At 48.6% G+C, this 72,089-nt stretch overlaps 1 protein-coding gene across 1 annotated transcript; it reads left to right on the top strand.

Moving 5' to 3' along the window:
- The first annotated feature begins 12,627 nt into the window (after positions 1 to 12,627).
- On the top strand, positions 12,628 to 36,434 carry LOC142258744 (uncharacterized). Its single transcript, XM_075331355.1, has 5 exons — positions 12,628 to 13,069; positions 13,151 to 13,274; positions 13,358 to 13,455; positions 13,653 to 13,743; positions 33,760 to 36,434. The coding sequence occupies exons 1-5, from the start codon at positions 13,046 to 13,048 to the stop codon at positions 34,644 to 34,646; spliced, it is 1,224 nt and encodes a 407-aa protein (XP_075187470.1). The 5' UTR covers positions 12,628 to 13,045; the 3' UTR covers positions 34,647 to 36,434.
- The last annotated feature ends 35,655 nt before the right edge of the window (positions 36,435 to 72,089 follow it).

Below are 72,089 nucleotides of genomic sequence, written 5' to 3'. Positions count from 1 at the left end.
TGATGTTTATTATTTTAGAAAAAAGTGCAATAAAATTACGTTATTCTATTTTTTTGTTATTTTTAGTAATTTTATTAAAAGAAAAAAAAATCTCTTTTCCTCTATCTCTAGAATCCAGGAGATAGAGATGCTGCTCTGTACAATGGAGCAGTGTCCTGTGTAATCTGCTGTGTAAGAGGCTGCATTGTAGGTTCATTTATGTAAAATCCTCTATCTGATGTCATCAATCCTAGTGGCTCAACAGCTAGAGCAGCTAGGAAAGCTAGGAGGCTGCAGTTTGAAAGTTGCTGGTTCAAATCCAAGTTGGTAAAAATAAAAAGTGTATTTTGTAGTTTTGTATTTTTTCCACATTTCTTTATAGTAGTTTTATGGGTACAAATGAATCTGACTCCTTCACCTATAAAGAGATGCAGTATTTATCTATCTATCTATCTATCTATCTGTCTATCTATCCATGTATCTATCTATCTATCTATCCATCTATCCATCTATCTATCCGTGTATCTATCTATCTATCCATGTATCTATCTATTATATATCTATCATGTATCTATCCATATCTCTATTTATCTATCATGTATGTATTATCTGTCATGTGTGTGTATATATATATATATATATATATATATCTATATATATAATTGCCTTATTCTGTCTGTCTGTCTGTCTGTCTGTCTGTCTGTCATGCTTCAAAATTGTGTCCTTACGGTGACATTGTGTCCTTACGGTGACACAAAGCTGATTGGCCGCTGGGCTCGCCATGGCCCCCCCACACCGATTGGCCGCTCGCCCAGGCTGCGCCCCCACACGGATTGGCCAGCCGCTCGCCCAGGCTCCGCCCCCCCACAGATTGGCCTCTCGCCCCGGCACCCTGCAGGCATTGGCAACTCGGCCACACCACGCCCCACCCCGCCCCCCTCACGCAATGGACGTTAGCTCTGCCCCCCAGCCCCCCCCCACCCCCCGCGCATTCCCGAACTGACACGGTCACGGCTCCCAGGTGAGTACTGTACAACCCCCCCACCCCCCCATTCCCCCCCCACGGGAGCCCACATCAGCGTACGCCACCAACCCAGCCGACACTTACCCTCGCATTGCTGGCCTTGCCGCCGTATGCTGGTGTGGGCTCCCGTGCGAGTGGGGGACGTGATGCGCTGGTAACCATCCTAGCATAGTTACCAGCACATTAAGGTCCTGCAGCGGCGGAAGATCCACACGCACGCACATAACAGCACACACACACACATACACACACATCAGATCACACTCACTCTCACAAACACCTCACACACACCTCACACACACATCGCATCCACATACTCACAGCATCCGGCGATATCGCTTGCTTCTCGGCCTCGATACTGTGCTGTTGTGACCTTCCAGGACCTGACGGAGGATCACATGGCCAGAAGCATGTGGTATCTCCGGATGTTGTGAATGTGAGCGCGTATGTGCGATATCGTCAGTGTCTGTGTGTGTGAGTGTATGCGATCGGGTGTGTGTGAGTGTCGGGATCGGGTGTGTCGGGATCGGGTGTGTGTGAGTGTATGCGATCGTGTGTGTGAGTGTCGGCAGAGGAGCACGGCGTGCTGGAGGAGGCTGGGAGCAGAGAGGCTGATCTTGGGGAAGGCTGGGAGGAGGAGGCTGATGCTGGGGGAGACTGGGAGGGGAAGGCTGATGCTGAAGGAGGCTGGGAGGAGGAGGCTGGGAGGAAGGAGGCTGGGAGGAGAGAGGCTGATCCTGGGGAAAGCTGGGAAGGGGAGGCTGATGCTGAGGGAGGCTGGAAGGAGAGAGGCTGATGCTGGGGGAGGCTGGAAGGAGAGAGGCTGAGGCTGGGAGGAGAGAGGCTGATGCTGGGGGAGGCTGGAAGGAGAGAGGCTGAGGCTGGGAGGAGAGAGGCTGATGCTGAGGGAGGCTGGGAGGGGAAAGCTGATGCTGGGGAAGGCTGGGAGGAAGGAGGCTGGGAGGAGAGAGGCTGATCCTGGGGAAGGCTGGGAGAGAGAGGCTGATGCTGAGGGAGGCTGGAAGGAGAGAGGCTGATGCTGCGGGAGGCTGGAAGGAGAGAGGCTGAGGCTGGGAGGAGAGAGGCTGATGCTGGGGAAGGCTGATGCTGAGGGAGGCTGGGAGGGGAAAGCTGATGCTGGGGAAGGCTGGGAGGACGGAGGCTGGGAGGAGAGAGGCTGATCCTGGGGAAGGCTGGGAGAGGGAGGCTGATACTGGGGGAGGCTGGAAGGAGAGAGGCTGATGCTGGGGGAGGCTGGAAGAAGAGAGGCTGATGCTGGGGGAGGCTGATGCTGGGGGAGGCTGGGAGGAGAGAGGCTGATGCTGGGGAACGCTGGGAGGAGAGAGGCTGATGCTGGGGACAGAGAGGAGAGGCTGATGCTGGGAGGAGAGAGGCTGATGCTGGGATGAGAGAGGCTGATGCTGGGAGGAGAGAGGCTGATGCTGGGGGAGGCTGGGAGGGGGAGGCTGATGCTGGGGGAGGCTGATGCTGGGGGAGGCTGGGACGAGGGAGGCTGATGCTTGGGGAGGCTGATGCTGGGGGAGGCTGGAAGGAGAGAGGCTGATGCTGGTGGAGGCTGATGCTTGGGGAGGCTGATGCTGAGGGAGACTGGGAGGGGAAGGCTGATGCTGAGGGAGGCTGGGAGGGGGAGGCTGGGAGGAAGGAGGCTGGGAGGAGAGAGGCTGATCCTGGGGAAGGCTGGGAAGGGGAGGCTGATGCTGAGGGAGGCTGGAAGGAGAGAGGCTGATGCTGGGGGAGGCTGGAAGGAGAGAGGCTGAGGCTGGGAGGAGAGAGGCTGATACTGGGGAAGGCTGATGCTGAGGGAGGCTGGGAGGGGAAAGCTGATGCTGGGGAAGGCTGGGAGGACGGAGGCTGGGAGGAGAGAGGCTGATCCTGGGGAAGGCTGGGAGAGGGAGGCTGATGCTGGGGGAGGCTGAGGCTGGGAGGAGAGAGGCTGATGCTGGGAGGAGAGAGGCTGATGCTGGGAGGAGAGAGGCTGATGCTGAGGGCAGAGAGGCTGATGCTGGTGCAGCATGGGGGATGGTGCACGATGGGGGGTGCGCAGCATGGGGGATGGAGCACGATGAGGAGTGCGCAGCATGGGGGACGGAGCACGTTTGGGAGTGCGCAGCATGGCGGATGGACCACGTTTGTGAGTGCGCAGCATGGCGGATGGAGCACGTTTGGGAGTGCGCAGCATGGCGGATGGAGCACGTTTGGGAGTGTGCAGCATGGCGGATGGAGCACGTTTGGGAGTGCGCAGCATGGCGGATGGAGCACGTTTGGGAGTGCGCAGCATGGCGGATGGAGCACGTTTGGGAGTGCGCAGCATGGGGGATGGAGCACGTTTGGGAGTGCGCAGCATGGCGGATGGAGCACGTTTGGGAGTGCGCAGCATGGCGGATGGAGCACGTTTGGGAGTGCGCAGCATGGCGGATGGGGCACGATGGGGGGTGCGCAGCATGGCGGATGGAGCACGATGGGAGGTGCACACCTCCCCCAACACACACAACACACCACACACACACTGGGAACCACAAACACCGCCCTACACAGACACCCACACACACAGACAACGCTGCACACACACAACACCCAACACGCAAACACCGCGCCATACATAAATATACGCACATATCATGCAACACACACATTGCACAAAACATACCTCCCCCCAAAACACACCACACCCACACAAACCGTGCAACACATACACACACAACGCTACAGACACACAGCGCTCCACAAACAACGCAACACACGCAACACACACACAACACCGCTCTCACCCCCCGCCACACCCAGACAACACCCAGAACATGTACAGCTCCTACACAAACACTTGGTAACTACACACGACAACATCTATATATATATACACAACAAAAATCATACATTAACTACACAATACGTAAATTCTAGAATACCCGATGCGTAGAATCGGGCCACCTTCTAGTATATATATATCCCTCTATCATTCATATATCAGTCTTTGCAGCTAAATAATCTGCTTCTGCTTTGTCTCCTGCAGTATAGAGGTTAAGATTACCAAATCTTCCCATGGTTTTCAATATGGGCAGTGGCTCAGTGGAAGAGCTGCTGCCTATGGAGCAATGAGTTTCATGGGTTCAAGTCCTGGCCAGAGCCGATAATAATTTAATTTAATTTATTCACTGCACTGAGGGGAGGAGTCGGGACATCAGCTGTGAGCCACGGGAGTGCGGGACAGACCTGAAAAATCGTCGCAGTCCCGCAGAATCCGGGACGGTTGGGAGGTATGGTTTTGCTCTGCTCAGGAGACCTTCTCCTGAAGGAAGGGGCTTCTGCTTCCATGTGCAAAGCCTGGCTGGACCCAGGGGGAACTTGGTAAGGAAACTAGCTCCTTCAGAGGAAGGTAACCCGGATTGGACTTTAAGGATAAAGCCCAATACTGACAAGGGTCAGTGACACGTGTGAGGAAGTCCAAGAGCGTGTAGACTTTATGTTATGTGTTGGACTTTGAGGATAAAGCCAAGGCATGGCATCTTTCTGTTATGGGACCTAGCATGGTTTATTTGAGCTGTTAATAAACCATATGGTCTGTTAAAGAGACAAATTGTTCCGGTGTGCGTTAATCCGGATACCTGACGTGTGGCCCCCATACATTCGGGGCCCCACATCGTTACAGTGCGTTTAGCAGTTGTGACTGGCACAACTCTAATATGTGAATGAAATTACCTTGGCTTATCTCTTACCTTCAGAATAAGGGAGCCAGCACAATTTCTAAACTGTACTTATTGATAAATGGAGATTTTTGGCAAAACATTGCAATATTTTGAGCTACCCCGCCACTTCACAGCAAATCTCAGGGGGCAGTCCTACACTAATATTTTATTTATCTGAAGGGTGCCATACGGCCTCACACTTATCAATAAGTACAGTTTAGAAATTGTGCTGGCTCCCTTATTCTGATTTTTCTATTGGCAGGTGGTAAGCCGTGCACCGTTTTTTTTCTAGCGGTCTGATTTTTGGCAAGTGGTGACTGTTCACACTCGGCCATGTCCACAGGCTATTTAATCCAAGCAGCACTTGCCTGGGCCTGTCCCGCCCACAGCTGTGATTATGTCACAGGTACGGGATTGCAAAGCATCAGGTAGGTGCTGTTTTAAAATAGTCCTGCTTTTAATGTGTGAGGCCGTATGGCACCCTTCAGATAAAATATTAGTGTAGGACTGCCCCCTGAGATTTGCCGTGAAGTGACGGGGTAGCTCAAAATATTGCAATGTTTTGCCAAAAATCTCCATTTATCAATAAGTACAGTTTAGAAATTGTGCTGGCTCCCTTATTCTGATATATCTCTTACCTTACCTGGTAAGACCCTATTCTGTGCTTCTATCCACAGTATTTCCTATGTACACTGTGATGGTCAGGCAGAGACTGAGTGAGTCGCGTGATGAGCGGTGAATGAACTCAGGTGAGGTCACTGAAGTCACCTGAGGTCAAGTTACCTGCGGTCAAAAGTGGAGGACCGTGGGAACCTCCAGCTGTGGCCGCGGCTAACCTGAGTGACGTCACTAGTGATCGCTGCTCAGTCTCTTCCTGAACCTCACAGAGTGCGGTTATGTGCCATGATCACGCGCTGTAACTACATGTAGCAGAGCTTGAATCATTATTGGACCTCGTGTGGATTATGTCGAACCTGCATGGGTGTTTTGGGGACTAATAAAGTGGTAAAAGGGGGTATCCACTATATACACATTTTGCACACACGGCTCCGCTACATACACATCATGCACACACGGCTCCGTTACATACACATCCTGCACACACAGCTCCATTACATACACATCATGCACACACGGCTCCGCTACATACACATCATGCACACACGGCTCCGCTACATACACATCATGCACACACGGCTCCGCTACATACACATCATGCACACACGGCTCCGTTACATACACATCCTGCACACACAGCTCCATTACATACACATCATGCACACACGGCTCCGCTACATACACATCATGCACACACGGCTCCGCTACATACACATCATGCACACACGGCTCCGTTACATACACATCCTGCACACACAGCTCCATTACATACACATCATGCACACACGGCTCCGCTACATACACATCATGCACACACGGCTCCGCTACATACACATCATGCACACACGGCTCCGCTACATACACATCATGCACACACGGCTCCACTACATACACATCATGCACACACGGCTCCGCTACATACACATCATGCACACACGGCTCCACTACATACACATCATGCACACACGGCTCCGCTACATACACATCATGCACACACGGCTCCGCTACATACACATCCTGCACACACAGCTCCGCTACATACACATCATGCACACACAGCTCCGCTACATACACATCCTGCACACACGGCTCCGCTACATACACATCATGCACACACGGCTCCGCTACATACACATCATGCACACACGGCTCCGCTACATACACATCATGCACACACGGCTCCGCTACATACACATCATGCACACACGGCTCCGCTACATACACATCATGCACACACGGCTCCGCTACATACACATCATGCACACACGGCTCCGCTACATACACAGCTCCGCTACGTGAAAATCGTACACACGGCACTGTTCCGAACACATCGTACACATGCGGCTCTGCTCCATATACGTCATACACACATTTCAGCAACTTGTGATACAAGATCGATCAGGTCCAAACGTTTTTCTTCTAAAGTCGCTCAAGAAATCTTCTCACCTGAACTTATCAATAAAGAATTCAATTTAGCAAAGATTGAAATGAGTGTGAAGGGGTCACATACATACGCAACAGGGGTCACATACATACGCAACAGGGGTCACATACATACGCAACAGGGGTCACATACATACGCAACAGGGGTCACATACATACGCAACAGGGGTCACATACATACACAACAGGGGTCACATACATACGCAACAGGGGTCACATACATACGCAACAGGGGTCACATACATACGCAACAGGGGTCACATACATACGCAACAGGGGTCACATACATACGCAACAGGGGTTTACTATAACCGTCCACTGACGCCGCGTCTCATCCAGTGTGACTGTGCACACGCCAATATAGGACTACACTGAGCTGATCATGTGACCCCTGACTCCTCCCCTCCATGTGACATCATCACAGGTCCTGGAAGCACAGAGCAGCCATATATCTAGTGTGCGGCTCTGCAGGAGGAGGTAGGTGCAGGGTATTATATATCTAGTGTGCGGCTCTGCAGGTGGAGGTAGGTGCAGGGTATTATATATCTAGTGTGCGGCTCTGCAGGAGGAGGTAGGTGCAGGGTATTATATATCTAGTGTGCGGCTCTGCAGGTGGAGGTAGGTGCAGGGTATTATATATCTAGTGTGCGGCTCTGCAGGAGGAGGTAGGTGCAGGGTATTATATATCTAGTGTGCGGCTCTGCAGGTGGAGGTAGGTGCAGGGTATTATATATCTAGTGTGCGGCTCTGCAGGAGGAGGTAGGTGCAGGGTATTATATATCTAGTGTGCGGCTCTGCAGGTGGAGGTAGGTGCAGGGTATTATATATCTAGTGTGCGGCTCTGCAGGTGGAGGTAGGTGCAGGGTATTATATATCTAGTGTGCGGCTCTGCAGGTGGAGGTAGGTGCAGGGTATTATATATCTAGTGTGCGGCTCTGCAGGTGGAGGTAGGTGCAGGGTATTATATATCTAGTGTGCGGCTCTGCAGGTGGAGGTAGGTGCAGGGTATTATATATCTAGTGTGCGGCTCTGCAGGTGGAGGTAGGTGCAGGGTATTATATATCTAGTGTGCGGCTCTGCAGGTGGAGGTAGGTGCAGGGTATTATATATCTAGTGTGCGGCTCTGCAGGTGGAGGTAGGTGCAGGGTATTATATATCTAGTGTGCGGCTCTGCAGGTGGAGGTAGGTGCAGGGTATTATATATCTAGTGTGCGGCTCTGCAGGAGGAGGTAGGTGCAGGGTATTATATATCTAGTGTGCGGCTCTGCAGGTGGAGGTAGGTGCAGGGTATTATATATCTAGTGTGCGGCTCTGCAGGTGGAGGTAGGTGCAGGGTATTATATATCTAGTGTGCGGCTCTGCAGGTGGAGGTAGGTGCAGGGTATTATATATCTAGTGTGCGGCTCTGCAGGTGGAGGTAGGTGCAGGGTATTATATATCTAGTGTGCGGCTCTGCAGGAGGAGGTAGGTGCAGGGTATTATATATCTAGTGTGCGGCTCTGCAGGTGGAGGTAGGTGCAGGGTATTATATATCTAGTGTGCGGCTCTGCAGGAGGAGGTAGGTGCAGGGTATTATATATCTAGTGTGCGGCTCTGCAGGAGGAGGTAGGTGCAGGGTATTATATATCTAGTGTGCGGCTCTGCAGGTGGAGGTAGGTGCAGGGTATTATATATCTAGTGTGCGGCTCTGCAGGTGGAGGTAGGTGCAGGTTATTATATATCTAGTGTGCGGCTCTGCAGGTGGAGGTAGGTGCAGGGTATTATATATCTAGTGTGCGGCTCTGCAGGTGGAGGTAGGTGCAGGGTATTATATATCTAGTGTGCGGCTCTGCAGGTGGAGGTAGGTGCAGGGTATTATATATCTAGTGTGCGGCTCTGCAGGTGGAGGTAGGTGCAGGGTATTATATATCTAGTGTGCGGCTCTGCAGGTGGAGGTAGGTGCAGGGTATTATATATCTAGTGTGCGGCTCTGCAGGTGGAGGTAGGTGCAGGGTATTATATATCTAGTGTGCGGCTCTGCAGGTGGAGGTAGGTGCAGGGTATTATATATCTAGTGTGAGGCTCTGCAGGTGGAGGTAGGTGCAGGGTATTATATATCTAGTGTGCGGCTCTGCAGGTGGAGGTAGGTGCAGGGTATTATATATCTAGTGTGCGGCTCTGCAGGTGGAGGTAGGTGCAGGGTATTATATATCTAGTGTGCGGCTCTGCAGGTGGAGGTAGGTGCAGGGTATTATATATCTAGTGTGCGGCTCTGCAGGTGGAGGTAGGTGCAGGGTATTATATATCTAGTGTGCGGCTCTGCAGGTGGAGGTAGGTGCAGGGTATTATATATCTAGTGTGAGGCTCTGCAGGTGGAGGTAGGTGCAGGGTATTATATATCTAGTGTGCGGCTCTGCAGGTGGAGGTAGGTGCAGGGTATTATATATCTAGTGTGCGGCTCTGCAGGTGGAGGTAGGTGCAGGGTATTATATATCTAGTGTGCGGCTCTGCAGGTGGAGGTAGGTGCAGGGTATTATATATCTAGTGTGCGGCTCTGCAGGTGGAGGTAGGTGCAGGGTATTATATATCTAGTGTGCGGCTCTGCAGGTGGAGGTAGGTGCAGGGTATTATATATCTAGTGTGCGGCTCTGCAGGTGGAGGTAGGTGCAGGGTATTATATATCTAGTGTGCGGCTCTGCAGGTGGAGGTAGGTGCAGGGTATTATATATCTAGTGTGCGGCTCTGCAGGTGGAGGTAGGTGCAGGGTATTATATATCTAGTGTGCGGCTCTGCAGGTGGAGGTAGGTGCAGGGTATTATATATCTAGTGTGCGGCTCTGCAGGTGGAGGTAGGTGCAGGGTATTATATATCTAGTGTGCGGCTCTGCAGGTGGAGGTAGGTGCAGGGTATTATATATCTAGTGTGCGGCTCTGCAGGTGGAGGTAGGTGCAGGGTATTATATATCTAGTGTGCGGCTCTGCAGGTGGAGGTAGGTGCAGGGTATTATATATCTAGTGTGCGGCTCTGCAGGAGGAGGTAGGTGCAGGGTATTATATATCTAGTGTGCGGCTCTGCAGGTGGAGGTAGGTGCAGGGTATTATATATCTAGTGTGCGGCTCTGCAGGTGGAGGTAGGTGCAGGGTATTATATATCTAGTGTGCGGCTCTGCAGGTGGAGGTAGGTGCAGGGTATTATATATCTAGTGTGCGGCTCTGCAGGTGGAGGTAGGTGCAGGTTATTATATATCTAGTGTGTGGCTCTGCAGGTGGAGGTAGGTGCAGGGTATTATATATCTAGTGTGCGGCTCTGCAGGTGGAGGTAGGTGCAGGGTATTATATATCTAGTGTGCGGCTCTGCAGGTGGAGGTAGGTGCAGGGTATTATATATCTAGTGTGCGGCTCTGCAGGTGGAGGTAGGTGCAGGGTATTATATATCTGTGTGCGGCTCTGCAGGTGGAGGTAAGTGCAGGGTATTATATATCTAGTGTGCGGCTCTGCAGGTGGAGGTAGGTGCAGGGTATTATATATCTAGTGTGCGGCTCTGCAGGTGGAGGTAGGTGCAGGGTATTATATATCTAGTGTGCGGCTCTGCAGGTGGAGGTAGGTGCAGGGTATTATATATCTAGTGTGCGGCTCTGCAGGTGGAGGTAGGTGCAGGGTATTATATATCTAGTGTGCGGCTCTGCAGGTGGAGGTAGGTGCAGGGTATTATATATCTAGTGTGCGGCTCTGCAGGTGGAGGTAGGTGCAGGGTATTATATATCTAGTGTGCGGCTCTGCAGGTGGAGGTAGGTGCAGGGTATTATATATCTAGTGTGCGGCTCTGCAGGTGGAGGTAGGTGCAGGGTATTATATATCTAGTGTGCGGCTCTGCAGGTGGAGGTAGGTGCAGGGTATTATATATCTAGTGTGCGGCTCTGCAGGTGGAGGTAGGTGCAGGGTATTATATATCTAGTGTGCGGCTCTGCAGGTGGAGGTAGGTGCAGGTTATTATATATCTAGTGTGCGGCTCTGCAGGTGGAGGTAGGTGCAGGTTATTATATATCTAGTGTGCGGCTCTGCAGGTGGAGGTAGGTGCAGGTTATTATATATCTAGTGTGCGGCTCTGCAGGTGGAGGTAGGTGCAGGTTATTATATATCTAGTGTGCGGCTCTGCAGGTGGAGGTAGGTGCAGGGTATTATATATCTAGTGTGCGGCTCTGCAGGTGGAGGTAGGTGCAGGTTATTATATATCTAGTGTGCGGCTCTGCAGGTGGAGGTAGGTGCAGGGTATTATATATCTAGTGTGCGGCTCTGCAGGAGGAGGTAGGTGCAGGGTATTATATATCTAGTGTGCGGCTCTGCAGGTGGAGGTAGGTGCAGGTTATTATATATCTAGTGTGCGGCTCTGCAGGTGGAGGTAGGTGCAGGTTATTATATATCTAGTGTGCGGCTCTGCAGGTGGAGGTAGGTGCAGGGTATTATATATCTAGTGTGCGGCTCTGCAGGAGGAGGTAGGTGCAGGGTATTATATATCTAGTGTGCGGCTCTGCAGGTGGAGGTAGGTGCAGGGTATTATATATCTAGTGTGCCGCTCTGCAGGTGGAGGTAGGTGCAGGTTATTATATATCTAGTGTGCGGCTCTGCAGGTGGAGGTAGGTGCAGGTTATTATATATCTAGTGTGCGGCTCTGCAGGTGGAGGTAGGTGCAGGGTATTATATATCTAGTGTGCGGCTCTGGAGGTGGAGGTAGGTGCAGGGTATTATATATCTAGTGTGCGGCTCTGCAGGTGGAGGTAGGTGCAGGGTATTATATATCTAGTGTGCGGCTCTGCAGGTGGAGGTGTGTGGAGATTCCCCATTACTGGGCTCAGGTGGTATTAACCCCTTCAACTCTGAGACTTTCTTGGAGTTTTTCTCTCGCTGATTTCTATGAATCGTGAGGTTTTTATTCTTTTTCCTCTGATAGATACAAACGCCCCAACTATGAGAGGCCGGAAGTGAGGAAACCCGTCTGCCCTCAGTCCTCGGCCTCTTTCTGCCCTCAGTCCTCGGCCCCTTTCTGCTCTCGGTCCTCGGCCCCTTTCTGCTCTCGGTCCTCGGCCCCTTTCTGCTCTCGGTCCTCGGCCCCTTTCTGCTCTCGGTCCTCGGCCCCTTTCTGCTCTCGGTCCTCGGCCCCTTTCTGCTCTCGGTCCTCGGCCCCTTTCTGCCCTCGGCCCCCCGGCCCCTTTCTGCCCTCGGCCCCCGGCCCCTTTCTGCCCTCGGCCCCCGGCCCCTTTCTGCTCTCGGTCCTCGGCCCCTTTCTGCCCTCGGTCCTCGGCCCCTTTCTGCCCTCAGTCCTCGGCCTCTTTCTGCCCTCGGTCCTCGGCCCCTTTCTGCTCTCGGTCCTCGGCCCCTTTCTGCTCTCGGTCCTCGGCCCCTTTCTGCTCTCGGTCCTCGGCCCCTTTCTGCTCTCGGTCCTCGGCCCCTTTCTGCTCTCGGTCCTCGGCCCCTTTCTGCTCTCGGTCCTCGGCCCCTTTCTGCTCTCGGTCCTCGGCCCCTTTCTGCTCTCGGTCCTCGGCCCCTTTCTGCTCTCGGTCCTCGGCCCCTTTCTGCTCTCGGTCCTCGGCCCCTTTCTGCTCTCGGCCCCCGGCCCCTTTCTGCCCTCGGTCCTCGGCCCCTTTCTGCCCTCGGTCCTCGGCCCCTTTCTGCCCTCGGTCCTCGGCCCCTTTCTGCCCTCGGTCCTCGGCCCCTTTCTGCCCTCGGTCCTCGGCCCCTTTCTGCCCCCCACACAGAATAATGTTCCCCCAGAATGTTCTCATTACATGTTTCCCCTTATTCTCTCCAGTAATTGTATTATTACAGCGGATTCTTTATGATGTTACATCGTCATCTTCTCCCCATTCAGGTCCCTACAATATCGGATCCTCTCAGCGGAGATCTTCTATAGAAGAGAATTCTCCTGATTGCCCCGTGAAGGATGGATATGGACAGGGACAAGATGGCGGAGAGGATATTACACCTCACCCTAGAGATCCTCTTCCGGCTTACTGGAGAGGTGAGAGATTCTGATGACGTCACATTACATCATTCTTATCTATGGGAATAACAGATGGACAGAACTGGAGAGGTGAGGACTCTGGAAATGTCTGGAGTGAGATTTATTACTGTGTCTCTCCATAACCAGGATTACAGTAGTGAAGAAGACCTCTAGTGAACGCTGTCAGGCCCCTGTGTCTGAGGGATGGGGAAGACCCCTGAGCCCAATCACGGGGCCTCCACCTCACCCCCCGATACATGAGGACATCAATGACCAGAAGATCCTAGAACTCGCCTACAAGATGATTGAGCTGCTGACTGGAGAGGTGACACTGCTGGGAATGCTGGGACATTATACAGTAACGCTATGAAGGGATCGGGGGTGACGGTATCATTGTATGTGTCAGGTTCCTATAAGGTGTCAGGACGTCACCGTCTATTTCTCCATGGAGGAGTGGGAGTATTTAGAAGGACACAGAGATCTGTACAAGGACGTCATGATGGAGGTTCCCCAGCCCCTCATATCACCAGGTAATAGACAGGACTAAATACACACGGCCTATAATTATCTGTATGTAAGGAATGAATTCAGCCCCTGTATGTGTCTCCTCCAGTTCTATCCAGTAAGAGGGCAACACCAGAGAGATGTCCCTGTCCTCTTCTCCCACAGGACTGTAAACAAGAAGACCCCGATGTTCCTCAGGATCATCAGGTAGATGGAGAGAAGGTGCCATGAAATCTCCCTATGATGTGTAGACGGCTGTGAAGGTCTTGTGCTCAGTCTTGTTTTATCCTCCAGTATTATATGTGTTATACTTGTGTAATGAGAGCGGTGGAGATGGCAGGATTAGAGCTGATCATAGATGGGACTTCTCCATCTGTCTGTGACTTTTACAATATTTGTTTCAGGGGGAAGATCTGCCCCATATTAATACTACAGAGACATATGTGAGGGGTGATGAGCGGAGTAAAGAGGAGATTCCTACAGATAACCGCCCAGGTGAGTAGTGACCACTAAATGCAGAGAAGTCACAGATTCTTCTCAGTCCCCGGCTGTGGCTGCTTTATCAGGGTTGTAGTCCGGCCATAGGAAATGGTCACCATTCTGCTGCTAGACCACCACATGCTCCTCCACCCAAAACTGTCCCCATCAGGGTCGAACTAGGGTGTCTGGGGCCCACCAGGGGAATTGACTCCAGGGGCCCTCCCTACAGCTAAATATAAACACCCCATTATTTTGTTGTTTTGACTGTATACACAGGCGGCTCCTGCACATCTATATTGTGCACTATAACTGGAATGTACAATTACAGTAGTTTGCAGTAATGGGGTCTTTGGTGAAAACAAGTTATCACCGATCCACAGGTTCGGTTGGTGATAACTTATTGATCGGTGGAACCAGACCAGTGGAAACCGCACCGATCGGAAGATTGGGGAACTTTTTGCAGCAGCAGGTGGGATGTGTGACCGCAGCTCCATTCATCCTCTGTGGAGCAGCCAGATAAAAACAAGCGCAGCGCTCACAACCACTGAGGAATGAATGGGTCAGTGGTTGAATCGGACACGAGCTCCAGTGTAATGGGGGATAAAAGTTGCGCGATTGGTGCAGGTCCCAGCAATCGGACCCCACTGATGAATAAGTTATCACTTATCCTTAGGCAACGTTCAGTATTTGGTCAGTATCTTGCATCAGTATTTGTAGCCAAATTCAGGAGTGGGTGATAAATACAGAAGTTGTGTCCGTGTTTCTATTACACTTTTCCTCTGATTTTACCGCTCCTGGTTTTGGCTTCAAATACGGAGGTAAAAAACTCACTGAATAGTGTGTGCACGTGGCCTTAGTAAACGTGATTACTTGTTTTCACTGGAGAATCTCTGTAAGTGCATATTTACTGCAGTGTATTAGTCACAGGACAGGGAGGGGTTAAATGTTGAAGTATTTACCGTATTTTTCGGACTATAAGACGCACCTGACCATAAGACGCACCCTTGTTTTAGAGGAGGAAAATAGGAAAATAAAACTTTAAGCAAAAAAATGTGGTCATGACACACTGTAATGGGGCGAGGATCTGCTGCTGACACTGTTATGGGGGTAATGTCCCCAAATTCTCTACTAAGGTACCCCATCCTGGTAATGATCCTCCTGCCTTGTATATGATCCTGCAATAAACCCCCATTCTGCTCATATACCAGCATCCTGCTCATATACCCCATCCTGCTTATATACCAGCATCCTGCTCATATTCCCCCATCCTGTTTATATACCCCCATCCTATTGATATACCCCCCATCCATCCTGCTCATATTCCCCCATCCAGCCTGCTCATATACCCCCATCCTGTTCATATACCCCACATCCATCCTGCTCATATACCCCCATCCTGTTCATATACCCCACATCCATCCTGCTCATATACTCCCATCCTGTTCATATACCCCCATCCTGTTCATATACCCCCATCTTGTTCATATACCCCCCCATCCATCCTGCTCATATACTCCCATCCTGTTCATATTCCCCCATCCATCCTGCTCATATACTGCCATCCTGTTCATATTCCCCCAACCATCCTGCTCATATACTGCCATCCTGTTCATATTCCCCCATCCATCCTGCTCATATACTGCCATCCTGTTCATATACCCCCCAACCATCCTGTTCATATACCCCCCATCCTGCTATATGCCCCCATCGTGCTCATATACCATCCTGGTATATGGCCTGTATCCTATAGCACAGAGAAAAAAAAAAAAACAAACGTTTATACTCACCTTTTCCTCACTCCCTGCAGCCGATCATCTTCCTCTCTGCACGACTGATCTGTGTGTGTGGAGCCGTTCCACTGCAGCACGCGATGTCTTCCTGTCTGTGCCGATCAGCTGACCAGCACAGATCAGCTGACCGGCACAGACAGGAAGACATCGCGTGCTGCAGGGGGCCGGCTCCACACACGGGGATGGGTGAGTGCACTGATTCACTGCACCCTGCGCTGATGATGACGCGCGGGGAGCAGTGAATACAGCCGCACATGATCACTCCAGGCTGTAGTTGCCAGGGGTGATCATGGGGGCTGGCTCTTTACTATGCGCGCGTCCCCGCTCGTCCTCCCGCCCACCTGTCAGCGCTGGCTTCTGCGCTGAGAAATGGGCGGGAGGATGGGCGTGCATATGTAATGAGCGGGTCCACGTGGTAACAGCAGGCTGCTACAGCCTGCTCGTGCCCCCGATGACCCGCTCCACCGCAGCACCTCATTCCCCGCAGCCACAGTCAGACCATAAGACGCACCCCCAACTTTCCCCCAACATTTGGGGGGAAAAAAGTGCGTCTTATGGTCCGAAAAATACGGTAATTTCTACTGGAAATAATCTCCCCCTTTAGAGAGAAAGAGTGATCTCCATACACCACACAATCCACTATGCCAAGACCAATAATATCACATACAAGGGAGAAATACCGTCACACCGTGACCAGACCACACATTACCACCAAACAGTGACCAAATACAGCCACATACAAGGGAGAAATACCACCACGCTGTGGCCAGACAACATATTACCACCAGTGACCAAATACAGCCACATACAAGGGAGAAATACCACCACACCGTGACCAGACCACATATTACCACCAAACAGTGACCAAATACAGCCACATACAAGGTAAAAATACCACCACACCGTGACCAGACTACATATTACCATCAAACAGTGACCAAATACAGCCCCATACAAGGGAGAAATACCACCACACCATGACCAGACCACAAAGTGACCGAATAATACCACAAACAAGGGAGAAATACCGTGACACTATGACCAGATAACATACTATGAACACATAGTGATCAAAAGCAACCACATACCAGAGAGTAATGCCACCACATCATAATTAGACCACATAGTAACCGAATATCACCACATACAAGGGAGAAATACCGCAACGCTATAACCACACCACATAAGGACCGACTATAACTACAAACAAGAAAGTAATACTGCCACACCATAATCAGACCACATAGTGACCAAATACAACCACATACAAGGGAGAAATACCGTGACACTATTACCACACAACATAATGACCAAATAATACCACACACAAGACAAATATCAGTACATGACCAGACGACATATTACTACCACAAGGACATATAATACTACAATAATGATCATGAATAAAAACTACAATGCTAATAACACTAATATTATCATCAGTGCCATCAGAGCTCCTGTGTATAGGTAATGCAGTGCTCACCAGTGACATTATATACAGGAGCTCTGTATACAGTGTACAGTATAGAGTGTGTGTGTGTGTGTGTGTGTGTGTGTGTGTGTGTGTGTGTGTGTGTTCATGTAATACACTGACTTACCAGTGACGTCTCTAGTTGAAGTTGTTCATCTTCGCTTTGTCTCTTCATCCGGAGCTGACCGCCATCACTTCTTCCTGCCATGACGCGACTCTGCAGAAAATAACAGTCACCTATAGCCGATCACTCCCAGAGCACATTCCTCACTATTTCTACACTATGTCAGACTCTTGTTCCCCCCGTGGAAGACAATTTCCTCAAAATTAACTTATATTTCATCAGTAATAATGTCCCCTAATTTGCCCCTACAGTAATTATGCCCCACGTGCCACCATAAACTAATAATGTACGTCCCTTATCCTGGCCCCATATAGTAATTATGTCCCTCATCCTGGCCCCTTTTATTTAATAATATCTGGGGAAACAAGTGGAATGAGAAGGGGTTCTTAATTGCTTCCTGCACAAAATATCCCCACACACTGCTCCTCTCCAAAATAACCCCACAAAGTGCCCCTTTCCAAAATGTCCCCCCAAAATTTGCCCTTTCTATAATATCTCCCCGCAACTATATCCCTGTATAAATTCCCCGTCTCCTCATTATACTATGCTACCTTCCAAAATCTTTGATGCCTCATAATGTCCCCCATTGCCCTATAATGTCCCAATTTCTTTCATAACGTCCCCCACTGACCTATAATGTCCCCCACTGCCCTATTGTGTCCCAAACTGACCCATAATATGCTCCATAAAGTCCCCCACCGCTTCTTAATGCCCTTTGTAAAATAACACTGCTCCTCCCCCACCCGCAGCCCCTCATGTACATCTTCGGCTCCTCTGGAGCGCTTAGCTGTGCCTGCGCGTCCTCCTCTTCATCCCTGCAGCTGCAGCCCCGGTGATGATGTCATGTCGGTGCAGGAGTGAGGCGCGCTCCCCTGCCTCAGTCCTGTGGCGTCCTCCTCCTCTGCAGCCCCGGCGCCAGTGATGACGTCGCGGTGTGGGGCTGAGCAGCACTGCTCTGCCTCCTGTACAAATGTATGCGCGCCTGAAAGACACGCATACATTTGTATGCCGGCGCTATCTCCAAGTCCTGCACACCTCATCTGTGCAGGCCTGGGGACTCCCGCAGTCCACCGCTAGGACCTTTTGTGAGTCACATGACACATGTGATGTCACTAAAGGTCCTGCAACTGCGGAAACTTCAGTGATCGTACAGAACTTGTACAATCACTGAAGTTTACGATTGAAAGGCTGGGGGCCTGTGATGCCCTGTGGCCTGGGAGCTGCCTGAGGGCACCATAGTGGGGGGGAGGGGGTGGGGGGCAGCTGCACTACAGGCCCCCAGCAGCAGGACAGATGGGATGGTGGTGGCGGCTGGAGCATTGTCTGGGGACCCCTGGCCTGGCAGGTCACTGGTGAGGTAAAGGGCCCCCGCGCCCCCCCGGGGCCCCTGCTCACTCCCCCCCCCCCCCCCCCGGCCCCCACCTTCTATACTCACATGCTGCTGCTCCTGCAGCCTGGCCTGGGGGCGACGCCGGATCCGTCCTCCGCAGCGCGATGCTGCCTGCACTGGGGCAGGAAGGAAGCAGTCCTCGCTCTGTGACTGCCTCCTCCTGCAGTATCGCTGCGCAGAGGAGTCAGAGCGGCACTGACGGTGACAGCAGGCAGAGCAGGGAGATCGCTCTCCCTGCTTGCCACTGCAGAGGGAATGGGAATGTCACTAATATCGGCAATGTGCTGATATGATTAGTGAAATTACCGGCCGGGGGGGCCTCTCACACATATCCAAAGGGGCCCAGGGTGGGTAGGGGGGCGGAACGTGGCCATCAATAGCAGGGGCCCACCGGGGGTTCTCCCGACCTCCTGGTGGGCCAGTTCGACCCTGGTCCCATTATTTTGGGCATTGGACGCCCTTCTGTTGGAGTGAGATCTGTATCAGCCAGATCTTACAGGTAGGATCCACCCTATCCCCAGAAATTAGAAGATGTTGACCCTTAGGTGCCCAGACCTCTAATCTGTAAAGCCAAATGACAGCGTATGTAGAATGTGCAGACAACTTAGAAAATCATGGGAAGAAAAATCTAATCAGTATGGTGGACCCCTAAGAAGAGAAAGCGGAGGGTATGGCTATGTGCACACACTGCGTTTTTTTGACCCTGCGTTTTTGTGCGTTTTTTTAGCGCTAAAAACGCACAGAAAGGCAGTGTCTTTTAAAAAACGCATGAAAAAAACGCATGCGTTTTTACCGCCTTCTGGTGCGTTTTTTGGCTGCGTTTTGCTGCGTTTTTCTGCGTTTTTTTTTTTTTTATCAACATTGCCATTGCCATTAAAGATTGTTGGAAAAAAAAAGTCTGATGTAATTTCCTTCTTCCATATGTTCTTCATTCTACACTAGTGTATGCAGGAGAGCAGACAGCTGCAGAACTACAAGGCTCAGTATCCTCCATCCAATAGTGTATGCAGGAGAGCAGACAGCAGCTGTCGAACTACAAGGCTCAGAATCCTTCCAGGACTGTATGCAGGATTTCTTTGCCCCCCCAAACAAAAAAAATGACGTGGGCTTCGCCATATTTTTGTATGCTAGCCGGGTACAGAAGGCAGATATGGGCTGCCCCCAACCCCCAGCTGCCTATTTGTACCCGGCTGGGAACCAAAAATATAGGAAAGCCTTTTTTTTTTTTTTTTTTTTTTTTTTTTTTAATTTCATGAATTTCATGAAATAATTAAAAAAAAAAAAAAATGACGTGGGCTTAGCCTAATTTTTGTGTCCAGCCAGGTACAACTAGGCAGCTGGGAATTGGAATCCGCAATGCAGGGTGCCCAAGCTTTTTGGGCACCCCCGGTGCGAATTGCAGTCCGCAGCCACCCTAGAAAATGGCGCTTTCATAGAAGCGCCATCTTCTGGCGCTGTTTCCAACTCTTCCAGCTGCCCTGATGCCGGGTGGCTCGCTGGGTAATAATGGGATTAGGGCTAGCTGTATATTATCAGCTGGCCCTAAGCCCGAAATTCATGGTGTCACGCCAATATTAGACATGGCCACCATGAATTTCTAGTAAAGATAAAAAAAATAAACACAACACACAGAAAAATATTTTTATTAGAAATAAAACACAACTCAATTAGTGACTCCCATCTTTTTTGAAATAAAGAACCCCCTCCGCAGTAATCCTGGGTCAAGGGTCCCGCGCCGTCCAAATCGGATCCAATGTCATCTGATAGGTTTGCTGGAAGGCAAAGCAATTGTCACGTCCCCACTGGAGCCCGCTCCTGCGACTTCTGCTCCGATCGCCAGACGACGCCATGTTCCCACCATGGATAGTGCTGGTGATGGGAGAGGAGTCGGTGCCCGTGGCTCTGCGGAGCACAGGCTCCGCTCATCCACTAGGCTGGGTTTCCCTGGAACCTGCAGTACCACTGGCTGACTGGAGGTGGCGTGTGTGTCTTCCAGCTGAAGTTGCCAACATTCACCTGCAGCCAATGGGAAGACACCACACCCTTCTTATTCCCCCTCCTGTCACATGACCACTGCCAGAGATAGTTCTGTACTCCTGGCTCATGTGCTGTTTGTATTTTGATTCCTGTGCGCTGACCTTTGCTTGTTTTTTTACTACCCTCCTGCCTGTCGTTTTTGTACCTGGCTGCCAGTTCCGGATTTGACCTCTGCTTTGTCTCCTCACTACGCCCTTGCCTGCCGATTCAGTTCCTGTTTTGCATCTCCTGGTTTTGACCCTGCCTGATGACCACGGACTACAGCCTACCACAGGTAGTGATCTCTGGAGCTCTGTGTAATTCCAAATTCCTGTATAGGGGTTAAAGGGTTGCAGAGTTCTTGGGGTCCTGCTTTGTGAGCGGCTTTTCTCTAGACTCCCCTTACAGCCAGTCTGAGTCTGTGGCTCCAATCAGGCATTACAGCGATAAGATGATGTGTCAGGTTCAAGGGCCTGAATCACATGAGACAGCAGCTGATTGTATAAACGGCTTTTATACAATCAGCTGATGCATCAGTGCAAAAAAAAAAACATGTCTGTGCAGCGTCTGACTGGCTACCGGAGGAATCTCCAGTAATGCCAGGCCTGGATTCAGGTCCCTGCACTGCACTTCGGAGCTCTCACCTGAGCTCTGGCGTGCAGCCTGCACTTTACAGCGAGCACCGAGTGATTGATTCCCCGGCACTTGCGATTCAGTTCATGACAGCTGCAGACATCCCGGGCTAATCTCCGGTGCTCTCACCTGAACTCCGGAGATCACCCCAGCCTGTCTGCAGCTGTCATGAACTGACTGCAAGCGCCGGGGAATCAGTCACTCAGCGGTAAAATCCGGCGTCACCACGAGACTTACGATCAGCTGATGCGTCAGGTGACCGCATCAGGTGATCACCGCCAGGTCCTCACGGCCAGGTCATGCAGCCGTCGGACGTGCCTGGGAGCCGGCACACAGCCGGAGCGGGGGTGGCGCGACCGGGAGAGGAGCTGGGAGCGGAAATGGCACCAGGAGTCTGCAGACAGGGGAGTATGACATTTTTCTTCTGTTCACTTTTGATTTAGCAGCCGCTTCCACCTCCTGCACGGGAGCGGACATGGCACCGGGCGGGAAATGGAAACGGCGGTGGCGGTACCGGGAGGATTCACGCTTCTGTGTTTACTGACAGAAGGAATCCTCTTCCTGTACATGTCACTTTACTACTCACCCCTTGCGTTTATAGCTGCGTTTTTAGTAATAAAAACGCACTAAAACGCAGCTATATTTGCAATTTGCTGTTTTCATTGCGTTTATGAACATCTCATTGAACTCAATGGGTGGAAAACGCAGTGAAAAACGCAAAAATAATTGACATGCTGCGTTTTTATGGGCACCACAAAAACGCAGCTAAAAAAAAACGCTGTGTGCATACAGCAAAAATGAAAACTCATAGACTTTGCTGGGGAAGCAAAGTCATGCAGTTTTCTGAGTAAAAACGCACCCCGCAAAAACGCCACGAAAAACGCACTGTGTGAACTTACCCTAATGATGCTGGTGACCTCCTAGATTCTTAGTTTGGTGCCGTGTTCACCAGGTGAATAAAGATTGATTGCTCTCAGGGGGAGAAACAGAATAATAATCTTGTAGTTGATGAAGAGGCCTCAGTAGTCTGGAAAGCTTGCTTTGTAACATCATCATTTTTTTTAATTTTTATTCACCATTTAATAAGTATAATCCATCCAGAGAAAGAAAGGCAGCGATCACCGTACTGCAGTATCCACAGTTTATTTGTGAGCGCAGAGCAGATACATCAAAAGTGGGGGGAGGTGAGGAGAGGCAGTGGGGTGAGGACGACGGCACACCGTTTCTCACAAATGTGATTTGGCAGGCCCTAATAAGTATCATAACTACAAGATTCTTATTGTTTCTCCACTGAGAGCGATGAATCCATCTTCCTAGAATCTCGGCCTCTTATTGATAGATCTTCCTTCTCTCCCTTCTGATGAATGTGCTGATAGGGGCGTTTATATCCAAAGTTGGGCACAGGGTAACTGTAACACAGGGCCGGCGTCAGCACGCGGCATACCTGGGCAAATGCCGGGGCCCTGGAGAGCCGGGGGGGCCCACTCGGCCTCGTCAGTTCTGGTGCCCCTTGGCCGGGGCCCCTTCGCCTTAGTTCTGCTGCCCCCGGGCCGAGTTCCGCAGTCCTCGGCAGGAATCTGCAGCGCCGTCCCTTTAAGGCGCGCAGACTTCCTGGTTTGAACTTCATCTGTGGGCGGAGCTACCGACCGGCCTGCTCAGTCCCACAGATGAAGGAGTTGCAGTGCCAGCCAGCGACCCCCAGCACAGCTCTTCTCTCCGGCGCTGTGTGGGCCCCCTCTCCGGCGCTGTGTGGGCCCCCTCTCCGGCGCTGTGTGGGCCCCCTCTCCGGCGCTGTGTGGGCCCCCTCTCCGGCGCTGTGTGGGCCCCCTCTCCGGCGCTGTGTGGGCCCCCTCTCCACCGTGACCTGAGAGGTATGTGCCCTCCCCGCCCCCGATTTATGGGCCCTGGGGAGCTGTATGGGCTTCTCCCCCCTTAGGTGTATGCCCTGCCCCCCGGTGCTGTATGTGCTGGCCCCTGGAGCTGTGTGTGTGGGCCCCACAGAGCTACGTGTGTGTCTGTATGTATGTAGCAGAGCTATGTCTGTATGTATGTAGCAGAGCTATATGTGTATGTATGTAGCAGAGCTATATGTGTATGTATGTAGCAGATTCATGTATGTATGTAGCAGAGCTATGTGTGTATGTATGTAGCAGATGTATGTATGTAGCAGAGCTATGTGTGTATGTATGTAGCAGATTCATGTATGTATGTAGCAGAGCTATGTATGTAGCAGAGCTATGTATGTAGCAGAGCTATGTGTGTATGTATGTAGCAGAGCTATGTGTGTATGTATGTAGCAGAGCTATGTGTGTATGTATGTAGCAGAGCTATGTGTGTATGTATCCAGCAGAGCTGTGTATGTATGTAGCAGAGCTATGTGTGTATGTAGCAGAGCTATGTGTGTATGTAGCAGAGCTATGTGTGTATGTATCCAGCAGAGCTGTGTATGTATGTAGCAGAGCTATGTGTGTATGTAGCAGAGCTATGTGTGTATGTATCCAGCAGAGCTGTGTGTGTCTGTATGTATGTATCTAGCAGAGTTGTGTTGTGTGTCTGTATGCATGTATGATGTGTATCTATGTATGTCAGTGTATATGACTGTATAGATATGTCAGTTCTATACGTATTTTTGTGAGTTTGTCTTTAAATATGTATATGTATGTGTACGTATGTGTGTGTCTGCGTGTGGATGGGGCCCACCGGGACTCTTCCGCCCAGGGCCCACAAAAACCTGGAGCCGGCCCTGCTGTAACATATGAGGGAGGTTAGAATTACCCCACAGTGGGTACATGGAGGCAGCCCACCCACAAGATTTAATTAGAAAAAAAAGGAAAGTAACACATAAAGTTCTGATATTTTTACCTTCAAGAGCCTGAAAGATATTTTCTCTGAATTCTACAAATGTCCATTATATAAGAACTTGTACTGGAGCCGTCCATTGTGGAGTCCGAGAGGCAGAAAGTAAATGTGTAATGTTTCTTCAAGAAACTCATCTGACAGAAGATATTGGCCCCTACAATACACTGTGTTCCAAATTATTATGCAAAAAGAGTTTTGGAGTGATAAGGTTAGACATTTTTGTTTGTCATTTAAACTTATTGCTGGTGATGTGTGTCAGGGCTCTTTATGTTACTGAAAGCAATTGCAGATACCTGTGCACATTAGTTTGGCGTTAGGTGTGTCCAAATAAAGGCAAGACTACTTAAGAAGGCTGTTCCACATTATTAAGCAGCCTACATTTTTTGCCAAAATGGGAAAGAAAAAGGATGTGTCGGCTGCTGAGAAGCAACAAATTGTGGAGTATTTAGGTCAAGGCATGACTACAATCAACATTGCCAAGACACTTTATCATGATCATCGCACAATCAAGAAGTATGTAGCTGATTCACAGCACACACATGTGCGTGCTGATAAGGAAAAATTGAGGACTCTTTCCAACAGGCAATTGCATCAGGTTAAAAGAGCAGCTGCTAAAATGCCTTGTCATAGCAGCAGACAAGTTTTTGAAGCTTCTGGTGCCTCCAACGTCCCCCGAACAACAAGATGCAGGGTCCTTCAGAGCTTTGCATCTGTGCGTAAGCCATCCTGTCGACCACCTCTATCCACTGCACACAACCAGAAACGGCTCTAGTGGGCCAAACGATACATGAAGACTGACTTCCAAACTGTTTTGTTCACCGATGAGTGCCGTGCAACGCTCGATGGTCCAGATAGATGGAGTGGAGGATGGCTGGTTGATGGACACCCCATGAAAACACGGTTAAGGCGCCAACAAGGAGGAGGTGGAGTAATGTTTTGGGCTGGAATCATGGGGAGAGAGATTGTCGGCCCCTTTAGGATCCCTGAAGGGGTCAAGATGAACTCCATAATCTATGTGGAGTTTCTAAAACAGCACTTCCTGCCATGGTTCAGGAGGAAGAACCGTGCATTCCGCAGCAAGATCATTTTCATGCATGATAATGCACCGTCTCATGCTGCAAATAACACATCTGCATCTCTGGCTGCTATGGGCATAAAAGAGGACAAACTTATTGTGTAGCCACCATCTTCTCCTGACCTCAACCTCATTGAGAACCTCTGGAGCATCATCAAAAGGAGTGTCTAAGATGGCGGGAGGCAGGTCACATCTAAGCAACAGCTCTGGGAGGGTATTCTGTCCACATGCAAAACAATTGAAGCACAAACCATCCAAAAACTGACAAATTCAATGGACGAGAGAGTTCAGAAGCTTCTTTCAAACAAGGGGTCCTATGTGCAAATGTAACATCACCTAGAATTAAGTTTTGACTTGGAAACTGTTTGATTTCATTTTGTGATAAGCTGATAATGCTTAGAATTTCACAATTGACCATATTGTTTTTCAAAATAAAAATAAAGAGGTTGAAAACTGCTGGGCATAATAATTTGGAACATGCATTTTGAGTGCACTTTGAGTGTTTATTTTTAAAAATATACTGTTTTCATAGGCAGTTTGATCAAAAACATTTCAATTCTACTCGAATAGTAGATGACTGGAAAATAACAATGACTATAATTGATAAAGTTAATTTAGGAAAATATGAAAAAATATTTTTTGCATAATATTTTGGAACACAGTGTCGTTTGGATTGCGAGAGCCCCCGAGCCACATACTGTAATTACTCCAGATGTGTCACCTCTAGTTACTAAATCACTGACGGTGAAGGCTGTTGGGCTGGAGGGCGATCATTTTAGTAGATATGTTCTTGCCTACAGTCACATTTTTTCTGTACAGTAGTTAGAACCAAAGCTCACGGAACGATTGCGGTCGCAGGTGTTTAGGCGGCCCAGGGATCTCAGCCAATAGCGGCGGCCAAACAACTGCTGTGGGGCCCGGTGCAAACGCTGGTATCGGGCCCCCCGCCAAGGATAGCACTTTCAATTGTATTGGCATCACAGATGGCATTCTCCCACTGTGTCTGCGCTCTGATGTGTCAGCACACTAGAGCGCAATGACATCACTACTGCACACTGTGCTGAGATGTGCAGAGTGGCAGAAGATTGGACACACGCTGAGGAGACCGCAGTAGCGGGGGAACAAGGAGAAGTGAATATGTATTTAATCACAGTGGCCAGAGGACTATGGGGGTGCATTAACCCCTTCACGACCATGGACGGATATATCCGTCATGGAGCGTGTCCCGTTAAGCCCCACCCCCTGCCGCGGGCAGGCGGCGGCGGTCGGCACACATGTCAGCTGTTTTCAACAAATGGCCCCCAAAGGTTAGTAGGAAATTCTAAATGGCCCCCGGCAGTAAAAAGGTTCCCCACCCCTGTTGTAGAGTGAAAATAGCAAATCTGCCATTTTAGTGCCCAACACCTAGTGGCCAGCTTGTGCTCCACGAGACATGCAAACCGTAAATGTTTATGTGGGTTCTTCCCTGTGGCAATGCCAAACGTGGATAATGACAGTGTCTGGGTACACTGCAAGGCTGAGATGCATCGAGGACATTTGGCTTTGGGATTTTGATGGATTGGATTATGAAGCCATATCTCTTTATCAAGAATCTTTCAGCTACAACCATTGTGGAAATCCTCCATTTTTCCACTCACAGAGAAGTAGTTTGGTATAATTTTATCTTACAAAATATTATTTGATGGTTATTATTCCAATACACGGGAGGCAAAATGAACATCCTGGTCTACTGGTTCCTGCTCTGGGGTCTACTCTTAGATTGTAAATGTTTTTTGTTGGAGTAAATAATTACAATTTGTATACCTTGTAAGTTTGTAAGTTCTTTAGCTATGTTATGCTCGCGTTTGAAAGCATGAGTGGACCCACTGGACCACAGCACTGGCGTAACTAAGTGACTACCTCATCTTCACTAGAGCTTCTGTTGGTGATGGAAGGCTTGCAAGCAGGTTTCCACTGACTGCAAGTAGATCAGGATCTGGTCTTGTTGTTCCTATTAATGGACAATCTCTTCCTCAATACCCGTGAGCTAAGGAGTTCTGGAGCCAGTGGGATCCATGGCCTGGGCAAACTGTTATGCTTGCTGGTGCAAACAGGAGTAGGCCCACTGGGCCGCAGCACTGTCTCAACCAGGAGGGGCATGACTCAGCGACTACCTTGGCTTCATTAGAGCCTTTGATGGTGAGGATAGGCTTGTGCTGGAAGGTAGATGCCAGGTTTTACTCCAGGAAATCCCAGTACTGCAACAGCTGGCCTCAGGGGTTGGGGATGAGATACTGACAGTCAATGCTGCTCCAGCAGGCACAGCTGGTATAGATGAATGTAGTAGGTATGATATGCATAGCTTATATAGATAGATGTAGCAGGGTTGCCAGGCACAGCGAGTACTAGGATACAGACACGTGTTCACTCACAGAGCATAAGACTCCGCAAACGGAATAGGACTTGACAACTAGCAATATGTCTCTGAGGATAGAACACGTTGCCCAAGTACCTCTGACGTGCCCACCTGGGCCGTGGGTGACTCGTCACCAGGCTGCGGTTCTGCTGCTGATCAGGCAACGCGGTGGCGTGGCCCGGTTCTGTGACCCCGGCGGTGGTGTTTAATAAAGATATACGGGATGATGGTTGATTTGTGACGTCACCTGTGGTATGCGGCAATATAGGTGCCGCCGCTTCGGGATTGGGGAACCTCTGGGGCTGATGGTGACGCAGCTTGGATGGTGTAACTCTCCACAGGTAGAGCTGGGCCCCAGGGCAGAGGGGGTGGTAGTAGTAGTCTATTATGGTGGGCGCAGGCGAATAATGGAGCGACTCAGGGGTGCAGTCAATAGGTGTTTACTCACTGTAGCCTCACGGATAGTTTGGAGGTTGTGTCCGGTGCACCTTTCTTTATGTATGCTTTCTCTGGCCGACTTCTGCGCTGGCTTCTCCCTCCTGCCATGCGCACTCTCCCACTGAACCCTGTTCCAGTGCTTGTGAACCCTATCGGGCGGCGTGAAGCGCTATCTCTTTGGTCCTTTTTGGGTCACCTTCCAACGAATTCGTGTGCGGTGGTAGCTTTGGTGCTTGACGTCACCTCAGTCACTGGTTTTACAAGGGAGCCCGTGGGTTTAATCTCCGCTAGCCTAGGAACCAGTTCCTGATTTGCGACCATGTCCCTCCACTTTATTATGTGTAGAACAAGGCCACGGGGTAGTGTAGTAATTCTCCTGGTCTCTGGGACCTTTCTGTTTGAGCCCGTGCCGAGCGGTACCAGCTTCAGACCATGGGTCTTAGCTCCTCCACTGCTCCTCACCTGACTTGATCTTTAGACTGTTCTAACTTCCTCCACATGACACCTCTGTTCCCACTCAGCTGACTTCACCCCCCGGTCTGGTTCAGGTATAATCACGCCCTCACCATGTTTGGTGATGTGTTGCTAAGTGAGTGTGCTGTGCTTGTGCATGAACCTGCATTGACCTCTTCTTCCATACCCAGGATGGGATACCACACCTCTGGCTGAGGTGCAGTACCTCTCTGGTGACTGAAGCCTCAGGGGCGCCACACCTCCCCTAAGGGGAGGATTCCTTACATACCTAGTGCCTCTCAGCTATAGGCTAGGAGGCACTTCCAGGTTGGGGCACACTGGCCCTTTAATAATAGGTGTGCCAATGCCCTAAGCATGCTCCCAGGAGACCTGCATGGCATGTGCAGGCCCTGGGAAATGGTGGCAGGGACCGGGGAAATTGAAGCCAACGCTGGGCGACAAGAAAGTAAGTGTGCTAGCGTCTCCGCTGGGGAAAGCGGACAGAACCATGCAGGAACGCCGGTAACAGCCTTACAGTGCACCGCCTTGTGTCCCCCCCCCCCCACCTTTTCCAGGCCTGAAAGGAATCTTTTTCAGCACAAGATGGGCATTACTGTTCTCCACCAAACCCCATTCAGTCAACCAAAAAGAAAGTTTTACCTTTCACTTTTTTCATGGCAAGGATGCCTTTTGCCTCAAAGACACATTTCACACTTACCGGTGAAGGCAGGGTACCAGGATTTCTGAAGTAGAGGCTCAGGACGACCGGCTTGAGGAAGAACACATGAAAGGAGTTGGGATTCCGCAAGGAGGCTAAAATCTTCAGCTTATAGAACACAGTGTTGATCTTTTGAAGCACCTAGAAGGGACAACTTGAAAGAAGGCATTTTGAAACCGACATATCTAGAAGAGAGCCACACCTTGACTCTAGGACAGAACGAAGGAGGATCCAGGCATCACTTTTCTGCATGGCTTTTCATTCTATTGGAGGACTGCTCCAGGTAGGCCTTGGTCTTCACCTAGACTTTGGAGAACCCCTTGACAAGAACATCGGAGGTAGGATTGCCGGAGGTGATAACCACAGGGAGAGTGTTCTTGGGCTGCTGTCCATATACGATGAGGAATTGAGAGTTACTGGATGACTCACGTGATTATTATAGGAGCACTCCGCCCATGGTAGAAGCTTGACCCAATCGCTGTGGTGTTCATTAACAAAGTACCACAGGAAATTTGTCAGAACTGAGATGTGACTTGGACACCTCTATCAGACACAATGTGGAGATTAAAGGGTGCTTTACACGCTGCGACATCAGCCGTCCAATAGTAGAGGAGGGGTGGAGGTGAGCGGGACGTAACATCCCGCCCACCTCTTTCATTCCTCATTGCGGGCGGGACGCAGGTAAGGAGAGGTTCCTCGTTCCTGCGGTGTCACACATAGCGATGTGTGCTGCCGCAGGAACGACGAACAACATCGTTACTGCAGCAGCAACGATAATTGAGCTTAGGGGGGGCATGTCACCAATTAGCGATTTTCAACGTTTTTGCAACGATTCAAAATCACTAATAGGTGTCACACGCACGACATCGCTAACGCGGCCGCATGTGCGTCACAAAATTCGTCACCCCCAACGAGATCGCTTTAGTGATGTCGTAGTGTGTAAAGCGGCCTGAACTCTATCTCTGGCAACAAGCCAAGGTGTAATGCAGGTATATATGGACACAGGGCGTCGGGATAAGGATTAGCAGCTGAATTGCCAAGGTGTTCGCAGGTTCCTAGAGGGGAAAGCTTTAACCCTGACAGAGAACATACCTGAAACTCAATTCACATCAGGGAAAAAAGAATGAAATATCAAGGAGCAATTAGCGCAGGAAAATGCAACAACCTTCTGCAGCCGGTCTGTCACCATGACAGTATCGGCACACCTCTAGAGCTATCTTGATCACCAACAATTCTCGGTTATCAATTGACTAGTTGCGCTCAGGAGCAGAGAAGCCCTTGAAGAAGAAACAACAGGTTACCCACTTACCAGAAGCCGACTTCTGCGTGGGGATCACACCGGCCCTTGAGGACAAAGCATCCTTTTCCAAGAAGAACTGTCTGTTAATCTCTGTTCTATGTAGTGGCGGAGCTGATGAGAATGTCTACTTGAGGGTGATAAATGGACTCGCCCCTTCAGAAATACACATCTTAGGATTCCCCCCTGTGAGTCAGGGCCGTGATAGGGAGAATCTGATGCAAGAATTGAGGAATGAATTGGCAGTAATAATTTGTGAAACCCAGGAACTGCTGAATCACGTTCACTCCGTCAGGACGAAGCCATACTTCAGAACTGCTGACACCTTCTCCGGATCCATATTAAAACTGGTGTCTGAGAATATGTAGCCCAGGAAAAGAAATGAAGTGCATTCAAAAAGGTACTTCTCGAATTTGGCATATAAACAATTCTACAATCTATGTAGAACCTGGCCAATATTACTCCTGTGCGTTGTCAGATTAGGTGAGAATACCAGAATGTCATCCAGATACACCACTGCGCTTGAGTAGAGCAGATTTCAGAAGATATGGTTCACTAATTCCTGGAAAACCGCCACAGCATTGAGGAGTCCGAATGGCATTACCTAAAACTCATAGTGGCCACCATGGCTATTAAAGGCAGGCTTCCCTTTGTCTCCCGACCATATACGGACAAGGTTGTATGCACCACGGAGGTCGAGCTCGGAGAAGATTCTGGAACTTTGGATATGGTTGAACACCTCCAGTATAAACAGCAGAGGATACTTATTCTTTACCTTGATATGGTTGAGACCTTTATAATCTACACAGGGGGGCAGAGGACCATCTTTTTTTTTTTTTTTTTTTTTTTTTTTAAAGAAGAAGAACCCGGTTCCATCTGATAAGGACTTCTGGACAAATGCCCTTGCCAGATTCTCCTTGATTTGCTCTGGCAAGGCTTGGCTTTTTGCCTGGGACTGAGGGTAGACATGGCCGATGGGAGGTGAGAAACCAGAAAGTATGTTGATAAGGCAATCATATGGCCTGAGTGGAGGAAGAGTCTCAGCCTCCTCTTGTCAAAGACATCAGCATAAACGCAGCAGGCGGATGGCAGACCCAGAAGATTTGAGGGCATCACTGGTCATCGGGCATGACGGACTGAAATGAGACATTTTTCTGAACAGAGCTGACTGCATCTGAGCACATCTCCGGATCGCCAGTCCAAGACAGACTCGTTAATCTGAAGCCATGCCAGAGCCAGTAGTATTGGGTGCGACGGTCCTGCAAATTTATAGAAGGCGATCTTCCTTGAGTGCAGCATTTCCACCCAGAGTTCAACTTGTTCAGTGATGAACAGGTTAGTCTCCTACAGACGTTTTACATCCACGGATGAAACTGCTATAGGAGCTTGAAGTCATTGAATTGGAATCTGTTACTGATCCACAATGGGCTGTTGTATGAAGTTTTCGGCAGAACTAGTGTCCAGATAGGCCAACTCAGTGAATCACAGGATACGGACACAGATAATAATAATAATTTATTCATTTATATATCGCTATTAATTCCATAGCGCTTTACATACATTGGGAACACTGTCCCCATTGGGGCTCAATCTAAATTCCCTATCTGAATGTCTTTGGAGTGTGGGAGGAAACCAGAGTACCCGGAGGGAACCCACGCAAACACGGGGAGAACATACAAACGCCTTGCAGATGGTGTCCTTGGTGGGAGTTGAACCCAGGACCTCAGCGCTGCAAGACTGCAGTGCTAACCACTGAGCCACCGTGCCGCCTGTGATATGGATAAATACAGAGAGGACTTGCTTTCATCTAGGATAGCCTCTCCTACGGACCCTAGGCTTGGAAGTTTCCCTGCTTCAAAGGACATAAACGTATGTGACTGTGTTGCGATGGTTCACTGGACGAGGCTTTGCCAGGTTCACGTTATCTACCTTCATGCACTCAGAGAAAGCAGCAGGAACTGCAGTTTTTAGAACCTGAGATAAATGCGGACAGCCAGAGATACCAAGTCGTCCAGGGAATATGGTATATTATGGCCCGCCAGTTCGTCTTTGCTTCTGCAGGACAGAACCTCTCAGAATGAAGCCACCAGTGCCTCATTATTCCAGCCTAGTTTGGAAGTGCGGAAATGAATAGCATAGTGGCCTATGGTGAGAATTTCGTGGCAGTCTATGGAGTGCAGATTCTACCCGGTTCTTTGATTATCTTGCAGAATGCCCCCTGAAGATTTGTACATCCGATACGACAGGCTGAATCCTCTACTATAATTAATTGATCTAAGCAAGGGGCTCACCGTTCATATCTGACATCATAAAGGCTACTTTGGACCTGTCCAAAATTAATAAAAGTTCAAAGTGCATGGAGCACTGATTTTATGAATCTTTCTTCATTGCTTGGGGTCACCGTTAGACCACAGAGGAGCATAGATGAGGACCAAAGATTGGAGCTGGATATGGTGTCGGGGTGGCGACTACAACTAGGACAAGATCGAGTGGAGGCATTGGGGTGAAGGCTTTCAAGCAAGTGTCCACTGACTGCAAATAGTTCAGGATCCAGTCTTGTTCCCATTGACGGACAATCTTGCTGCGAGATGAAATGTTCTGGAGTCAGTGGGATCCATGGCTTGGGCAAACTATGCTTGTGGGCGCGAACGGGAGTGGGCCCACTGGGCTGCAGCACCATCTCAACCAGGAGGAGCATAACTAAGCAGATATCTCGGCTTCATTAGAGCTTTTGATGGTGAGGATAGGCTTGTGCTGGAAGGTGGATGCCAAGGGCTATTCCAGGGTGTCCTGTCACTGCAACAGCTGACCCCTGGGATCCTGGATTGGTTACTAACAGTCACTGATGTGGTTGGGTGCAGGCGCAGTGGATACAGCTGATACGACAGGTGCAGCAAATATGGTAGACACAGCTGATATAGATAGATAAATGCAGCAGGTTTCCCGGGCATTGTGGATACCAGGATACAGACACATGTTCGCACACACAGAACATAAGACTCAGCAAATGGAACAGGAACTGAGAGCTAGCAACACTTCTCTAAGGATTGACCATGTTGCCTAGGCACTTCCCATAGGGGGAGGCTACATTAAGTACCTAGTGCCTCTTAGCCAGAAGTTGAGAGGCACTTCCTGGTTAGGGTATGCTGGACCTTTAAGAATAGGTGCACGGATGCCTTAAGCACACTCAAAGGAGATTTGCATGGCATGCGCAGGTCCTGGGAGACAGCAGCAGGGATAGAGGCCATGGAAGACATTGTTGGGCGGCCGGGAAGGTAAGTATGCAGTGATGTCTGTAACGTTTCAAGCTATCTTATAAATGATATCCTTAAATTTGTATATATTATTAAAAATATTTTTTCTTATTGGCAGATGAATCTACCAGGAGATTAGAAGCACAACTGACATATTCAATTTTTAAATCAGATGACTTTGATATCACACAAGATATAACTGAAGTGAATGCCTCATCAAATCAAAGTGCTCTCACAGCAGAGAAGCCGTTCTCAACTTCAGCATATGGAAAAATCCATAAAATTCACACAGGGGAAAAAAGACTTTCTTCAGAGTCTGTTATGTTCCAGAGAACTGACACAGGGGAGAAGCCATATTCATGTTCTGAATGTGAAAAATGTTTTAACCAAAAATCAAATCTTGTTAGACACCAGAGAATTCACACAGGGGAGAAGCCTTTTACATGTTCAGAATGTGGGATATCTTTTGCATGTAAATCACATCTTGTTACACATCAGAGAATTCACACAGGGGAGAAGCCATATTCATGTTCTGAATGTGGAAAATGTTATAAGCAAAAATCATATCTTGTTACACATCAGAGAACTCACACAGGGGAGAAACCTTTTAAATGTTCAGAATGTGGGATATGTTTTGCACGTAAAATAGCTTGTGTTACACATCAGATAATTCACACAGGGGAGAAGCCATATTCATGTTTTGAATGTGGAAAATGTTTTAACAAAAAATCACATCTTGTTACTCACCAGAGAATTCACACAGGGGAGAAGCCTTTTACATGTTCAGAATGTGGGAAATGTTTTGCAGATGAATCAAATTTTGCTAAACACAAAAGAAGTCACACAGGGGAGAAAATATTTTCTTCAGAGTCTATGTTCCAGAGAAATCACACAGGGGAGAAGCCATATTCATGTTCTGAATGTGGAAAATATTTTAACCAAAAATCACATCTTGTTACTCACCAGAGAATTCACACAGAGGAGAAACCCTTGTGCTCAGAATGAGGGTAATGTTTTACACACAAATAGCATCATTTTAAACATCACAAAATTCACAAGGGTTGAAGCCATTATCATACCTAGAAGTTGAGAAATGTTTTACTTGAAAATTATAGTTTGTTACCAACTAATTATCCAATGTTGTCCTAAATGACTGATGATGATAAATATAAGCCACCTGTGTGTAATCAAGTCTCCGTATAAATGCACCTGCTCTGTGATAGTCTCAGTGTTCTGTTTAAAGTGCAGAGAGCATCATGAAGACCAAAGAACACAACAGGTAGGTCCGTGATACTGTTGTGAAGACGTTTAAAGCTGGATTTGGTTACAAAAAGATTTCCAAAACTTTAAACATACCAAGGAGCACTATGCAAGCGATCATATTGAAATGGAAGGAATATCATACCACCGCAAGTCTACCAAGACCTGGCCGTCCATTCAAGCTTTCATCTCAAACAAGGAGAAGACTGATCAGAGATACAGCCAAGAGGCCCATGATCGCTCTGGATGAACGGCAGAGATCTAGAGCTAAGGTGGGAGAGTCTGTCCATAGGACAACAATCAGTCGTACACTGCACAAATCTGGCCTTTATGGAAGAGTGGCAAAGTCATTTCTCAAAGATATCCATTAAAAGTGTCATTTAAAATTTGCCACAAGGCACCTGGGAGACACATCAAACATGTGGAAGAAGGTGCTCTGGTCAGATAAAACCAAAGTCGAACTATTTGGGCACAATGCCAAACGATATGTTTGGCGTAAAAGTAACACAACTCGTCACCCTGAACACCCCATCCCCACTGTCAAACATGGTGGTGGCAGCATCATGGTTTGGGCCTGCTTTTCTTCAGCAGGGACAGGGAAGATGGTTAAAATTGATGGGAAGATGGATGGAGCCAAATACAGGAATATTCTTGAAGAAAACCTGCTGGAGTCTGCAAAGGACCTGAGACTGGGACAGAGATTTGTCTTCCAACAAGACAATGATCCCAAACATAAAGCAAAATCTACAATGGAATGGTTCACAAATAAACGTATCAAGGTTTCGTTAGAATGGCCAAGTCACAGTCCAGACCTGAATCCAATCGAGAATCTGTGGAAAGAGCTGAAAACTGCTGTTCACAAACGCTCTCCATCCAACCTCACTCAGCTCCAGCTGTTTACAAAGGAAGAATGGGCAAGAATTTCAGTCTCTCGATGTGCAAAACTGATAGACACATACCTTAAGCGACTTGTGCTGTAATCACAGCAAAAGGTGGCGCTATAAAGTATTAACTTAAAGGGGACGAATAATATTGCACGCCCCAATTTTCCGTTATTTTTTTAAAAAGTTTAAAATATGCAATCATTTTCGTTCAACTTCACAATTGTGTCCTACTTGTTGAAGATTCTTCACAATAACATTAAAATGTTTATCTTTTATGTTTGAAGCCTGAAATGTGACTTACCCACACTTTGCACTGACGAGGGGCAATCACCCCCGAAACACCGTGTCTGCAAATTGGGATTCTGATCTGGTATATATCCTATGTCATATGAAAAGGCTTGTTAAAAAGCCACTTTTGACTTTTAGGATTGCTATTTCCAATAGGTGGCGCTAGAGTTTGTCTCCTTTCCTGGAGTGACAATTTGGAAAAGGTTGAAAAATTCAAGGGGGCCAAATACTTTCGCAAGGCACTGTAGATGGCTACAAGAAATGTTTGGAGGCTCATCAATGCCAAAGGGTGTACAACCATGTATTTATAAGGGGTGTAACCAAGTATTAATTAGGGGCCTTTATTGCTGCACATGCTGTTTATTCTGTTTCATCTTTGAAATTGCAACATGTAAGTTGATAATGTTTTATTGTTGTATTTTGGACCACTAATTAAAAATACTGAGGATATAATTTTGGTGCATTTCCATTTATTTCTGAAGATATTGTACAGTCTATAAAAAATGAAAAGGTGCCAATAATGGTGAGCAGCACTGTATATTGTAAATATTGATGGGTGATCCCCCCGATGATCAGGGAGCCTCACCCGATCATATTGTAAAGATCGGGATCGAGATAACATGGTCTTGTGTCCGATCACTGATCTTGGACTACAGTCATGTGATGGGGGGGCTGTAAAATAAAGAATATAGTTAATAATAAAAATTGTCATTATACTTACAGGTCCCACGACGCATCCCGCAGACTTTGTCTCCCGTCTGTTTCTGCTTCAGAGTCCAATCATTGCTGCACCTTCCCGGTAACCATTGCTGACTAAAAGGACCTTCCGTGACGTCATAATCATGTGACTAGACAAGTGTGAATGTTGTATTACCTCATTGGCTACAGAATGGTCACATGGTTTTGACGTCATCAAAGATCCTGTTACCTAAACTTGGATTATCACTGTGCGAGTGTCGCATCATGGTGCACAATCTCCCGACAGGAACGAGTCAGCTGCATGTGTTTCCATGCAGCTGATGCGCTCCTGTCCAGAGATTGTCAGGCCGTCTGGGGCGATGCAATGCGACTGCATGAGTCATACCCTCACTGTCAGCCTGCTTGATGTAGCAGAGCTGACATGGCGGTCTCTGCTTCTCACTGTCTATAGACTGTCTGTACAGAGTGATGAAGCAGAGTTGACAATCCTTTACCTTTTGGATTATGTCGGACTAAGTATTTTTTTTTTTTTAATAACTTTTTTTTTTTTGTTTTATTGTTAATGAAGAAAAAATTTTTTTTTTACTGTTTACTAGAAATTCATGGTGGCCATGTCCAATTTGGCGTGACACCATGATTTTCGGGTTTAGTACCAGCTGAGAATACAATGCTGGTATTAACCTTTTCATTACCCAGCGTGCCATCGCCATCAGGGCTGCTGGACGAGCCGGGTAAAGCACCTGGAAATGGCGCTAAGAAACAATGTGCCATTTCCAGGGGCGGCTGCGAGCTGACGAGATTCCCAGCCCCCAGCTGCCTGGCTTTACCTGACTGGTGATCAAACTACGACGGAGCCCACACATTTTATTTTTTAATTAAGTAATTTAAAAAAAAAAAAATATATTAACCCCTTCACCCCCGGCCACTAAAACACCCTAATGACCGGGCCATTTTTTGCAATTCTGACCAGTGTCACTTTGACAGGTTATAACTCTGGAACGCTTCAACGGATCCCGGCGATTCTGACATTGTTTTTTCGTGACATATTGTACTTCATGATAGTGGTAAATTTAGGCTGATATTTTTTGCGTTTATTTGTGAAAATTTTGGAAATTTGGCGAAAATTTTGCAATTTTTAAACTTTGAAATTTTATGCCTATAAATCTGGGAGATATGTCACACAAAATAGTTACTACATAACATTTCCCACTTGTCTACTTTAGACCAGCGCAATTTTCGAAACAAAATTTTTTTTCGTTAGAAAGTTAGAAGGGGTCAAAGTTCATCAGCAATTTCTCATTTTTCCAACAAAATTTACAAAACCATTTTTTTTAGGGACCACATCACATTTGAGGTGACTTTGAGAGGCCGAGGTGACAGAAAATACCCCAAAGTGACCCCATTCTAAAAACTGCACCCCTCACACTGCTCAAAACTAAATCTAAGAAGTCTATTAACCCTTTAGGTACTTCACAGGAACCAAAGCCATGTGGAAGGAAAAAATTAAAATTTTACTTTTTTACATGAAAATGTTACTTTAGCCATAAAAATTTACATTTTCACAAGGGAGAAAAGAGAAAGTGCACCCTACAATTTATTGTGCAATTTCTCCTGAGTACGCTGATACCCCATGTGTGGTAAAAATCAATTGTTTGGGCGCACGGCAGAGCTCGGAAGGTAAGGAGCGCCATTCGAATTTTTGAAAGCAAAATTAGCTGGACTCATTATTGGACGCCATGTCGGGTTTGGAGACCCGTTGAGGTGCCTAAACAATGGAGCTCCCACACAAGTGACCCCATTTTGGAAACTAGACCCCTCATGGAATTTATCTAGATGTTTAGTGAGCACTTTGAACCCCTGGGGGCTTCACAGAAGTTTATTACATTGTGCCGAGAAAATATTTTTATTTTTTTTACCACAAAATTGTTACTTCAACCAGGTAGCTTTTTTTTTCACAAGGGTATTAGGAAAAAACACAATAAAACGTATTGTGCAATTTCTCCTGAGTACGCCGATATCTCATATGTGGTGGAAATCAATTGTTTGGGCGCACAGCAGGGCTCAGAAGGCAAGGAGGGCCATTTGACTTTTCGAACGCAAAATTGTCTGGAATCGTTAGTGGATGCCATGTTGCGTTTGGAGACCCCCTGAGGTGCCTAAACAATGGAGCACCCCCACAAGTGACCCCATTTTGGAAACTAGACCCCTCATGAAATTTATCTAGATGTTTAGTGTGCACTTTGAACCCCTGGGGGTTTCACAGAAGTTTATTACATTGTGCCGAGAAATTTTTTTTTTTTTTTTTTTTACCACAAAATTGTTACTTCAACCAGGTAGCTTTTTTTTTCACAAGGGTATTAGGAAAAAACACACAATAAAACGTATTGTGCAATTTCTTCTGAGTACGCCGATATCTCATATGTGGTGGAAATCAATTGTTTGGGCGCACAGCAGGGCTCAGAAGGCAAGGAGGGCCATTTGACTTTTCGAACGCAAAATTGTCTGGAATCGTTAGCGGATGCCATGTTGCGTTTGGAGACCCCCTGAGGTGCCTAAACAATGGAGCACCCCCACAAGTGACCCCATTTTGGAAACTAGACCCCTCATGGAATTTATCTAGATGTTTAGTGAGCACCTTTATCCCCCAGGTGCTTCACATTAGATTGGAACATTGAGCCGAGAAAATAAAAAAATCTTATTTTCTCAACAAAAATGTTCTTTGAGTTAAAAATTTTTAATTTTCCCAAGCATATCAGGAAAAATTGCCCCATATAATTTGTTGTGCAATTTCTCCTGAGTACGCAGATACCCCATATGTGGTGGAAAACCACTGTTTAGGCGCATGGCAGGGCTCAGACGGGAAGAAGTGACATTTTGGAGTGCAGATTTTGAGGAATGATCTGCGGGTGTCAAGTCGCATTTGGAGAGCCCCTGATGTGCCTAAACAGTGGAAACCCCCCACATGTAACCCCAATTTGGAAACTAGAACCCCCAAGGAACCTATGTAGATATGTGCTGAGCATTTTGAACCCCCATGTCCCCCATATTGATCCAGAGGAAGGCAAAAACACCATGCATCAAAAACTCCACATTAGGGGAAAAATTCCTTCCCGACTCCTCATATGGCAATCAGACTAGTTCCCTGGATCAATGCCCCATCCCAAAATTAGTGTTGCGTCTTGAAGATGAAAGTATGTGTTTTTATTACGGGAGTGAACGTCAGGTTGGCATGTGTTGGAGATAATGTCAAGTTGGCATGGGAGTGCTTTTTTTTTTTTTTAATTTTTTTTTTTTTTTTGGCTGTGTGTGTTATGTGAGTTGAGGGGAATAAGTCAGAATGGTATGTGTGAGTGCCGTTTTTTTTTTTGTGTGTGTATGTTGTGTGAGTTGTGGGGAGTATGTCAGGTTGGCATGTATGTATGGTAGATTCTGAAACAGTCCGGGATGCAGAGTCCAGGTGTGTCGGGGCAGGTGTCGCATTGCCATGTTGTGTCCTTTCTAATCCCGTTCCTGTGGCACACTCTACACTTTCTCTGTGTCCTACCTTTTCTGGCTGCTTGCGGGACCTTGCCTAGGAAATGTTGCCCTCGTACAAAACGAGAACCTTCAGTTCCAGAGGTACTGGGGGCCGCTGCCTCCTGATCTCCAAACATCAGGGCCTTGACCACTACCTCCTGGAAGTGAAGGAAGGTGTTGGTGCTGCCTGCACATCGTGATAGCACGAACGCGTTGTACAGTGCCATCTGTACGAGGTGCACAGCCAGCTTCTTGTACCACACCTTAGCCTTTCGTGCTGCACTGTAGGGCTGGAGGACTTGATCAGAGAGATCAACTCCCCCCATGTACCGGTTGTACCCCAGGACACAGTTAGGTTTCTGGACCTGTGAAAGAGAACCCCGAACTGTGGTGGTGGTGGTGCCAGGATCATGGATTGTGGTCAACAAAAAGACGTCCCTCTTGTCTCTGAACTTGACCACAAGCATGTTGTCGCTACACTGGGCTCTGCTCTCGCCCTTTCGGAGCAGCTGCCCAGTTAGCGACGTAGGGAGACCCCTCTGGTTTCTGCGCACAGTACCGCACGCTGCAGTAGCTCTGGCAGAGAGGGATCTGAATAGTGGGATGCTGGTATAAAAGTTATCAACATACAAGTGATAACCCTTATCCAGCAGTGGGTGCACCAAATCCCACACTATTTTCCCACTCACCCCCAGAGAAGGTGGGCATTCTGGGGGTTCGATCTGGGTGTCTTTTCCCTCATAAACTCTAAACCTGAGAGTATACCCTGAGGTACTCTCGCAGAGTTTATAGAGTTTGATTCCATACCTGGCCCTCTTGTTGGGCAGGTACTGACGGAATCCCAGCCTTCCCTTGAAGTGGATGAGGGTTTCATCCACGCAGATTTCCCTTTCGGGAATGTACACTTCAGCAAACTTGTTGCTGAAGTGATCGATGACCGGACGAATTTTGAAAAGTCTTTCAAAATTCGGGTCATCTCGGGGAAGACACTCCGAATTGTCCCTGAAATGGAGAAATTTATGGATTGACTCGAAACGGTGACGGGTCATTACCATGCGAAATACTGGAGTGTTATTTAAAATATCTACACTCCAGTATTTGCGGATTTCAGGCTTCTTCACCAACCCCATATGAAGAACCAGACCCCAGAACTTCATCATTTCAACTGCGTCAATGGGAGACCAGTCAGAAAATGAGGAAGCAGCGTTTTGAGCCAAAAAACGTTCGGCGTACAAATTGGTTTGCACCACCATGAGACTTATGAACTGCTCAGTGAAAAAGACTTTGAAAAAATCTAGTTCACTGAGGTTGGCAGTCTCAAACTGGATTCCTGATTGGGGGATGAAGTCCGGAATCCGTGGTGCAAAGTTTGCAGGGGCCGGGGACCAGAGGGGATCACTAGTGCTAGGCTGGGGGGCACTAGCACTAGTGCTGGTTTGGGGGGGCAGTAGCACTAGTGCTGGATTGGGGGGCAGTAGCACTAGTGCTGGATTGGGGGGCAGTAGCACTAGTGCTGGATTGGGGGGCAGTAGCACTAGTGCTGGATTGGGGGTCACTCACTCTTGGCTGATGTCCACTTCTTCTTCTGCGGCTTCTTCGTACTTCTTCTTCTTCACTGAAGGAGGAGGAAGAGGAGTCGGAGTGGGACGAGTACAAGAATGTGGGGTCTTCTCCCTCACTCTCGGTTTCGGAGGCAATATGGTCATATGCCTCCTGGGCTGAAAAAAGTTGTGGTCGGGATGAGCGGCGCAAGTGGGACATTGTGTAGGGTGTGTGGGGGCGTGGAAAAAAAAACAAAAAAACCCAACAAACTAAACTTTATTAGTGTGTGTGTGTGTGTGTGTGTGTGTGTGTGTGTGTGTGTGTTTCTTTATTTTCTTTGAGTAGACAAATAAAAAATCTAGAAAGAAAAAGAAAATAACTAGATTTAAAATTTGGAATCATAAAAATGAAACATACTAAAAAGGCGTCCGTAAAAGAAAAAAAAAAAAATCCTGCGCTAAACTGAGCTCGGATGCAGATCCGTGATATGCATCATGGATCTGCGCTCGGCGGATAAGGTGTAAAAAGCAATCACTGATACGGGAAAAAAAAAAAAAAAATCCTGCGCTAAACTGAGCTCGGATGCAGATCCGTGATATGCATCATGGATCTGCGCTCGGCGGATAAGGTGTAAAAAGCAATCACTGATACGGGAAAAAAAAAAAAAAATCCTGCGCTAAACTGAGCTCGGACGCAGATCCGTGATATGCATCATGGATCTGCGCTCGGCGGATAAGGTGTAAAAAGCAATCACTGATACGGGAAAAAAAAAAAAAATCCTGCGCTAAACTGAGCTCGGACGCAGATCCGTGATATGCATCATGGATCTGCGCTCGGCGGATAAGGTGTAAAAAGCAATCACTGATACGGAAAAAAAAAAATAAATCCTGCGCTAAACTGAGCTCGGACGCAGATCCGTGATATGCATCATGGATCTGCGCTCGGCGGATAAGGTGTAAAAAGCAATCATTGATACGGGGAAAAAAAAAAAAAATCCTGCGCTAAACTGAGCTCGGACGCAGATCCGTGATATGCATCATGGATCTGCGCTCGGCGGCTGCAGGACGCACAGACAGATGAAATACAAAAAAAAAAAAGCAACAAGGGAAAAAAAAAATAAATAAATTATACTCACAGGACCAGCAGGAATATCAGTCACCAGACTGCAGAAGGTACAGAAGGAAGCTAGGACCCAGGAAGACGCAGATGAGTCTGGATGATGAAGCCGTCAGACACTCAGGCAGGAGGATCCAGACAGCGGCAGCAGCAGGTAAGGGGACGACAGGGGGGGACAGGAGAAGCCGAGGGGGGGACAGGAGAAGCCGAGGGGGGGGGGCACGAGAAGCCGAGGGGGGGTGTTACAGAGCGATCAGAGTGGGGGAAGGGGCAGATCAGGCAGCGCCGGCTGCAAAGATCAGGTGGCGACGGCAGCAGAGATCGGGGGGGGCAGCAGAGATCGGGGAGGGGGCAGCAGAGATCGGGGGGGGCAGCAGAGATCGGGGGGGGGCAGCAGAGATGGGGGGGGCAGCAGAGATCGGGGGGGGCAGCAGAGATCGGGGGGCAGCAGAGATCGGGGGGGCAGCACAGATCACGCGGCGGTCGTGCACCGGGAAAGGTGGCGACGGAAGCAGAGTTCGGGAGGGGGCAGCAGAGATCGGGAGGGGGCAGCAGAGATCGGGGGGGGGGCAGCAGAGATCGGGGGGGCAGCAGAGATCGGGGGGGGCAGCAGAGATACGGGGACAGCACAGATCACTGGGGAGCAGCGACGGCTGCAAAGATCAGGCAGCGGAAGGTGGCGACAACAGCAGAGATCGGGAGTGGGGGGGCTGGGGGGGGATTGCAGCAGAGATCGGGGGGGGAAGGGGGCAGCAGAGATCAGGGGGGGGCAGCAGAGGTCGGGCACCTGGAAAAACAGCGGCGGCAGCAGAGATGAAGTGGCGGCGGCAGCAGAGATCAGGCGAAAGCTAAAGCAGCAGCAGCGGGCAGCGTGGCACTACAACTCCCAGCGGATGCAAGCGCAGAATGGCTGGGGGAGGGGTCTCCAGGCTAAAACAAGCCTTGGGAGAGCGGTCACCGCCAGGTCAGACAGCCCCTTTTGCACGCTGATTGGAGCGATTGCATGTCATAGCACGATCGCTCCAATCAGTGCTACGGGGGGGGCCACGGTGTCTGCTTGCTTCCAGACAATGATCGGAGCTGCTGCAGCTCCGGTCCTAGCTGGATTTTACAGGATCACACCATTTTTGGCATTTTTTTTTGCCGAAAACAGCGTGATCAATGTGATTGGCGGTTCCGATTTGAACAGCCAATCACATCGATCGCCTATGGGGGGTGGCGATGCCACCTCCCCTGGGGTCAAGCAAAGGTCCCCTGCTGTAAGAAACAACAGGGGGCATCATTTGAAAGCCGTTGCTATGGCCACGGCAATCAAATGAAGTTTAGGCCGTAAAATTACGTCCCTGGTCGTTAAGTCACGTTAAAATAGGACGTAATTTTACGGCCCGCGGTCGTGAAGGGGTTAATGGGCTCCTCTGTATTTTGATTGCCAGCTTCGGTAAAGCCAGTGTTGTGAATATGTTTTCCAGTTTGGGGCTCCCTCTTGTGGTCAGTGCTGGCTGTGCAGTTGATGTGTGGAATGAAATCCACACACCTGTGGACGACTGGCAATCAGGGTCAGATTTGGCTATTTAACTGAGTAGTTTTCTCTTGTTACTTGCCGGTGGTCAATGTCTCCTGTGTGTTAAGGACATTCTGTAACCAGCTCTACTCACTACAAGAACTCCTCTCAGATAAGTGGTCTTTGTACCTCTGCTGTTTGTTTTCCACTTTCTTGTTAGTTTTTCTGCTTTAATACTATAGCTTGATTCCTATTTTGTCTGTGTGGAGTTCGTGGTGGAATGGGATCATTCCCTGCTGGGAGTGTCTGTATACTTAGCTCCATGATTTTGCAAGGTATTGTGTTTGACATGCTTAGTATTAATTCAGTCCCTCATCTGTATTAGTGTTTTTGGATCCCAGTAACATCAGAATGCTGATACATTAGGGGAGAGGTTGTGTGACCTCCAGGATTTTTCCATATCAGAAGTGCTGGTATATATTAGGGTTTTTTATGGCTGCAGACAGTTGCTGTTTCCTATCCTTTTTTATAAATATAGTTTGGGCCTCACCTTTGCTGAAATCTGTCTTTTCTGGCTTTGTATTGTGTTTTTCTATATCACCATAGCCTTTACACGTGGGGGGGCTATCTATCTATCTTTGGGGACTGCTCCGAGGCAAATTAGCTTTCTTATATCTCTATCTGTGAGATTATTTAGTTCTCGGGCTGTGTCGAGGCGTCCAGGTCATCGTAGGCACGCCCCAGGGCTACTTCTAGTTGTGTGTCAGGATTAGGTCTGCAGTCCGTTAAGTTTCCAGCCACTCTGTTACCTTTTTGGGATTCTGCATTTTTTGATCCTCCTCGGTCCCTGAATCATAACATATGAGATTGGCAACCCGTAGCCGTCCGCTTTATCTGCGCTGAGAATCAAAAATACTGCGGAGTGCTACGTCATTTTTTTAAAAAAAATATTTCTTTTTATACAACTTTATATACTTTATGTTGTGTACGTTATATATATAATATATAGATATATATACATATATATATATATATATATATATATTACATATAATGTCAGCTCTGGTAAAAATTAAGAGACCACTTCAAACTTTTCAGTTTTTCTTATTTTATGATTGTTTGATCTGCCTCCAGGTTAGTAGGTGGGACCACCTGCGTAAGATTACATACTCCTCAAACAGACAATCACAGACGCCCATTCTCTGTGTCGGGTCTGTGATTGCCCGACATCACAGTACTGTAAAAATAAATCATTAAGAAAATGACATAGCCCTCCGCAGTATTTTTGATTCTCAGTGCAGATAAAGCAGACGGCTTCGGGCTGCCAATCCCATCTACCTGGCTTTACCTTGGCTGGCTATCAAAATACATTGAAGTCCATAATTTTTTTTTAATTATTTAAAAGCGGCCCTGGTGCCGGGTGGCACGCTGTGTAATAAAGGTGTTAACACCAGCTTTGTATTCTCAGATGGTACTAAGCCTGAAATTCATGGTGTCACGCCACCATGAATTTCTAGTAAACAGTAAAAAAAAACAAAACACAGAACTTTTTTTTTTATTAGAAATAAAACAAAAAAAAAAGGTTTAGAGACTCCATCTTTATTATAAAAAAAAATCCTTAGTCCGACGTAATCCACAGGGACAGGTATGTAAGCTTCATCACGATGTACAGAGAGTCCATACACCGTGAGAAGCAGACAGCAATGTTAGCTCTGCTACATCAAGCAGGCTGACAGTGTGGGTATGACTTGTGCAGTCTCGCATTGCGTCACCCCGCACCTGATAATCCCCAGATAGGAGCACATTAGTTGCATGGAAACACATGCAGCTAACCCATTCCTGTCGGAAGATTGTGCGTCGTGATGCGACACTCACACAGTGACAATCTAAGTTCAGGTTACAGGACCTTTGATGATGTAGTAACCATGTGACCAGTCTGTAGCCAATGAGGTAATACAACATTCACACCTGACTGGTCACATGGTTATGATGTCACCGAAAGGTCCTTTAGTCACTGGTGGTTACCGGGAGGGCACAGCAATGATTGGACGCGGATGCATAAGCGGTCGAGGACGTGTAAGTATGATCATAATGTTTTTTAATAATGTGCTTTTTTTTTCTTCAACAGCCCCTGGACCCGATCTGTAACACGAGCTTCCCAGGAAAGCTCATGATTGGGATCATGTACATGATCACTATGTGATCGGTATGATCCCCAATCTTTACAGATCAGGATCGCCCATCACTAATGGCAAACTGAACAAGAAAACACAACAGAGACAAAGTAAAGGCAAAAAAGTAAAGAAGTAAAGAAGAAAGGGAAACCACATTAGAAGTTATATTAGAATTATATACAGTTACAAATAGACGTCTGTTTTCTAAAAATTAAATAAAAGCAATATTCCATGTACATCAAACATTTCACATTGTTATATATTTATATATTCACTTTATGGACAAGAGTATTGCAGCACTCCCCCCAAAATACCCAACATTCCTCCTTCTTCCTAACTTCCAATCTCAGCGATCTGCCATTCATTACAGTAAAGGCCGCTTTACACGCAGCGACATCTCTAAAGTGATGTTGTTGGGGTCACGGAATTCGTGACACACATCCGGCCGCGTTAGCGATGTCATTGCGTGTGAAACCTACGTGCGATCTGAAAAGATCGCAAAATCGCTAATCGTTGACATGCTCCCCTATTCCCAATTATTGTTGCTACTGCAGGTACGATGTTGTTCGTCATTCCTGCGGCAGCACACATTGCTATGTCTGACACTGCAGGGACGAGGAACCCCACCTTACCTGTGTGCCACCGGCAATGAGGAAGAAAGGAGGTGGGCGGGATGTTCGTCCCGCTCATCTCCGCCCCTCCGCTTTGATTGGGCGGCCGCTTAGTGACGTCACTGTGACGCCGAACGAACCGCCCCCTTAGAAAGGAGGCGGATCGCCGGCCAGAGCGACGTCGCTATGCAGGTAAGTATGTGTGACGGGTCCGAGGGATTTTGTGTGCCACGGGCAGCAATTTGTCCGTGACGCACAAACGATGGGGACGGGCACGCATGCTAGCGATATCGGTAACGATATTGCAGCGTGTAAAGCGGCCTTTACTTTCAGCGCACAATCTCCATGTCTGAACAATGTCTGTAACTTTTGTATACTACAATAATAAACATGCTCATATTACAATTTACTATTTCCATCTAGATACAGGTAAAATATATCTTTGTTCCGTGTTAGCCAGTAGATATAAAAAAAATTGTTTAAACGAACTGAGAGTCCTCAGTGGTTGATACCTTTTAATGGCTAACTGAAAAGATGGTAATAATTGCAGCTTTCGAGACTACGCAGGTCTCTTCATCAGGCTCAGTATAACACAAGATCTGATGAGTCACATATTTATACACAACAGGACATAGAATGGAGCAGTAAATAAGACAAGTTACGTGAAGCAAAACGATCAGTATGCAATAGGACAAACTGTTGTGGCGTAAATATTGCAACAGTTCATAGATAAGTAGTGTGAAAGTTTTATTGTCCTCTGATTGGGGTAGTTAATACTCAGCTACTCATGCACTGAAATCAACTTTTTGGACACCATCATTAAACTACGGAACAATGCAATAGAGACATCCCTGGACAAGAAGCCAATTGACCGTCCAACATACCTGAAATGGGACAGTTTTTATCCAAAACACATAAAAAAAACTCTGTAGGGTACAGTCGGGCCATCAGATACAATCGGATATGTTCCAACACTACAGATAGAGACAATCACCTTGAAGGCCTGAGAAAGACCTTTCTGAATCAAGGCTACTACCCAAGAACAATTGAAAACCAGATTACAAGAGCCACCAGAATATCAAGAAACTATCTCCTACATTATAAAACTAAAGAAGAAAACAACCGGGTACCTCTTGTAATCATCTACAATCTAAATCTGGAGGTGTTAAGAGGAGCTGCACGGAAAGTACAACTATTGCTGCAAAAAGATGCTTGATTAAAATCTATTTTTCCAGACCTCCCACTTCTGTGTTTTAGACATCCCCCGAATCTAAGAAACATCATTGTCAGATCCTCTCCAACAACAACAGGAACATTTCCCTGCTACCAAATAAATGTAAGACATGTCCATTTATATTTACAATGGACAAGATAAAGATTCCCAGATCACATCAGGACTACAAGATCCCAGGGACCTTCAGCTGCACCACAACTAATGGGGTGTACTTAATTATATATACCAAATGTCCCACTGGGAGTCTGTATGTAGGGGAGACAGGACAACAGCTCAGGACAAGGATGAATTCTCACCGCCACACAATTAGAGAAAAACGGATGGATCTACCTGTGGCCAAAAATCTTTGTAACCCCGACCACAGCATCATGGACATGAAATTGCTGGTATTGAAAAGAAACTTCAAATCCCAGAGAGACAGAAGACTATGGGAATACAAACTTATGATGACCTTTGACACAATCAGAGCAGGAATGAAGGGGTCACATGGATTTATGTCTTTTTACATCAATTAAGAAATGTGCTCCTCAGACCATCTGGGGGCATCACAACTCTGGACCGGACCCCAATCAGAGGACAATAAAACTTTCACACTCCTTATCTTTGAACAGCTGCAATATTTACTGCCACAACTGATTGTCCTCTTGCCATACCGATCGTTCTGCTTCACATAACCTGTCTTTTTTTACTGCTCCATTCTATGTCCTGTTGTGTATAAATATGTGACTCTTGAGATTTTGTGTTATACTGAGCCTGATGAAGAGACCTGAGTAGTCTCAAAAGCTGCTATTATTACCATCTTTTCAGTTAGCCATTAAAAAGCATCAACCACTGAGGACTCTCAGTTCTTTTAAACAAATTTTTTTATTTCCATCTACGATCCATTCATCACATCTGGTGTGATCGACTTTCTATAATCACTTTCCGCTAAGTTTAGTAGTTTTTTCATCATCATTGGGAACTAACTCCCTTCTCTATTCACCAATACACATACAGTGCTGGTATTGGCACCCCTGCAATTCTGTCAGATAATACTCAGTTTCTTCTTGAAAATGATTGCAATCACAAATTTTTTGGTATTATTATCTTCATTTATTTTCCTTGCAATGAAAAAACACAAAAGAGAATGAAACAAAAATCAAATCCTTGATCATTTCACACAAAACTCCAAAAATGGGCCAGACAAAAGTATTGGCACCCTTAGCCTAATACTTGGTTGCACAACCTTTAGCCAAAATAACTGCGAACAACCGCTTCCGGTAACCATCAATGAGTTTCTTACAATGCTCTCCTGGAATTTTAGACCACTCTTCTTTGGCAAACTGCTCCAGGTCCCTGAGATTTGAAGGGTGCCTTCTCCAAACTGCCATTTTGAGATCTCTCCACAGGTGTTCTATGGGATTCAGGTCTGGACTCATTGCTGGCCACTTTAGTAGTCTCCAGTGCTTTCTATCAAACCATTTTCTAGTGCTTTTTGAAGTGTGTTTTGGGTCATTGTCCTGCTGAAAGACCCATGACCTCTGAGGGAGACCCAGCTTTCTCACACTAGGACCTACATTATGCTGCAAAATTTGTTGATAGTCTTCAGACTTCATAATGCCATGTACACGGTCAAGCAGTCCAGTGCCAGAGGCAGCAAAGCAACCCCAAAACATCAGGGAACCTCCGCCATGTTTGACTGTAGGGACCGTGTTCTTTTCTTTGAATGCCTCTTTTTTTTCCTGTAAACTCTATGTTGATGGCTTTTCCCAAAAAGCTCTACTTTTGTCTCATCTGACCAGAGAACATTCTTCCAAAATGTTTTAGACTTTCTCAGGTAAGTTTTGGCAAATTCCAGCCTGGCTTTTTTATGTCTCGGGGTAAAAAGTGGGGTCTTCCTGGGTATCCTACCATACAGTCCCTTTTCATTCAGACGCCGATGGATAGTACGGGTTGACACTGTTGTACCCTCGGACTGCAGGGCAGCTTGAACTTGTTTGGATGTTAGTCGAGGTTCTTTATTCACCATCCGCACAATCTTGCATTGAAATCTCTCGTCAATTTTTCTTTTCCTTACACATCTAGGGAGGTTAGCCATAGTGCCATGGGCGTTAAACTTCTTGATGACACTGCGCATCGTAGACACAGGAACTTTCAGGTCTTTGGAGATGGACTTGTAGTCTTGAGATTGCTCATGCTTCCTCACAATTTGGATTCTCAAGTCCTCAGACAGTTCTTTGGTCTTCTTTCTTTTCTCCATGCTCAATGTGGTACACACAAGGACACAGGACAGAGGTTGAGTCAACTTTAATCCATGTCAACTGGCTGCAAGTGGGATTTAGTTATTGCCAACACCTGTTAGGTGCCACAGGTAAGTTACAGGTGCTATTTATTACACAAATTAGAAAAGCATCACATTATTTTTCAAACAGTGGCAATACTTTTGTCCACCCCCTTTTTTATGTTTGGTGTGGAATTATATCCAATTTGGCTTTATGACAATTTTTTTTTTTTTTTTTCATTGAAGACAAATTAAATGAAGATAATAATACCAAAGAATTTGTGATTGCAATCATTTTCATGAAGAAACTGAGTATTATCTGACAGAATTGCAGGGGTGCCAATTCTTTTGGCCAGCACTGTATTATAGGTTCTAAGGGGACTTTGATTTTAAATACTTACGAAATTGTCCCAATACCCTGTCACTCAAAACATTTTTTCAAATAAAGTCTGAGTATCTAAACTAATGTTCTTCATTTCTTCCTCCATTTACCGTATTTTTCGCTTTATAAGACGCACCGGAATATAAGACGCACCCCAAACTTAGACATAAAAAAGGTAAAAAAAAGAAAAATGGGGTCCGTCTTATACTCCGGTGTTCTCTTACCGGAGGGGGGCAGCAGTGGTGGTGAAGCGGGGTCACAGGAGGCACAGGTTGTGCTGGCAGGCGCGGCAGGTCAGTGGCAGCGGGGTCCGTGGTTGCAGGTGCCGTGGTTGCAGGCGCGGTGGCAGGATCCGTGGGGTCCGTGGTGGCGGCAGCAGCCGTGGCGTGTGAGCCGTGCAGCAGGCCGGTGCAGTGAGTGTCCGCGGTCCCGGTTCAGTGGTGGCAGCGGCGGCGGCAACTGCTCAGTGGTGGCAGCGGCAGGGACTGCTCAGTGGTGGCAGCGGCAGGGACTGCTCAGTGGTGGCGTGTGTCCGCGGTCCCGGTTCAGTGGTGGCAGCGGCGGCGGCGGCTCAGTGGTGGGAGCGGCGGCAACTGCTCAGTGGTGGCAGCGGCAGGGACTGCTCAGTGGTGGCGTGTGTCCGCGGTCCCGGTTCAGTGGTGGCAGCGGCGGCTCAGTAGTGGGAGCGGCGGCGACGGCTCAGTGGTGGAGTGTGTCCGCGGTCCCGATTCAAGTAATGGCGCCCGGAGCGACGCATGCGCAGATGGAGCTCTCATCCAAGGGCTCCATCTGCGCACGCGCTGACTCCCGGAGCAGCGCGTGCGCAGATGGAGCTCTCATCCAAGAGCTCCACCGGCGCCATCATTTGAAAGTGGGACCGCGGACAACTGGTAAGCTGCACAGCCGCCCGCCCCGCATGCACAGAGTGGCAGCCAGCAGGCTGCCCGCCCACCCCGCGTACAAGCCGCCGGGTACCTGTGCTTGCGTGCGGTGGCAGCCGGGTACCCATGGCTGTGTGCGGGCGGCAGATGGGTGACTGTGTGAGGGCGGCAGCCGAGTACCTGCACGGGCACCCGACTGCCGCTCGCACACAGCACCCGGCTGCCGCCCGCACACAGCCATGGGTACCCGTCTGCCACCGCATGCAAGCACAGGTACCTGGCTGCCGACCCCACACAGCACCCGCTGCCGCCCGTACACAGCCACGGGTACCCGGCTGCCGCTGCATGCAAGTACAGGTACCCGGGCGCTTGCATGCAGCCACAGGCACCCGCCCGATCGCCTCAGACAGGACCCCCCCCCCCCCCGCTACCGCTTTATAAGACGCACCCCCCATTTTCCTCCCAAAATTTGGGGAGGAAAAGTGCGTCTTATAAAGCGAAAAATACGGTACTTAAATAATAATAATAATAATAATAATAATAAAAATAAATAAAATTACCCCTTCCTCTTTTTCCAATCCGGAATGCTAGGGTAAGATTATCTATACAGAGACGTCATGTACAGAAATATTAGGGCGACATCACATATGTTATACAGAAGAATAGCGCTGTCTCCATAGCTCTTTATACAATGACTTATAGATCAGACAAGCCCCTCATATTTAGCCAGTTTCTATTTTACTCTGATGCTTTTTCCATGAATAAGATCAGTGAGTCTCATTAGTAGAGAAGCTCCAGGGACAAAGACCCCGTTTCGTACTGACACGCTGGAAGCCCAAAGTCTCCAGCCCCGGGGCCCAGATTCTCTCATTTTTGGCTACAGCGTTTCTTTAGAATAAATCCCCTTCTCATACCGTCCTGTACTAATGACTTTGTTAATCATGTTTTGTCGAAGGGTCACCTGAATCCATCTAATTGTTATCAATTTATGTGTAAGAAACAATAATCGTCCTACTGCAGTTTTCTCGCGTGTGTCCAGTGTCAGTTCTTCTATATTCCATTATATAAAACCTTGGTGTCTCCGACCAAACCTGCTGATTAGGATTTTACAATTGTAATAACTGGGGCATGGCCTAGCAGAGCATGGTGCTGGTCACATAATCCAGGAGCTCTGACGACTTCAGGCGGTGAAGCGGCTCACATATCTTACCGGAAGTTCCTTCAGCCGTGAATCTTTCTCCAGGCACTCCGTATCACCCTGGGATCAGATGAGGCGGTCCAAAACCGGGCTCCGGAGCTCCCCCAGAAAGGTATCTGACTTCTTTGCCAGATGCTCCGGGCTGGAAAGGATTTCTAAGATGGCTGCTGCCTCCCCTCATGCTGCAAAACCTGCAGGGCCTGCACGCTCTGCTACTTCCTCTACCTCAAGCAGAAGAAGCTCCATGGAGACTGCGGGCACTGTGGAAATGGTAAGCCCTGATAACCAGCCTGTCACAAAGGAGGAAATGAAATCCCTCCTTGCAGCTTTCAGGAAATCTATGCAAAATGATATAAATATGTTGGGAGAGCTGAAGGGGGAAGTTGGAGCCATAGGGAACCGCACAGATCATTTGGAGAACAAAATGGAGGAGTTAACAGGGTCCCACAATTCCCTGATAGATGAGCATGAAGAACTTAAAGCTGAAGTCCGCAAGTTAACATCTAAAATGCTGGACCTGGAGGACAGATCCAGGAGAAACAATGTTAGAATAAGAGGAATATCAGAAGAAGTACATGATAAAGATTTGCTCCCCCTGTTACAGGACTTTATTCAAGCTATTGTGCCTGAAGCAGAAGGGAGAGATATCTTAGTGGACCGGATCCACAGAATCCCTAAGCCTCAAGGACTTAACCCTTCGATTCCCTGAGATACTATTGCCCGCATTCACTTCTATAAAACAAAGGAGGCCTTCCTGCTTGGTTTAAAGAGGAAACCTTCCCTGCCAGACAGATTTACTCGCCTTTCGGTGTTCCCAGATCTCTCAGCTGGCACGCTTGTCAGGAGGAGAGAATTCACCCCTTCTACAAATATTCTACGGGATAAAGGCATTATATATCGTTGGGGTTTCCCTATCAAGCTCATTGTCAGTAAAGATGGTAATACTTGGGTTTGCTTCTCTACTGCGCAACTTGGGAAAGTGTTTGAGGACTAGGATATTCCACCCCCTCCGCCATCTACCTTGGATAAAGATTCACCCTAAAACAGGAGAATTAACCCTGAATTGTTTAAAGCTTGAAGTTCACATAACTTTTGCATTTTGAGATCATGGTCTCCATTTTTCTGGATTTTTTTTTGTTTCTGCAGAGGGTGCTGACTACTAAATTTTGTGGCCGCATCCAGCCCACCTGCAGTTCCTGCCCCACGAGCGTCTTTTTTTCGCACTTACTGTTTTGACTGTTTGTCAGTCCTTGTGTAGCTCTGTTATGTGAGGAGCAACTTGTTTCTCAGTTTTTCTTTAATTGTTATGTCATGTTATTTGTTGATAGGTCTTGCCTGTTTGTACCGGTTCTTTCTGCAGGGTTAATACTCCAAAGGAAGCAGATTCTCGGCTATCACAGCCACTTCTGGCCTTACATACCATGGGTTTAAAGGTATTGTCTCTAAATGTAAAGGGATTAAATTCTCCGCATAAAAGGTCATGGGTCTGGAAGGAGGCAAGGAAGGTGAGTAGTGGTCAGACCACGGTCCCATTATGTTAATTTCCAGTGAGGGTCCTACCCGGCCTCCTTCCAAATGGAAACTGAATGATTATATCCTCACTAACCAAGATACCAGCGATGAAATCGCTCAGCAATTAAATTTTTTTTTGCCATTAATGATAATCAAATGGTCTCGGATGAAACTCTTTGGGCGGCCCATAAGGCCATTGCTAGAGGTGTCCTCATCAAAATTGCAGCAATGGAGAAAAGGAAAAGATTAAAAGCATTAAATGAATTTAAGAGCGGAATGGATGCTTTTCTTGAAAGCAACAGTATAGAAGGTTATGAATAACATAATATTACAGGTAGATAGTTGACCCAGATTAGGAGTTGGGAAAGAATATTTTTCCCTATGAAGAAAATTGGCTCCTATTCTGTGGGTTTTACCTTCCCCTGGTTCAACACTGCAGAACAGCTGCAGCAAAATAGGCTGAACTAGATGGACATAATGTCTTCCTTCCGCCTTACAAACTATGTTACTATGTTACATTTAATGATATTTTAAAAAAAAGCTCATCATAGGACATTAGTATATATTCATAAAAAACTCACCAAAAATAAAGCCAACAGCCAAAGACTGGTCAGATAGAGGCAAAAGCACATGCAAGATGCATACGGCCCCCCATGATAAAGGTTGGAAGATCACAGGTGCAGAATGCCTATAAAACAACCACCCTCAGCCTATTATAACAGGAGGGGGAGGCTGCTGGCAAAAAACTGCACACAAATAAGATCTAATATAGGGCGTCAGTCACACAGATACGTGAAATGCACAGTGTCCAGGCAAAGCCTATTGATCATGCCCTTCTATTAGGTCAGGCGGGCTGCCCAGCACCTAGGTGCATTGGCACAATGGACAGACATCCCAGGGGACCGGCTGCATCCTGCAAAAATTGTGCGATAATAAAATGATAAAATTGATAATAAATGTGAGGTATTGGTCATATTTTGGCCATAATATATAAGCTCGTAACCCATACGTCAAGGGTCCCCACGCTTACGAGTCCCTAACCACATCAAAAAAAGCTCATCATAGGACATTAGTATATATTCATAAAAAACTCACCAAAAATAAAGCCAACAGCCAAAGACTGGTCAGATAGTGGCAAAAGCACATGCAAGATGCATACGGCCCCCCATGATAAAGGTTAGGGTTCCCCCCCTGGGATGTCTGTCCATTGTGCCAATGCACCTAGGTGCTGGGCAGCCCGCCTGACCTAAAAGAAGGGCGTGATCAATAGGCTTTGCCTGGACACTGTGCATTGCACGTATCTGTGTGACTGACGCCCTATATTAGATCTTATTTGTGTGCAGTTTTTTGCCAGCAACCTCCCCCTCCTGTTATAATAGGCTGAGGGTGGTTGTTTTATAGGCATTCTGCACCTGTGATCTTCCAACCTTTATCATGGGGGGCCGTATGCATCTTGCATGTGCTTTTGCCACTATCTGACCAGTCTTTGGCTGTTGGCTTTATTTTTGGTGAGTTTTTTATGAATATATACTAATGTCCTATGATGAGCTTTTTTTGATGTGGTTAGGGACTCGTAAGCGTGGGGACTCTTGACGTATGGGTTACGAGCTTATATATTATGGCCAAAATATGACCAATACCTCACATTTATTATCAATTTTATGATTTTATTATCGCACAATTTTTGCAGGATGCAGCCGGTCCCCTGGGATGTCTGTCCATTGTGCCAATGCACCTAGGTGCTGGGCAGCCCGCCTGACCTAATAGAAGGGCGTGATCAATAGGCTTTGCCTGGACACTGTGCATTGCACGTATCTGTGTGACTGACGCCCTATATTAGATCTTATTTGTGTGCAGTTTTTTGCCAGCAACCTCCCCCTCCTGTTATAATAGGCTGAGGGTAGTTGTTTTATAGGCATTCTGTACCTGTGATCTTCCAACCTTTATCATGGGGGGCCGTATGCATCTTGCATGTGCTTTTGCCACTATCTGACCAGTCTTTGGCTGTTGGCTTTATTTTTGGTGAGTTTTTTATGAATATATATTTAATGATATTTTGTCTAAACTCCAGCTCCTGGAAAGGGAAAACAAGGCCCACCCCTCTGACATTTTCCTTGACTCTATTAGAGGTCTGAGAGATCAGCTGAGATAATTTATGCTGTATTCCTATGAAAAAAAATCTAAAAAAGCTTAAATCCAAATTCTATAGCTTGGGTGATAGAGCCGGTAGGGTCCTAGCAAGTCGTTTGAATAAATGGGAGGCTCGGATGGCCATTCCCTTTTTGATTAAGCACGACGGGTCCAAAGTTTTAAACCCTACTGATATAGCTAGTGAGTTTAAAGAATACTATTCCCAACTATGTAATCTCAAGTCAGATCCTAAAACACACCAGCCCACGAAGGGTGACATTTCTTCTTTCCTTGCTAAACTAAATTTGCCCAAACTTTCCCCCACGGCTCTGGCTACTCTTAAAGCCCCCCTTACTGAGGAGGAAGTAGTTTGGGTTATTAACTCCTCTAAGAGACTTTCTGCCTCCGGGCCAGATGGTTTTTATAATTCTTACTACCGCCAGTTTGCGCACATCTTGGCTCCATTTTTGGTTCGAACGTTCTCACTATGGAGGGACTCATCTGATATCCAAGTTTGGCTGCGTCAATTACTACTATTTCTAAACTGGGGAAGCCTCGAACCTTTCCTGGTAACTTCAGACCTATCTCTCTTTTGAATTGTGATGTGAAGTTATATGCAAAGGTCTGGGCTAATAGACTCCTCTCGGTTTTGCCGGCCCTACTCTCCCCTGACCAAGTGGGATTTGTCCCAGGGAGCCAGGCTAGGGATGGAACTAGAAGAGTGATTGATTTGATGGATTCAAGTGGTACCCCCGATGTGTTCCTGTCTCTAGATGCGGAAAAAGCGTTTGACAGTATACACTGGGGCTATGTGGACGCCGTTTTGGACACATTTGGTTTCTCTGGTAATATAAAGAATGCTATTATGGCCTTAAACAAAACACCAAATGCTTCAGTCGGTGCAGCAGGCTTCTATTCTGATAGATTTGACCTGACTAATGGGACCCGCCAGGGTTGCCCCCTTTCTCCTATTATCTTTGCTTTAGTCATGGAACCCCTGGCGGAGTACATTAGGCTCAACCCGGAAATCTCTGGGGTTAAAATAGGCGCTGTAGAACATAATATCGGTCTATATGCAGACGATGTAATACTCTCTTGCACTGACAGTGAAAGATCATTGATAGGGATCAAAAACGCTCTCCTTGAATTTTCTAGGATTTCATATTACAATATAAACGAAGGAAAATCGGTTCTCTTCTCAGTTAATGTTCCACCATCTGTTAGAGATAGAATCTCCTCACTTGTCCCATATACTTGGGCCCAGGACGGCTTTTCGTACCTAGGGCTAAAGTTTTGTAAACTTTCCAATATTGTCAAACAGAATTTTAATACTCTGCTTGATTCCATTCGAAAGGACATAGACAATCAAATACATTTACCCCTTTCCTGGATGGCTCGCATTCAGATAGTTAAGATGATGTTCCTGAAGCGACCGGTGGTAGGGCCGCGGGTGTGTGTGTATGCTCTATTCCAACAAAATCCCCATACTCAGATTTTACCGGTAGTAACATTTCTTTACTATGAAACATATTTATAACACAGTCAACCGAACTATCTGAGCACATGTGTATGGTGGAGTCCCCGGATCTTCACTCCTTCCGGGTACGCAGCAAGGAAAAAAAAGAAAAGAGAAAAAAACAAAGAAATGGCGGCAACTTTCCCTCACTTTCCCTACAATCACGTACCAGTCTATCCCAGAAGAAGATGCCTCTCCCACGTCGCAGGCCTGGAGTCTCACGATGATGGGTCCCTGTGCAGCGCTGAAGGGATGCAGCTCCTCGGTCTTCTCCTTTGATCTTCTCCCGCTGGTAACGGATTCTAGTCAGTCTCTTAGTCCCGGGGCACACCGAGCAGAAAAAGGGAGGTCACGGTTGTACGGATGGCTCCCTTGTGTCGGTAACGGCCCCTGCACTTGCACTCAGGGTGCGATGCTCTGCAGTCAAGTTGTCACAGCCCCTGGATATGCACCCCGGGCGCGATGCTCTGCAGTCCGGTTAGATCCTCGGTGAAAACAAAGTCCTGCAGACCGGGGATGGCAGAAACCACTTCCACAGGGTGATTCTTCCAAGACTCCGGTTGCAAAAGAGCCCTCTGTTCAGGGAGACCACACGTAGCTCTGTCCTGGCTGAGCTCCAGGTCTGTACTCTCTTGCCGCTCTTTTTTTCCTGGTTAAAACACACGAGCTGAAGGGGATTTCCCACCTCTGTGTCTGTGACTGCACAGTCTGACACTGCCCCCTTGTGGGCAAGTGCTGAAGCAATGTTCAAATCCATTTCTACATTGATGATGCAGTCTGAATGGTTGATCCCATTACATACCCCCCCACTTAAAGGTTGGCAGTCCCTGTCAACTACCATCAGTTCCCAGGCAGTGATGACTGCAGATGTCACACGGGTGGGTTGAGAAGTGGGCCATACGTACTGGTCCCTGTAAGACCGCCCGGGCGGGATCCCAGCAGTGGTGCGGTCAGTGCGTCTCAAGGGTCAGTTGTTCCCCTCCCCGTCACTGTCTTTACGCCCCACTTCAGTCAGCACTCCGGGGGAAGAACTGGGTTGTGTAGGTGGGTCACCGGTCTCGGAGTCGACGTGATCACTATGCTGGGAAACGTCCGGGACGTCAGTCGTGTCGGCAGCGTCACCCCCTCCGGGTACTGTGATAGGGGAGTCAGGCTGGGATCGGCAGGGACGCAACATATTCCGGTGCACAGTGCGGATGCTGCGACTGTCTTCACCCCGCACTCGGTATACATGCCCGTTGGGGTAGGGGCGTTCGATTACCCGGTAGACCTCAGTCTCCCACTTGGCTCGAAGTTTCCCTTGTGGCTTTTTGATATGGAGCAGGACTAGCTGTCCCAACTTCAAGGGGTGCCCTTGCACGGGGAGTCGGTCAGCATGTATCTGGCCCCGGATTTGTTGGCTCACCAGCCGGTGTACAGTCTCCATCTTCTGTCGGTGAGCATTTAGCCAGGAGGGGTAGTTATGGCAGACATCCTCTCCAAGGTGGAATAGGTTCAGGTCATGGACCCCTTTTCCGGGGCGGCCAAAGAGAAGGGTGTGTGGGGTGTAACCAGTCACGGAGTGGACCTGGTTGTTGTAGGCCCATACTAGATCGGGAAGGAATTGGGGCCATTGGTCTTTCTTATCATCGGCCAAGGTGCGGATCAGCTGGAGTAGAGTCCGGTTGAAGCGTTCACATGCACCATTCCCTTGTGGGTGGTAAGGAGTGGTCCTCGACTTCTGGATCCCATACATCCGATGCAGCTCTTCGATGACTCGGCCTTCGAAACAAGCCCCCTGGTCGGAGTGCAACCTCTCCGGACACCCATAGACGTGGATGAACTGTCGACAGATGGCCCGTGCAGCCGATTCAGCCGTCTGGTCTTTGGTAGCAACAGCGACAGCGAATTTTGTGAAGTGATCCACCATGACTAGGCAGTACTGATAGCCACTGCTCGCCGTCCCAATCAGCAGATAGTCCACCATCAACAGCTCAAGGGGCCTGGATGTTTTAATTGTCTGGACAGGTGCACGCTGCTCAGGGGACTTGTGTAGTTCACAGGTGCGACAGGTTTGGCAGACGTCTTCAACCAGCTTGCGGAGCCCCGGACAATAGATGGACTGTTGAATCCACCGAAAGGTCTTGTCTATTCCGAAGTGTCCATTCCTTTCGTGGGCTTTGGCCACCATCTCACGAGCCAATTGATCAGGCACCACAACTTGTGTGCTTTCCTCCAGCATGTGCGACAAGAGAACCTTTCGGTGTAGCACTCCTTCTCTCAGAATCAACTGGTCCCACTGACTGAGCAGGATCAAGTGGACAGTCGTGCCCGTATATCGGCGGGAGGCTTCTGCTGCCGCTTCACCCATTGTTTGAGTAGAGCCCATTCAGGGTTCTGGTCCTGGAGCCTGCACCACTCCTGGGGTGGCAAGGCGACCCCCACTGGAGTTCCAGCTTCGTCCACAACGAACTGGCGGTAATCCATCATCTGTTGGGCGAGCTTTGCAAAGTCAGGCGTCTCGTCCCCTTCTAATTCTTCATCCCGGTCTCGGTTGAGTAAGGGGTATGACACTCTAGACAGGCTGTCCGCATTTTGATTCTCAGCTCCAGCCCTATATTTGACCTTGTAATTGAACTTGGAGAGCCGAGCCATCCAACGCTGCTCCATGACTCCGAGCTTCGCATTCTCTAAGTGGGCCAACGGGTTGTTATCGGTCAGGACTAGTACTTCGGTCCCCGTGAGGTACCCTGCAAATTTCTCCGCCATAGCCCACGTTAGGGCCAACAGCTCCAGCCGGAACGAGCTATAATTGGTGGGGTTCTTCTCGCCCTCATGTAGGGACCGACTGGCATAGGCTATGACCCGTTCCTTGCCTTCTTGTACCTGTGAAAGTACTGCCCCTAGACCCTGTAGACTGGCATCGGTGTGTAATTGGAAGGGCAGGTTGTAGTCCGCATATGCCAGGATGGGGGGAGACGTTAAGGCACCCTTTAGGGCTTGGAAGGACTCTTCCTGGCTGGGTCCCCAGCTGATGGGTCGTCCTCTGGGGCTGTTGGTGGTCCCTCGAAGCAGGTCATGCAAGGGTGCAGCAAGCCGGGCGAAGTTTTTGACGAACCGGCGGTAGTAGCAGGCCAACCCCAGGAAAGCCCTGACCTCCATGACGTTTGTGGGCTGTGGCCAATCCCGTACGGCGGCTATCTTCTCTGAAGACGGCTGAACACCTTCGGCTGAGATCCGGTGGCCCAGGTAATTGATCTCGGGCTGCAGGAGACGGCACTTGCTGAGTTTCAACTTCAGGCCATGTTCTCTCAACCTACTGAACACACGGCCCAGCTGCTGCAGGTGTTTTTCAAATGTGGCCGAATAGACTACAATGTCGTCCAGGTAGATGAGGGTGAAGTCGAAGTTGAAGTCTCCCAAGCAGCGCTCCATCAGCCGCTGGAAAGTCCCCGGAGCGTTGATCAGACCAAAGGGCATCCGGTCGAACTCGTACAGGCCCATGGGTAGGATGAAAGCAGTCTTCTCTCTATCTTTCTCGTGCATGGGTACCTGCCAATATCCGCTGGCCAGATCCAACGAAGAAAAGTATTTTGCTTTCTTCAGGGCTGTCAGGGATTCTTCGATCCTTGGCAAAGGGTATCAGTCCCGGGTGGTGCAAGCATTCAAACGGCGGTAGTCCACACAGAACCTCAGGGACCCGTCCTTCTTCTTGACTATCACCACCGGTGCAGCCCAGGGGCTCTGGCTTTCTCGTACCACTCCAGCGTGTAGCATGGAATTCAGGAGATTTTTCACTTCTTGGTATTGCTGGGGAGGTATTTGGCGGTACCTTTCACGGATAGGAGCAGCGTCACCTGTGGGGATTTCGTGCTTGATACTGGTGGTGCACCCAAAGTCGGTGTCATGCCGGGCAAAGGACGCCTGATGCTCTTGAAGTAGCTCTTCCACCTGGGACACCTCCCGTTTGGAGTATTGGGATACGTCCAACTGACACTTCTCTCGTAGTTCTTGCCCCGCGTTGGCGTCACCCGCGACAGCGGCCATGGCAGAGACCGTCACTGTCCAATCTCCCTCTGTAGACGGTACAAACTGGAGGGGGCTGATAGGGTTCACCTCTTCGGTTAGAGCGTAGACTCGGGCGAGCCGTGTCCCGGCTTCTAGGTCAACGCTCACGTTAGCCGTGTTGCCCAGCCTGACAGGAATTCTTCCCTTTCTCACTACTGCTAGAGTTCGAGCGACTAGTGGATTCAGTTTCCCTTCCTTCGGGGTGCGCGGCTCAATCAGCACCTCCACGCCTTCAAGCTGTCTCGTGGTGCTAAGGGGTAGTGAGATAACTGTCTCTTTCCCAGCCGGTAAGGTGATCCTAGTATGGCGGCGTACGGTGATCGTGGCCAGTGGCAATTGTTCTTCTGCCATTCGCTGGAGGTTGCAGGTCCGGACCACTTGCTGAAAGGCACGGCGCGTGGCCCCATGTGCGGTCACTTCTTGCCAGTACTTGGGCCCCCTCTTGGTAAACAACACCAGATTCAGGTCTTTCAAGATGTTCATCCCAATAATCATAGGCGTTTCTGATCCAAAGCCTTCCCTGACCACGATTATCCCTCTCTTCCCGAGATCTTGGCCACAGATTTCGGTGTTCATCCAGGCAACTCCCGTCACCAGAATGGGTAGATTATTGGCTGCTTTGATCTTGATGGCGGTATCAGGGTCATAGGCAACCCGCGGCTTTAGACATTCTTCGTAGAACTGCTCGGAGATGGTGGATACCTGAAACCCAGTATCCATTAACCCTTGCACGGCGATCCCTTCCAGTAATACTTCCAGTGTGGGGCTATTTGATGCAAGTTTGCTCCGTGGCTGGCTCTGTTTTCCCACACCCCTCTCTTTGGCCCCCCCTGCCGAGTGAGCCTCTTTGGCAGGGGCGTCTAGTTTAAAGGCGGCTGCTGTTGTGAGACATGACTTGCTGGTTCTGGTAGATCGGACCGTGGATGAACTTGAAAGTTCTGGGGGCAATGGTTTGCTCTATGGCGGGGGTCGCCGCATGTCCAGCATCTTCCCATCGGCCGGCTGGGTGGTTGTCTCGCTTGCCGGCCCGCCTGTTGGTCTAGGGTGAGCTGTAACACCTGTTTCTGCAACTCTGCCACCATCTGCTTCAGTTCTTCCGTGTCGCTGTTCGGAGTCCCGATACCAGATATGGACCTGCAAGCCGCGGTATATGTCTGTGTCTCCACGACAGGTCCCCTTGAATGTTCTATAGCTTCTTGTTTGACCTCAGCGAATGTAAAGGCCGGATTTATCCGGAGTAGATCTTGCAATGAGCGGTTAAGGTACGGGTCTCTCAATCCGGTCACGAACTGATCTCTCAACACTAGCTATCTGTTCTTCTTTTCTACAGGCTTGTTCTAGCAGCACTTGAAGGGCATTGGCATATTGGGGAATGTCCTCCGACTCGAGCTGAGTACGCCGGAAGAACATATAGCGCAATGTTCCCGCATATGTGGTCGGCCCATAGGTGTTCTCCAGCACCCGCACCAAGTCGTCCAACGTACGCTGGCCCCTAACCGTCTCCAGCCTGACTGTCGTCCACGCTTCCCCCTCTAATGTTAGCATGGCCATTTCTGCTAAGGTCTTAGGATCAGTGTTATACATTTCCCCCACTATCTTAAGTTGTTCAGTCCATTCAGTTACAGGATAGTTCCGTCCGTTAAACTTTCTCACCTGATTGACAATAGACGTCAGGGGAGCTGTCCGGTTATAAGTTACTACCGGGGGATGATTTTGTTGGTCACACATCCTGCCGACTACGCCACATGAAGCGACCGGTGGTAGGGCCGCGGGTGTGTGTGTATGCTCTATTCCAACAAAATCCCCATACTCAGATTTTACCGGTAGTAACATTTCTTTACTATGAAACATATTTATAACACAGTCAACCGAACTATCTGCGCACATGTGTATGGTGGAGTCCCCGGATCTTCACTCCTTCCGGGTACGCAGCAAGGAAAAAAAAGAAAAGAGAAAAAAACAAAGAAATGGCGGCAACTTTCCCTCACTTTCCCTACAATCACGTACCAGTCTATCCCAGAAGAAGATGCCGCTCCCACGTCGCAGGCCTGGAGTCTCACGATGATGGGTCCCTGTGCAGCGCTGAAGGGATGCAGCTCCTCGGTCTTCTCCTTTGATCTTCTCCCGCTGGTAACGGATTCTAGTCAGTCTCTTAGTCCCGGGGCACACCGAGCAGAAAAAGGGAGGTCACGGTTGTACGGATGGCTCCCTTGTGTCGGTAACGGCCCCTGCACTTGCACTCAGGGTGCGATGCTCTGCAGTCAAGTTGTCACAGCCCCTGGATATGCACCCCGGGCGCGATGCTCTGCAGTCCGGTTAGATCCTCGGTGAAAACAAAGTCCTGCAGACCGGGGATGGCAGAAACCACTTCCACATGGTGATTTTTCCAAGACTCCGGTTGCAAAAGAGCCCTCTGTTCAGGGAGACCACACGTAGCTCTGTCCTGGCTGAGCTCCGGGTCTGTACTCTCTTGCCGCTCTTTTTCTTCCTGGTTAAAACACACGAGCTGAAGGGGATTTCCCACCTCTGTGTCTGTGACTGCACAGTCTGACACTGCCCCCTTGTGGGCAAGTGCTGAAGCAATGTTCAAATCCATTTCTACATTGATGATGCAGTCTGAATGGTTGATCCCATTACATTCCTTCCAAAGATTATCTATTTATTCCGCTGTCTTCCCTTGAGGTTCCCCAAGAGGTTTCTCTCTCTCCTGCATGAAGTTGTGAGTAGATTTATTTGGACAGGAAAGAAACCTAGGGTTGGTATGTCTACCTTATTTTATAGTTATTCACATGGTGGTCTGGGGGTCCCTAATTTTTTGCATCAGCCGTCACCCCTGCATCTCCCAGTCATGGGGGTCGGCGTCAGGCTGCACTTCATCTTCTGACACTGGTTGTAAGTAACCTCCTGCGGCCCCAACAGCCGTCAGAATCCCGCACGGCAACGGAACCAGTGGACCTGTAGGTTCTGCTTCCGCATTTGCAGACAGAAGGACCGACTGCTCCGCAGCCGGGGTTGCAGGGTCCGGGTGCTCCTTCTCTGAGGATGGGCCCGGTGATGCGGCCGGGTCTGGTCTGGCTGGTGTCGGGGTGACCGCTGTCGTGACTGCAACAAGGGACAACACCGCGGTTTCTGCAGCTGGAGCTTCCTTTGTAGATACTGAAGGTTCCACTGTCGGGATCGGTGTGAGCAGCTTGGCGTCCGCCGAGGACGGGGTAGGTGACGGTGAAGGGCTTGCCGCGAGCGGGGGCGGTCCGGATCCCTCAGCCGCTGTGGCCGGATTTGGGCAATCTATAGGGACTGGATAACTGCTTAACCTCTCTTCACATGGGACTTCGGTCTCACGGGCTCGCACCGCCACCACCAGGCTCCTCATCTCTTCCCTCCAGTGGCTTAGGATGTACAAGAACTGCGTCCGCATTCTTCTGCACAGCTGCTCCATCTCCTCCTCTATCCATGTCGCGGTCCCGGAAACAGCACGTTCCGGTGACCAGCTCCGCTCCGCCATCTTGCCTCTGCGTTGTCCAGGAATGTTATTGCAGAGTCCTGGCGTCCCTACTCCACTTCCGCTGTGGTTACATTCTGGCACGCCCCCTCGGTTTTTGCTGCACACTCTTTCGCGCTCTGTGGCCCTCTGGGAACTTCCGGTTCTGGCCTCACACGCAAGACGAAGGTAGGGGCTTAGGCTTCGCGCGCTTTCTCAGCGAAGACAGCGTTTTGGCGCGAAAAGATGGCGGAAAATGGCGAAATCAGCGAGGAACAGAATCTTGACTCGCGGTTATCGGCTTCAAGGCGCATGTCACCCAGGTAAGTGGGTCTTGCTCGAAATCCTGTTCGCGACGCTAGAATTTCCGAGGTGTACCGCCCCAGCGCCAGCAGGGCTGCTGCTCGGATCCGGATCCGCGGTGGCTCGAGGGGACTCGGGACCCGAGAGGGACATGCGGACACCCGAAATAAAAAGGAGTACTTACAGGGGATTTTTGTGGTTTGAGTTCGGGGCGCCACCCATGGTGTGTGGTAAGGTGGGATACCACTGCTGCTGTTGGGAGCGCCTGGTGGCGATGGAATGGCAGCCAGTTGTTTAACCCCTCCGTGGGTAGGGGTGGTGCCCCGAGTACTTGGTGATGGGGAGAGGGGAGTACCGTTGGGGAGAAAAGGGTCACTGTGTACTCACTCAGTCCAAGAACGCTGACACCGACAACTTGTAAACCGGAATTCTTAGCACCACTGTAGCAGGGAGGGAGTACACAGGGGTCCGTACCAGATGGTGTTGCTTGTTAGCCTGTGACCTTTTCCTTGGCACTGTTTCTACCTGTTGGCCTTTGTAGTTTGAAACTAGTCGGGTCCCGCTTACCCATATGGCTAACGGAGTGAGCTTGCTCTCAGGGTTCACACTTGGGATTTTCTGGACTGTGTATTGGGAAAGTCTTATCCCTCTCGTTGCGCTAGTACACCAATTTTGGAGCGGGTGGAGAGCAAATCATGAAGTCTTCGCCCTCGTCGGGTAAATTACCAGGACGCTTGACGCTACTTCCCGGCCTAGGGTCCACATACCCGTCGTGCCCTGGCCCCTGCCCGGAGATGGCTTAAGGCCGCCAGCTTCCCTCCTCGGCAGTTCCGTGCCCCTTGACATGATCCCCTGTGACCGGGGTTCCAGCTCCTACCAGGCCCAGACCAACGTCTGCCACCTAGGACTGAGGAGCCCAGCTCTAAACTTGTGACCTCTCCTCTCAAGAGTCACTCCACAACTGACTGCTCTTCACACTCCTGACCCTCACAAACCAACCCCCCAAGTAGGCAGCCCTATTCCCTTCAGGCTAACCAATGGTGTGTCTGGTGGGTGTGGTGCAGAGTGTTTCTAGGATTTTTGATTGGCTTGGCTCTTAGCAACACCAAAAGGTCAGGGACCCGTAACCAAGGAGGTGGATACATTGCATAAGGGCAGACTGCACAATACCCTGTGACGACCTGATAGGCCAGGGTGTCACATACATACACATATATATATATATATATATATATATATATATATGTATATGTATTTAGTAGCATTCGGTCTAATTTGTATGCATACTGTCAGAATCAATTAGGATATTAAACCATAGGGGTTACTATTACATACATGTGACACCGAGGGTGAATTGGACAACACGACTGACTCCAGATCGCACAGGGAACTTTGTAACCAACTTAAGCTTTTATATAACCGCAGGATGAGATTGTGGTGGAATAAAGCGTTCATGCAGCGCTATGTCGACCGAGATTTAATACCTAGAGGTCTTAGGGTGCAAGTTTTTCCCTCTTTCAATGTCACGGACGTGGACTTCAAACGAGACTGGGAGGACGCAGCCTCGGCTTGCTCTAAGTCCTTTATGCTTCTATTGATTAAAAACAATGAGGCCTCTCTCCGTGACCTTGATGGAGAGATTGCTACCCTATTAGGGGTGCTTCACACACAGCGAGCTCGCTGCCGAGATCGCTGCTGAGTCACGCTTTTTGTGACGCAGCAGTGACCTCATTAGCGATCTCGCTGTGTGTGACAATGAGCAGCGATCTGGCCCCTGCTGCGAGATCGCTGCTCGTTACACACAGCCCTGGTTCGTTTTCTTCAAAGCCGCTCTCCTGCTGTGACACACAGATCGCTGTGTGTGACAGCAAGAGAGCGACAAATGAAGCGAGCAGGGAGCAGGAGCCGGCGTCTGACAGCTGAGGTAAGCTGTATCCAAGATAAACATCGGGTAACCAAGGTGGTTACCCGATATTTACCTTAGTTACCAGCCTCTGCAGCTCTCACGCTGCCAGTGCCGGCTCCGGCTCTCTGCACATGTAGCTGCTGTACACATCGGGTTAATTAACCCGATGTGTACAGCAGCTAGGAGAGCAAGGAGCCAGCGCTAAGCAGTGTGCGCGGCTCCCTGCTCTCTGCACATGTAGCTGCATTACACATCGGGTTAATTAACCCGATGTGTACTGTAGCTAGGAGAGCAAGGAGCCAGCGCTGCGCGGCTCCCTGCTCCCTGCTCACACTGGTAACTAATGTAAACATCGGGTAACCATACCCGATGTTTACCTTAGTTACCAGTCTCCGCAGCTTCCAGACGGCGGCTCCGTGCAAGCGCAGCGTCGCTTGCACGTCGCTGCTGGCTGGGGGCTGGTCACTGGTCGCTGGTGAGATCTGCCTGTTTGACAGCTCACCAGCGACCATGTAGCGATGCAGCAGCGATCCTGACCAGGTCAGATCGCTGGTCGGATCGCTGCTGCATCGCTAAGTGTGAAGGTACCCTTAGACCGGTTGCCTAAGGAATTAACGCCCACGGAACTATCCAGTTTCAATGAAACAATGGATAAAGAATTCACTAAATGGGAAAAGGAACTGGTCTCGACTAAAACCAAAAAATATCAACGGGATGTCACCGATTATAAGAATCAGCAGGTATATCGCTGGAGGGGGAACACACGTCGTAGAAGGCACTTTGTTGGTTTGGCAGCCTCTGTATCCGCCTCCTCGGTCTCTTCAGTGGAGGACGAGAATGTGACTTCGCAAGTTCTCTCGAGACCCGTGACCAGAGGGTTTATGGGGAAAAATCGACCGAATAAGGCACCCCCTGGCCCCCCGAGACCAACCCCGGGTGCAATCGCCAAAAAGGGCAGCTCTAATGAATTGGAGGTGATTAATTTGTCTCAACTTGTACTTTCTGATGATCAGGTTGAAGTGTTGAAATTGGGGCTAACCTTTGTGCCTGATTGCAATTTTGACTTATTTACAGTTGCAAAGGACTTGAACCTGTTCCTCAGAAGGTTGATCCTCCATAAGCTGCATTCTAAGACATCTGGTCCGGGTCTGTCCATCACTGAGGCCGAGGAGGAGGCAACACGTACACTTGAAGAACTCGAGGGTCAGGCATCTGGTGAGTTGTCTGGTATCTTCCCTATACATCTGTACCCGCGCTCCACCACGTTCCCCCCGCTTTCGCTGTGCCCCCAGGTCCAGATCTTTCATGACTTGGTCATGGGAGACCTGAAATCTCTCTCAAGGAGTAACCTACCTAACAATCTTTCAGTTAAACATCAACGGGCCCTTGAGGAGCTGAAGAAGCTAGAGGGGGTTGTGATTAAACCAGCGGATAAGGGGGGTAACGTGGTGATCTGGCCAACCACCATGTATGAGCGAGAGGTATATAGGCAATTGAAGAATGCTGACTTCTACCAGTTGCTTCCCTCGAATCCGACTAATGCCTATCTTACCCAGTTGACTCTCATACTCGAAAATGCTCTCACCGCAGGCACCATAACAAAAAAGATCTATGATGGTCTCCTTCCAGGGTTGCCGGTAACGCCCACGTTCTACCTATTGCCAAAAATACATAAGAACCCTCGGGTTCCCCCTGGGCGTCCGATTGTCTCTGGCATGGGAGGGCTATGCGATGCAGTGTGCAAGTTTATAGATTTTTACCTCCAACCTCTGGTTGAGACGCTGCCCTCCCATGTCAGAGACACTTCGGACGTCCTTAGGAGGCTTAATGGTCTGACGGCGGACGTGGGTGTATTGCTGGTGACCCTGGATGTGGAGACACTGTATACCAACATTTGTCATGAACATGGTTTGTAGGCGGTGGAGTATTTTCTGAGTATGAGCAACTGGGCACCCCCTCTACAACAGCTGATTTTGGAGTTACTGGAGTTCATACTGACGCACAATGTCTTCACCTTCGGGGAACGGTTCTACCTCCAGCGGCGCGGCACTGCGATGGGGGCGGCTTGCGCGCCATCGTACGCAAACCTCTTCCTGGGGTACTGGGAGAGAGAGGTTTTCGGCGGTGGCGTGCCGGCTAGCTCCCATGCGCAGTGCTGGCTCCGCTTCATTGATGACATCTTTGTCATCTGGGGGGGAACCACCTCGGAGCTTGAGGACTTTGTGCGTCACTTGAACTCCAACTCTTTTAACATCTATCTTACTTTCCATGCTGACCCCATTAAGGTGGACTTTCTGGATATTAATATATCCCTTACTGACCAGCGCCTTGTGTCTACTGACATCTATCGTAAGCCTTCCTCTGTTAACGCCCTTCTCCACGCATCCTCTGGCCACCCGAAATTTACCATCAATGCCATCCCTACAGGTCAATTTATCCGTCTTAAACGAATTTGTTCTGAGACGGGGGTATTTGAGGACCGGGCCAATGAGATGCGTGACAGGTTTAGGGCGAGAGGTTATAGTACAAGATCTATAAAGAAGGCATACAAACGCGCAAGGTCTGCCCCACGAGACCAGCTTCTTCTGAGATTTAATCCCAATACGACACGCTGCACCGAACCCAAGATCCGTTTTGTGTCATCATTCAACCGTCAGTGGGAACACATCAGAGGTATCCTCTCTAAACACTGGCCGGTTTTACAAACTGAGCCCGTGTTGAGAAACACTCTGCCTGACCGCCCTCTTATGACGGCTCGTCGTGGCCGTAGCCTACGCGACATGCTGGTCCACAGTCACAATTCAAGACCTAACAAATTACCTTTTTCTACTGGGCGACCCTTAGTTGGGTCGTTCCCCTGTGGATCATGCATCGCGTGCCGCCACGGTAATATCGTTCGGGCAACATCCTTCACGTCCTCTAGTGGCTCTAGGACTTTTGATATTCGACATTATATTTCCTGCAATAGCACTGGCATAATTTATTATGCCACGTGCAAATGCAATTTAATATATGTCGGGCTAACTAGCCGTGAACTCAAAGTCCGCACTAGGGAACATGTGAGGGATATAATTGCCGCAAAACAAGTTAAACTTGAGGATGTTGACACTCTCAAGACTATTCCCCGCCACTTCAGGGTACACCATCGGTCGGACCCCTCAGGCTTTAAGGTGAGGGGAATTGACCAGGTGCACCTTGGACTTAGGGGCGGGGATATTCATAGGATGTTGGCAAGGGCAGAATGTCGGTGGATCTTTCTGCTTGAGTCCGTGGTACCCAACGGACTGAATGAAAGACAAACGTTTGCGTCATTCCTTTAAACCACCACGTCTCCTCCGTTGTGGGTTGTGCTAATGCTTTTTGCTGGTTGGTTGCAATTCCCATGTGCTGCTCATGTTCTGTTGAGTCTTTTTAACAAAAAAAATTTTTTATGTTTTAATTTTTAAATTTCACTTTCTGTGTCTTTTTCCTTTTTCACAGTCCTCTTTCTCGCTTTTCTAATATGCCTGCCGGATGCTTATTACGCCACCTCTTTTGAAGTTACAGTAATCAGAATACTGAACACCTATACGAACTACAGAAAATGGAGTGTTTGATAAAAACCATTCTGGATTATTACCGCAGTAAATGCTTCGCTCCACAAACTAATCAAAGCAGATGTTTTCATTTCTGTACCTGGTTGGGATGTTATATATATTCAATATATGTATTTTTCATCCATGATATGTCTATATATGCTTTAGTCCGGTATACTGCTTATAATAAGCAGCCTAAATACAATTGGTCTGCTTTTGTTCTTACTAAACTTGCATAGCTATATTTACCTATTGTGCCATATTTGAGTCACTTTCTCTGAGTTATTAGTATATATGACATTCCTCCTCAGGAGCTCCATCTGCTCTTCTCTGCCCTTACTGCTGCCAGTACTTAATATGGGTTTCGCGATCGCACTTCCTGGTTGCGGGATCGCGCATGCGCGGTGGGTGCGGCTCTCTTCCCGGCGTCCT

Source organism: Anomaloglossus baeobatrachus (assembly GCF_048569485.1).
Source record: "Anomaloglossus baeobatrachus isolate aAnoBae1 chromosome 5 unlocalized genomic scaffold, aAnoBae1.hap1 SUPER_5_unloc_1, whole genome shotgun sequence".
NCBI lineage: Eukaryota > Metazoa > Chordata > Amphibia > Anura > Aromobatidae > Anomaloglossus > Anomaloglossus baeobatrachus.
This window is presented reverse-complemented; position numbering and strand designations above follow the sequence as displayed.

What these genes read in the sequence shown, in the direction of transcription:
- LOC142258744 (XM_075331355.1), top strand. Translation starts at nt 13,046, where the DNA reads ATGATTGAGCTGCTGACTGGAGAG. An exon ending in ATGTTCCTCAGGATCATCAG is followed by an intron (nt 13,456 to 13,652) that starts GTAGATGGAGAG and finishes TATTTGTTTCAG; the next exon opens with GGGGAAGATCTGCCCCATAT. An exon ending in TCCTACAGATAACCGCCCAG is followed by an intron (nt 13,744 to 33,759) that starts GTGAGTAGTGAC and finishes TCTTATTGGCAG; the next exon opens with ATGAATCTACCAGGAGATTA.